General features: G+C 38.7%; 2 protein-coding genes and 2 pseudogenes across 2 annotated transcripts; all 4 read right to left on the bottom strand.

Moving 5' to 3' along the window:
• Window positions 1-13,914: 13,914 nt before the first annotated feature.
• LOC113762052 lies at window positions 13,915-26,961 on the bottom strand (annotated as a pseudogene).
• A 7,187-nt stretch (window positions 26,962-34,148) lies between these two features.
• Window positions 34,149-38,219, bottom strand: LOC113759674 (annotated as a pseudogene).
• A 1,513-nt stretch (window positions 38,220-39,732) lies between these two features.
• On the bottom strand, window positions 39,733-42,244 carry LOC113761108 (probable amidase At4g34880). Its single transcript, XM_027303953.1, has 5 exons — window positions 41,662-42,244; window positions 41,247-41,461; window positions 40,862-41,104; window positions 40,342-40,540; window positions 39,733-40,215 (listed from the first exon to the last, which is right to left on the bottom strand). Exons 1-5 carry the CDS (start codon window positions 42,178-42,180, stop codon window positions 39,865-39,867), a joined length of 1,527 nt encoding a protein of 508 aa, XP_027159754.1. The 5' UTR covers window positions 42,181-42,244; the 3' UTR covers window positions 39,733-39,864.
• Window positions 42,245-67,179: 24,935 nt separating this feature from the next.
• Window positions 67,180-67,912, bottom strand: LOC113759673 (zinc finger MYM-type protein 1-like). The gene is made up of 2 exons (XM_027302249.1): window positions 67,826-67,912; window positions 67,180-67,686 (listed from the first exon to the last, which is right to left on the bottom strand). Exons 1-2 carry the CDS (start codon window positions 67,910-67,912, stop codon window positions 67,180-67,182), a joined length of 594 nt encoding a protein of 197 aa, XP_027158050.1.
• Between the last annotated feature and the right edge of the window lie 4,177 nt (window positions 67,913-72,089).

The raw sequence follows: 72,089 nt of genomic DNA, 5'->3' as shown, positions 1-72,089 counted from the left end.
AACATTTTACCAATTCAACGCATCCCGCATATCCATACGCATATCCATATCCATATTCATATCTAGACCATATCCATATTCATATCTAGACCATATCTCTTCCCTTTTTTGTCATCACAAAAGTCAAAAGGTAAAAATACATCACAAAAGTAGCATGAGACAGAACTAAACATTCATAACAAAATAACTTACGAGCATCACAAACATTACATCCACATATCCAGTTTTGAACATTACAAGTATCAGAAACAAAGAAAACAAAAGAGTCCGAGGCAACCATCTAACATCCAGCAAATAGAAAACAGTCAAATAGAATGCAAATGATCCTAATAGGGCTAGTGATCCTAAATGGTAAACTAAGTGGATCCAGGCGTCCTTCGAGTAAGCAGATACTGAGAGAGATCCTCCTTCTCAGTGTCTTCATCATCTTCAGCATCTCCACCAACTGGTTTCTTGCCTTTGTCAGATGTGGAAGGATCGTGAGGTGCCACGGGAGTAGAGGTGAGGTCGATGGGAGCAGGACTCACAGAGCGAATAGGAGCTGATGAACTCAGATCAGTAGAGCATGGCTCTTTGCCATGAGGAACTTCCTCAACCACAGGTGGGGAAAAGAGAAGATTCTTTTTATCCAGGAAGTCTGCTTGTTACTCAGATGACATGGTGAGCATGAGACCATGTTCAAGAAATAGAACATGTTGTTTAAGATCTCGAAGGAGTTCAACCACTTCAGAATTTGAAGAAGAAGATGCCTTAGTGGCAGTCTTCCTAGGATGAATAGAATCAGTGCAGCAGAGGATGAAGTGTGAAGGGGATCATGTGCAGCCTTAGTTCTAGGTTCATTAGATGTAGCCCCCTTATAAGCCCACATATTGTCCCTAAAGACCAGATTCTTGCGCTCAAAATAAGCCTTAGTAAAGACAGAAGAAAACGTTTCTTTGGGACAAACACCAAGGATGGGTACTTTGTAAAACTCAAAAATCTACTGAAGAAATTTTCCATAAGACAGTTTTCTATGAGAATTAGTGGTAAAGCGAAGTAAAAACTTGCACATGACAAAGCCAAAGTCAATGCGAATTTTTTCTCGAAAATAATAAAAAAGATACAGCTTCATTTTATTGGCATCTGTCCTATGACCATCGGTAGGCACAAGCAAATTTGAAATGATTGAGAAAGCAATGAGATTCACAGGAGCAAAGTCATTTAGTTTTGCATCAGCAGGGGCAGAAAACTTCTTTTTGAAATAAGACAACATCTTAGCACTATCAAAGTGATTATCAGCAGAGGGATGCTCTTCATAAGAAAAGAAATTGGCAATTTTACTTTTGCATCCAGGTTCAATAACAGTATTTAAAACAGCATTCACAATCTCAGGATCAAACACTAAATCTACCCCATTTACCCTGGACATAATTTCAGTGTCATCAGTGCCATTCCTAAGATTGACAAAGAATTGATATAGCATTTCAGGGTAATAAACGTTAGGCATGGAAATGATATGTGACCGTTTCTGGAATTCAAAGAGACGCAGAATGGACTCTAAACCTATCTTGTGAAATTCAAAGGGATTTATGGTACATTGAGGAATAAAACCTTTTTGGGATATCCAGGAGTGTTTTTCTTTGGCAGCATCATCAAAGAATGGGGAGACTGTGGTTGATTGGGAGAGCGGTTGAGATGTAGTCCCTTGTCCGGATTCAGGCTGGGAGGAAGGCTGTCAAGTTTGAGCCTTTACTGCTCCCTTTTTGACGCGTTTAGAGGATCTTTTGGCCCTAGGAGAATCAGCATCCTCATCTCTGAGTGTGTGTTTGCGTCTAGCAGTCACTTTTCCTCTTCTTAGATTCACCATTGTGTGAAATGCGTGAGATGTATGATGCTAATGATGCACACAGTAGTATGGGAACGAATTACACAAGAATTTTGGGGTAAACGAGCCTTGAAGATGATTGAACAGAGTGGCTATGAGAAAATAGGGTTTTGAGGAAAATTTGAAAACTGTCGAAATGTGATGAGATTTGGTGAAAAGATCAGGAAAATGAACTCGCAATGATCAGGAGAAGTTTTTGGTTGAGTCAATTTTGGAATGAGTGCTTCAGAATAGCATGAATTTAAGGTGAAAGGAGAGACAGTTTTTCGTCCGAGAGAGGAGAGAAGAGAAGAAGAAGGGTCTGAAGCAAACGAGGAGGGAAGTTACTTAAAAAAGTGTACCGTTGCACTGTCGGACGGCCGAACGAAGTCGTGCGTCCGACAGTTTCGTCCGAACAGGTGCTTTCTGGGAAAATAGCTGAAGAACATTATCGGACGTCCGTTCATCTGCTTTCGGACTTCCGAAAGCTTTGAACAGGAAAAAAAATTTATGATTTTTCAATTATCCCTAATTTTGATCTTAGATGTATGAATTGATCCAATGGCAAAGCTTTTGTAAAAAAATCAGCAATTTGATCTTTAGAACAAACATAATTCACACAAACTTCACCTTTTTGAACAAGATCGCGAATAAAGTGATGCTTTATATCTATATGTTTTGTTCTAGAATGCTGAATTGGATTTTTGGTCAAATTGATAGCACTAGTATTATCACAGAATATAGGCATGCAGTCATATAACAATCCAAAATCATTCAAAGTATGCTTCATTCATAAAAGTTGAGCACAACATGCACTAGCGACAATATATTCCGCTTCGGTTGTAGACAAAGAAATTGCATTTTATTTTTTGCTAAACCAAGAAACTAAGCAATTTCCAAGAAAGTGACAAGTTCCACTAGTACTTTTTCTGTCCACATTACAACCACCAAAATCCGCATCCGAATATCCATATAGAGCAAATTCACAAGATCTAGCATACCAAAGACCATAGTCTAATGTACCTTTCAAATACCTAAAAATCCTTTTAACAGCGTTCAAATGTGATTCTTTTGGACATGATTGAAATCTAGCACACAAGCAAACAGCAAACATAATATCGGGTCTACTTGCGATTAAATAGAGTAGGCTTCCGATCATACCTCTATAGTGCTTTTCATCCACATGTTTACCTTTTTCATCTTTGTCAAGTTTTGTAGAAGTGCACATTGGAGTTCCAACATGCTTTGAGTCCTCCATGCCAAATCTTTTCAGTAATTTCTTGATGTATTTTGCTTGATTTACAAAAATTCCCTCTAGGGCTTGATGTATTTGAAGTCCAAGGAAGAAATTTAATTCTCCCATCATACTCAGTTCAAATTCACTTTGCATAATGGTGGAAAAATCCTTGCATAGATACTCATTAGTAGCACCAAAAATAATTATCATCTACATATACTTGCACAATAAGAAGATCATTTAACACTTGTTTAGTAAAAAGTGTGGTGTCCACAATACCTCTTTTAAAACCATTTTCAATCAAGAAACCACTCAATCTTTCATACCAAGCTCTTGGAGCTTGTTTTAGTCCATATAATGCTTTTGACAGTTTAAACACATGATTTGGAAATTTTGCATTTTCAAAATCGGGGGGTTGATCCACATATATTTCTTGATCAATAAAACCATTTAAGAAAGCACTTTTAACATCCATTTGAAACAATTTGAAACCTTTGAAGCAAGCAAAAGCAAGAAGCATTCTAATAGATTCTAATCTAGCTATGGGAGCAAATGTTTCATCAAAATCAATTCCTTCTTCTTGTGCATATCCTTTAGCAACTAATCTAACTTTATTTCTTACAACTGCACCTTTGTCATCCAACTTATTTCTAAATACCCACTTCGTGCCAATGATAGGTTGATTTTGAGGTCTATCAACTAGTCTCCAAACCTTATTTCTCTCAAATTGATTAAGTTCCTCTTGCATTGCCAAAAACCAGTTTTCATCCTTTAAGGCATCATTGATATTTTTAGGTTCAAAAAGAGAGACTAAAGCAAAATTGTCTATCAATTTCTTAGATGAGGAACGAGTCTTTACCTTCTCGGACGGATCATCAATTATAAGCTCTTTTGGATGATTTTGGCTAAATTTCCAAGTTTTGGAAAGGTCTTTGAATGAATCATCATTCTTGTCTTCATCTTCCTTTTCTTGATCTTCATGAGTTTCATCCTCCATTTCCTTTGCTTCCGGATTAGAGTTTCCTTCATCTCCAATTGTTAGCTTTTTCATTCCTTCACGAACACCTACATCATCATCCTCACACGAACTTTTGGAATTATCGTCATTAGTTTCATCAAATGTTATGTGTATAGTTTCTTCTATCATAAGAGTTCTTCTATTAAAGACTCTATATCCTCTTTTGTTCTCACAATACCCCAAAAATATTCCTTCATCAGATTTTTTCTCAAACTTACCAAGATGTTCCTTTAAATTCAAAATAAAACATTTACAACCAAAGATTTTGAAATATCCAACCGTAGGCTTCTTATAAAAAATTAGTTCATAAGATATTTTATTCAAAATAGGTCTCAAAAGGATTCTATTCATCACATAACATACGGTGTTTACCGATTCAGCCTAAAGATATTTTGGCAAACTACATTCACTCAATATAGTTCTAGCAGCCTCTTGGAGTGTCCTGTTTTTCCTTTCTACAACACCATTTTGCTGTGGAATCCTTGCAATAGAAAACTCATGTGTTATGCCATTATGATCACAAAATTCTGGAAAGCCACAAAACTTGAATTCCGTCCCATTATCACTTCTAATCCTAACAATTTTTAAACCAAGCAGATTTTGCACTTTAGCAAACAATGAAGTAAAATTCTTGAAGGCATCATCTTTATGAGCAAGGAATATCATCCAAGTATATCTAGAATAATCATCAACAATCACAAAATAATATCTCTTACCTCCCAAGCTAGTAATTTGAGTAGGACCAAATAAATCAAGATGCAAGAGTTCCAAAGGTTTAGAAGTTGATACACACTTCTTTGGTTTAAAGGAAATTTTTGTTTACTTCCCAAATTGACATGCATCACAAATTTTGTCCTTTTCAAAACTGATTTTTGGCAAGCCTCTAATCAACTCCTTTTTTGAAATTTTCTTTAGTAATTCCATGTTAAAATGACAAAGTCTCCTATGCCACAACCAAGGATCTTCATTTGAAGCTTTAAGACATTGGAAGCTAGATGAATCAAGTTTATCAAGAACAACAATATAAATATCGTTAAACCTCTTACCTTTGAACACAACATTATATTTAGAGTCAAGCACAATGCATTCATGTTTTTTGAACAACACATTCAAGTCCTTATCACATAATTGACTAACACTAAACAAGTTATAACCTAAGTTATCAACTAAGAGCACATTATGAACAAAAGTTTCCCCATCCTTACCAACATCTCCTATTCCAATAGTCTTAGCTTTCACGTCATCACCAAATGTCACCTTTCCACTTGATTTTGATTTTAGCTTTATGAACAAAGAAGGATCACCGGTCATATGCCTTGAACAGCCACTATCGATGAACTATTTGGACTTGTTTGAGCCTTTTCCCTGAAAAGAAAGAGTGTTTGATACCCTTTAATTTTTGGGTCCACAATAGTTAGCATTGTGTCTAACTAACCACATGCATCTCATTTTTTTGTTCAGATTTCTTTTCACATAACAATCTCCCTTCAAATGTCCTTTTTGACAATAAAAACTACACATAATGGAAGAGTCTTTAACATGTAATGATTTGATAAATCTCAATCCACTCCTTCTATATGTTGTGAAATCATGTGCATTTTTGTTGTGTGCTAATGTTCTTTCATGAACAGTAAGAAAGGTGGTTGACATGTTCTTTTTGAGATAATTTTATTTTCTAGCTTTTAAGGTCTCATCCACATTGTCCATCCTTTTCTTCAAATCACCATGTCTTTCCTTTAGCATTTTACAAAGACTTGTCTTTTTGTCAAGTTCATTTTGAACATCAAATTCGGCTCTTACAAGACACTCATTGTCAGCCTTGAGTTGTTCATTTTGTTGAAAAAGACTTGCATTTTCTTGAATGAGAAAAACAATTTTCTGTTTTAGCTGCTTGTTTTTATCATAAGATTCCTTCAAGGCATTATGCAATTTTTCAACAAAGGATTCAAGATCATTATCATCTTCATCATCACTTTCAGATTGAGAGTGTATGGAAGTTACCTCATTATCTCCAATAGCCATGAAGGCCATTTGAGCTGATTCTTCCTCTTCTTCAACTTCGCCTTCGGAGTTACATTCATTCCATGTAATCTGGAAGTTGTTGAACCTTGGCTTTCGATCAGCTTTTCCATCTTTCTTTTTCTTTAGGGAGCATTCGTTTGCGTAGTGTCCAGGCTGTCCACATTCGTAGCATTTGTCCAATTGTTTCTTGTTGAATTCTTATTTTCCTTTGTTCCTTGCGTTTGAAGACTGATTCTGGAATTGATTGCTAGGTCCTCCCCTTCTAAACTTCCTTTTATTCAAGATTTTCTTGAAGTTTTTTGTGATGAGTGCAAGATCGTTATCATCACCATCCGAGTCTTCAGCATCCAACTGAGCTGGATCATCTTCACCTTGAGCTGCCTTTAGAGCTGTGTTTCTCTTTGCTCTCGCGTCCTCTTCCTCCTGTACTTTAGTTTTCAACTTCAACTCATAGGAGGTTAGTGAATTAATGAGAGATTCAATAGGCACAGAATTCAAATCCTTAGCTTCCTCTATTACAGTCACTTTACTTTCCCATTCTTTGCCCAACGCATTGAGAATTTTCCTGTTTTTCTCTCCCAAGGTGTACTCTTTGCCCAACACCTCGAGATCTTTGATCAAGTCATTGAACCTGCAATACATTTTGTCAATATCCTCAAGGGGTTCTATTTTAAATGATTCATACTTTGTGACCAAGATAGACTTTTTCTGTTCTCTCACGTTGTCACTACCCTCATGAATTTCTCTTAACTTATCCCACATTTCTTTGACAGATTTACATCCTTTTACTCTAATTGATTCATTTGAGTCTAATGCACTATAAAGAACATTCATGACTTTGGCATTCAATGTGAGATTGGTTCTATCTTGAACATTCAACTCATCTCTTGTTTTTGGCCGAAACAAACCTGTATCTGTATCAAGAATGTTAGCATCATGCGGTCCTTCATTCACAATAAACCATAGCTCAATATCAATGGATTGTAAAAAGATAATCATTCTTTCTTTCCAACTAACATAATTGGAACCAGTAAATATGGGAGGCCTAGTGGCAGATTGTCCCTCAACAAACATGGCATGATTGGTTGTCATCTTTACTCCAAGCCGTTTGAGCTTAATCTCTAGGAGACCAAGCTCTGATACCAATTGTAAGGCCCAAAGACAACCTAAGAGGGGGGTGAATTAGGTTGATTAAAAACTTAATTGAGTTTATGCACTTTTTCCTTAATAAAAAATTTACCTTCTTTTCTAGTAGTGATCAATCAAGTAAATTTAAAGAAGAGAACAATGTTGATCAGAATTAAGAATATATATAAGCAATGAGAATTTTATTAAACAAAAACAATAAGATAGAGTATCAAACCGATTGTCTACCAAGTTTTTCTCAAACTTGAAAACCAATCACAAGGATGAACACCTTCTCTTTGATGAAAAGAAATCAACTCAATGTACAATGGAGGGATCACTTCCTCCTTGCTCCAATCCTTACTTAGTCAAGCTAGAAAGTTTTACTATCGCTCAGATAACCCTCAACAAAGCTACACTATTGAAAATTTCAAACACAAGAGAAGTGCTTACAAGAAATTCACACCACTTGGAGAACAAATCTTGTTTAGAAGACTATTTTCTAGCTAAAATATCTCTTGAGATCTTGTAATCAAAGTGTGCAAAAAGTTCCTTCATGGTTCAGAATCGTTTGTATTTAAAGGGGACCAAAAATGAGCTTCATTAATGCTTCCAACAGATAGAAGGCAGATGAAGAGTCAGCTAGCCGTTGGGGCTGTCGGACGTCTGACCGATTATTCATCGTCCGATCCCATCGTCCGAAAATCAGCCAAGTTGTCGTTCGGACGTCCGATGGGATTTTATCGTCCGACAGATTCTGCGTCCGAACGTCGTCAGAGAGTCATCAAAACTTTGCGAAATTTTTCGGACGTCCGACGCGATCGATGTGCGTCCTAAACGTGCGTCCGATCCTCCCGGACGTCCGATGCTTCCTCACGAGCGTCCGACAGAGTTTCTTTCTTGATGTCCTTCATCCTTTCGGACGTCCGACAGCTTCCTTTCGGACGTCCGATATGAGTGCCCTGATTTTGCTTCTTTTTTTGGTTGATTTTCTTTCCTTGACACCTTTGTACCTGATTCTCTAAAAAGCAAAACACTTATATTTGAAGAGAATTAGATAAACATTTCAAAGTGCTTTGTGATCATCAAAATCAAGAATAATGATTCTAAGTCTGAAGAGACTGTTTTGTATGTGCTCTTTTGGTTTGGAAAGAGAGGAAAATATGTTAGACAGTAGACTACTGAGTGCAGATGCTTTAAGCATAATTGTGGATGAGAAAAGAAATTTCCTCAGTGTTCGCTGAACACTTTTGTACAGTTACTTCGAGCCGTTGCTCGTACATGTATTATGGTCTTTTGATAATGAAATTTCCTATCGTTTCGACCAAAAAAAAGGTATCTATCTCAAATGCAAGTGTGCAACTATATATACATATATATATTTATATTTATATAATGTTGTTCAGTTCTGTTTTAGTAAATTTGGTGAGTTGAATACCTTCGTATGATGCATGGTGGATACTCTATTTTATTGTCACGTAGACACATTTAATGCCTTTTTTAATTTTGTTCGTCTTTTTTTGTGACAATTAATTTCTTTTCTTTTTAATTTCCTCATATTTTTTATAAAAAATAATCAGTTAACCATAGCTTTCATTTTTAACAAACTTTCAAATCACATAATTCCTTTTTTTGTATAATTTATTGGGGATTCGATAATTTTTTTACCATTTTCCATTTCTCTACTTCTGTTATTTGGATTGGTTATTTATTATTACTTCTAAAGTTATGCTATTCCATTTAGGTTGTCCAAGTAGTCATTTGTTTTATAAAGTTCGTTTAGTAATCATTATATTTTCTCCATTGGAAACCGTTAGCCACACCCAAGTCCGTATAAGACTTGACTTAGACATGCTCTCTATTACTTTTTTCTTTTCATACTTCTTTATTTCTTGAACAATTTAAAAAAAAAAACTTCCTGTCAATTTAGATTTCCTTTTCCAGATTCTTATGCTTAAAGCAAATTGGTAATTCCTCTCTCTATTAGTTTCCATTTCTAAATTTTCTATTCTTCAAAAAATTGAATTTAAAATGCATTCATTTTCCATTTCCATTCCTTACATGTGAAGATTCTAAATTATTTCTCTCTCTTTTTTTCCCTTTTTTAATCCTTAACCAAAAATTTATGATCTCCATTATCCAATTTAGAAAATTAGAGAAACTATATATCCATCCCTCATAGTTAATCACATAATTTTACCCATTCTTCAATTTAGAAAATTATGGAAAGCATATAATCTCCGTCCTTATAACATGACAATGGAAATCAATTACTTCATTTTTAAATTATGTTCAAGAATTGATTCAGAGCTTTACGTTCTTTTTCATTTTATAGATTTTCAATTATTAATTTCTTTACCTACATCTTTCTTCAAAAAAAAAAAAACAATGATGTGTTAAAAGGCATCTCAATCTATTTACTTCTCCAAACATGTTACGTTACCAACACCAGTTAGAGTGAGCAAAAGTAAATCATAGGTTAAGATTCAATCCAAGCTAATCATGAAGTTGCTCTGATTTAACTATTGTTGTTTTGCTTAACTTGATGATTATTCTTATATGTGGTATGAATCTTAAATTTTATGAAGTCTGTTATTGTAGTTCTTTTCTATTAATGTGTTCCAAATTCTTCTCTAATTGCACAGGTGAATAACTAGTTCCTCATTAATTTCTTGTTCTCGTGGTGATTTTGTCATATAGCAAGTTTAACTTCAAATTTGATAATTTGACGTTCTTATCCTTTTCTATATTTGTTGAAAAGAGCATATCACTAATAGGGGCAATATCTTCATGTTCTGGCGAAGGTAAGTGCAAAACTAAGTGAAATAACTATGATACCTAGATTGGTGGAAAAGAAAAATGTATGGCCTCCAAATAACCTGCTTACCTAAATTGTCAAAAGTGGAGGGTGAGTGTTTTTTTCTCCGGAAAGAATTGTTGGATGCAATAATGCTAAGACAAAGAAAATGCGGAAGACCGGCATCCCTGACTATGCAATAATATTCAGTCCTATTCCACTGAAAAAGGAAGCCAACTTCATTCGATACTAGGTTTACACAAACAAAAAACAGGAATGGAGGACGGTTTCTTGGCCATTTGCTTGAATTTTTGGAGGGAAAAGGTCTAAAATGTAACGTTGACCGTCACCCAAAGAAAGTTAACTTGAGAAAGCAATTTGAGAAATGAGAAATTACCAGAAAACTTCAGATTTGGACAACCATTAATTGGCAACATTTTCTTTACACAGTCAGTCTCTCCAATAAAATTGTGGATTTACCCAAGGTCATTACTTAGAAAATTATACGGGTATTTATTGATAACTAGAAAAAAGCACGTGCATTGCATGTGTATTTAAACAGTAGAATTAATCCAAGATATAGTTTATAGAAGGGGGCCAATTATAATACCAATACTATTATGATTGCCAAAATTTTAAACCTGAAAATGCAATTGCAAAGATGAATAGAAGATAGATAGATTTGCCTAAGTAAATCTAAGTGTCATGTTGGTCTCAAAAGTGCAAAGTTGGAAAGGCAAACTACTAAGCAATGCAGGTAAAGAAGCACTTTTGAAATCTATGGTTTTAGCCCTTCCATCATTTGCCATGTCTGTTTTTAAATTATATAGTAACATGTACAAAGAGTTAAGTGGTATCATGGCCAAATTTTGGTGGGCCAATGACCAACGGGGAAAACAAGATGCACCGGAAGAAGTGGCAAGGATAGCAACTTCTGGATTCATAGCTCCAAGGAGGCAGAGAGAATACTAAGTATCCCCATAAGCTTGGAAAACAGAGAGGACAACAACTTCTGGATTCATAGCTCAAATGGAAATTACTCTATGAGCTCAGCTTATAGGGTACAATCTAGTTATTAGCACTTCTGGATTCGATGCTTCAACATGGCACTTCTTGCCAAGCAGGCATGGATGACTCTTACTAGTTATTAGCCCCAATTTGTTAATGAACAAAGTGTTGAAAAGCAGATATTTCCCTCAGTCTGGTTCTCTGGATTCAAAACTCAAAGTGGGAGCATCATGGTTATGGCAAAGTCTTCACAGTTCCATACCTGTTGGAAACTTTTCAAAATTTGTATGATGTACATACATGTATTTAATGTATATTCATGTTTTTGGTACATGTATAGTATTGTGAATGTTTCTAAAATGTACATTCATTTATGAATGTATTCATATATATGGGAATCTTTGAATGAAAGGATAGATTCATGTTTTGATATGCATGAATTAAAGTACATGAATTTGTACACAATACTTTGAATCTAGTCATACAAGTATTTAATGAGTTCTTTTGTTTCTTAAACAATCTTCCTATATGAAGATGTCAAGTAGAGAATGGTTTGCTGCAGAAAATTACTTTCCTACTATTGTGTACTCTCTCAAAAGCACTCCATAGTTCACAAAAGGTTTGTCTTGCTTTGTGCAAGAGTTTAGGACAAACAAACTTCATCTTATCCTAAAGGATATTTGTCCAAGATTATTGCACATTATACCGGACAAATAAAGCCTAAAGGAAAGTGATATCTATCACGATTTGAAGCCAATTTTTGTCACAATATTTGCCAGTTCTTTGCAATTTTTCCAACAATACCTTTAATGTCTAGTGGCCTGAGGAAAGAACTAAGAAGTGGAGATGGCATATCGGTTAACATCTGGAATGATTGTTGGCTACCTAGAATTGACCGTGGAAAAATCTCATCATCAAGACCAGCCGGATGCACGGTGGAATGGGGTAGTGAACTGCTGCAATCTCTGCTCACACAGGAGGGAATTCAAAAAATCCAACAAATGCCAATATGAATGTTTGGTGGTAAAGATAAGTTCAAATGGCTCCACTCAACTATTGGCCTCTACACAACAAAATCCGGATATGTGGTTGAGAAAGCGAGATAGAAGGTCAAAGGAGCAAGCATGAAAGAGGAGGGCAATCCAGGCAGAAACAAAGAGCAGTCTAAACTACGGAATCAAATATGGAGCATGAACATTTGAAACACTTCCTATGGAAGTGCCTTCACAACATTCTACCTACTAACGAAGTGGTGTTTAGAAGAACAGGAAAAGGAAATGCTAGATTGAAATTACTGTGGAGAATCTAAAGAAACTCTGGAACATGCACTCTTATCGTACAAAGCTAGCTGGCTTGGAAATCCTCTCCAATAAAGTGGGATGGACTAGAGGAACAGAAATGGAATTTCTGGATTTGGTGGGAAACTATGCAATGTATTGAGATCCAAATATGATATGTTGAATTTTTTTTAAGCACTACATTAAAGTTCACATGTCTATTGCACTCCCTCTCCCTTTGCCTCTCCATATTAACCACACTAGTAATGTGTAGTTGTAGGCTTAGTGTTCTGGATCTACAAGAGGGTTCTAGCCTAAAGAAGAGGATAGCGGCAGGCCAAATAATGAAAGAGAGAAAATATTTGTAACACAAAGGCATAAATAGTAAGCAAAATAAATTCTCAACATAAATAGTAAGTAAAATAAATTGTCCGATGTCTCCAGAACCCATCTTAGCTAGTACGGATTTTAGTCGACTCTCAAACTTGGTCATATATATATATGTGATTTTGTGCCATGATCTGAGGATTGTGTGAGTTTTTAACGCTGTACATATTCCCTATGAATGTAATGTAATCAAGCCAAGACATATCTTTCCTCTTAGTGCGTCTGATGGCTGCTGTGAACATTCTGTCGGTGCTTGCGGGTGGGGCAGTAGTGTAATGTGGCACACACAATGGAAGGACTTATAAGTTGTAATGGGATATTTTAGAATTTTGAAAGATGTTGTGTACCAAAGAAAAAGCTTAATCATTTTTTTTAAAAAAATTATCTAAATAGATAGTTCCTGGTGATGACTCAAACAACCCATACTGAATTTTAAGAAACTTCCCATAAAAATCACATCCAACGGTAAGAAAAAATAGAGAAACCAGAAACTTCTTGAAGTAAAACTCCAAATTACTGAATCACATAGATTGTCAAAAGTATAGTGTAAGTGGCTTTTCTCCAGATGTAACCCAAAACCACCGAAAAAGAAAGAAAAGAATTATTGGATGCAGAGGACAAAGAAATAGTGGAAGTTGAACATCTTGTCCCGGATTCTTCAATTTTTAGTCCCATTTGACAGAAAAGAAAAACGAAAGTGAAAGAATCCAACTTGATGGAATGGTTGAAAATTGACTGATTTTTCCACATAATAAAACATGAAAAACCAAAAGGAACACTGGACGGTTCATCAGTTTCGGCTTGATTTTTCGACGGTTTACGATTTCAGCATATTAACGGCTGTACAAAAAAAAAGAGTCTAAAACGGAGTTGTGAATGACCAACCAAAGAAAATAAATGGAAGAGTAGTTTGAGAAAGGTTTTATTGAACAAGCGTTCGATAATACTCAACTAATCATGTGAATGCATACATTTACAATTATTGCCTACCTATGTATTTATGCACTTTCCCCGAACTTTACTTCTTCAAAACATTAACACCTGAACTCCATCTTAAGAGTGCCGACAGATAAAACAATCAAATCACAAAGATCAAAAGAAATTTCAATTGCGGTCTACTGATGTGCCAAAACAAACATGATAAAGATGTTGATGAGATAGTAAATTTTTATTTAGAATTACACAACAAAGATGCCATAGTTGTACAGCAGTCAAGATGCTATTATCGAAAGATGCATCTCAGTTGTATATATGTCCTAAATATGCAGTCTCGAGAGAGGAGGTGGCTTCCTGATCTTTGTGGCTTGCTCAAAGTCATATGCTATCTCTATCAGTTTTGGTTCTGATCCTTTTAGCCCTCCAAAAGAAATGCCATATGGGGTGCCATTAGTGTAATAACCTGCTGGAACATTTATGCCAGGGTATCCTCCGGCAGAAATAGCATATACAATATTGTCAGTAGGCGTCACTAAGGCATCCAATTTATTTTCCTTCATCAACTTCTCGAACCCATTTTTGGACGCTCTAGTTAAATTAAGCAGTAGTTGTCTTTCCATTCTGCCAATGCCATTGGTTTTCTCTGCTGCCTCAAATATATCTTGTCCGTACTTTTTTATCTTTTCCTGAAGCACACACAGTCGAATAGTCTGAGAGTATTGTGTCTCTAACAAAAGGCTATCGACAGAATTGAGCCTGTTGTTTACTTACCAACTTTGAGTGTTTCTTATTAAAGACTATTGCATCAGTTAGGGATCGCACGGGAGAGGTAATCAACTGCTTTAGATAAGCATTTAATGCCAGCTTGAATTCCACATTCATGGCTATGGATTGGTCATTCAACATTGAAGCTGTGATGTTATCGAAGCTGGCTGTATCCACAATGTCTACCAATACTGCACCTCGTTGCCTTGTTTTAGCCAAGACCTCAGAATACTGTGTTAGAACTTTTAACAGTGTTGAAATATGCTGACCAAATCTAACCAAAACAAGATTTTCTATTTGCTCTGTGAATCAACCAAGAAACATGCTGGAAGTTTTTTAATTGGGGCCTGCAGAGGCCCCGTCCTGGGCCTAGACACGTGGTAGCCCAGGTATGGCCGAGCTGGGCCTCGACCCCAGGCCCCTAGTAACCGTCCTGGGCCGCATCGCTGCTAGGGCTCCAGAGGGCTCAGGGGACCATCCCGCAGAGGTCGGAGGAAATCCCCCTCGCCGCGGGATAAGGGTTATCCCGGGCAAGTCCCGAAACGTACGGAGGTCGGACTCTCAGGAAGGTATAAATGGTAATGCACACCACTTACACAAGGTACGCTCACTATTGGCACATTACTCTCGACTGCTTAAATTCCCATAAACCTCATCCACCGGTGAACTAACTTGACCGTCGGAGTGCCCTCGGGGACGACTTCGAGGCCCCCTGTTAGATCACCCTGTTGTCCGTCTTGCAGGCTTGGGACCAGCTCTACCCATCAGTACACCGAGCTCATTAGTCCAGCTCGGTCCGGGGAAGCTCAGCGTTTCTTCAGTTGGCGCCGTCTGTGGGAACCGTAAGGTAATCAAGACTGTGTTGATGGCGAGAACGCGATCCAAGCGAACGATAGAGAGCACCGACCCTGGAGCCGGCGAAGGATCCCAGCGAATGGAGGCCGAGGCGGCTCGGGGTGCCGGGGGCTCAGCCCTCTCAGGGGAGCGGAGGCAGCAGATCTTCCAGTTCGTGACGGAGAATCTCCCCATGCTGGAAGACATTATCCGGCAGGCGAAGGAGGAGGGCGAAGCCGGTGGCGCACAGACCTCCAAGGCGAAGGGGAAAGAGAAAGAACCACTTCCGGACCCCTCGGAGGATGAGTCACGCGACCAGCCCCCCAGAAAGAAACGGCCACGGATTCCCCCTCGCCCCCGAGTCTCGGTGGTCGGGGACAGCGAGAGATACTCCCGCGACCGGCCCGCGGGGAGCCGTCCAAGAGACCCCTCCCCACGGAAACCTACGCGGAATGGGCTCGAGCGTTCCCCGGCTCGGTCTGTGAAGAGCCGGCCGCGCGCCCTACCCCCGTGGAAACCTGTCCGAGACGAACTCGAGCAGATCTTGCGGCCGCAGTTGTACAAGGACAACTACACCACCTCGCCCTTTCCCCGGGAAATAGAGGATTACCCCCTATTTCGGAGATTCAAGATCCCGAACATTGAGATGTATGATGCTTCAACCGACCCGGAAGACGACCTCTTGGTCTTCCTGACGCACATGCGTCTGCAAACAGCCGCGAATGAGATCCGCTGCAAGACCTTCCCCATGTTCTTAAAGGGGAAGGCTCGGCTCTGGTTCCAAGGTCTGGCACCAGGGTCTATCCGGAGTTTCCCTGAATTGGCCAGATAGTTCGTAACCCAATTCGTTTCCTCGAAAACTTACTCGAAGAATGCAACTCACCTAATGGCTATCAGGCAGAGGCTCGACGAGTCCCTGAGAAATTTCATGACCCGTTTCAACGCGGAGAGTTTACAGGCCAGGGACAAAGACGAAAAGTTGGTCATGGCCGCCTTCACGAATGGGCTCAGGGTAGAGGAGCTCTTCTATAACTTGGCCGAGAAGCCTACTGAAATCTGGAGGAGCTCCTGACCAGGGCGCACGCGGCCGCTAATGCGGAGGAGGCAGGCCGTCTGAAGAAAGAGTCAGATCGGGAGCTCGGAAATCGGAGGGGACGGGGAAACCCCCCTGAAAGCAAGGATGGTTCGGCCAGGAAAAACGTCTTTGACCGGCTCTCGAGGGAGAAAGCCCCTGCTCCGCCACCACTCCCGGGGAAAGGCTACACCCCATTGACTCGGCCTAGGGCCCAGATCCTGGCTGTTATGGAGGCGGAAGGCCTGGGAGGTCGGCCGCCCAAGATGGGGACACCTCGAAACAAGAGGAACCAGGACCGGTACTGCGCTTTCCACCGCGACGTCGGACACGACACGGAGGGGTGTTGGGCCCTGCGGAAGGAGATCGAAAATCTGATCCAGTGCGGTTTCCTGGGGCGATTCGTGCGGCAAGGTTGCCCCGGCCAGGAGCCCGGGCACACCTACCGCGGAGACCGGGGCGAAGGCCGGAGTCGCGACCGTCCTGAGCGGCGTGACCTGCGTCGGGGCGGCTCCCCCGACCAGGACACCCAGAACCCGGCGGGAGTGATAAACACCATCGCCGGGGGCTCCACCGGGGGAGACAGTCACACAGCTCGGAAGAACAGGCGACCTCCCCCTGAGGGGGATGACTCCCTGAAACGGCTGCGCATGGACGAGGAGATCACTTTTGGGCCAAGGGATGCAGTCCCCCTAGCGTCTGGGAACCATGAGGCCATCGTGATAGACATTGTTACCAACAACTACCGGGTGAAGAAGGTATATGTCGACCAGGGAAGTGCGGTCGACATCATGTTCTATCGGGTGTTCAAGGAGCTCGGCTTGGAGGACGGGCAGCTGACCCCAGTTCGGACACCACTGATGGGCTTCACCGGACCCCCTATCAACCCGGAGGGAATGATCACCCTGATGGTCACGGTAGGGCAGGCCCCCAAATGCCGGACCATCCCTATCAACTTCGTGGTGGTCAAGCAACAATCCCCGTATAACGTGTTCTTGGGTCGGCCTGCCTTGAACGCTCTCCGAGCTATCCCCTCGACGCTCCACCTCAGCGTCAAATTCCCCACTCCGGGAGGAATAGCCGAGGTACGCGGTGATCCAGAGGTGGCCCGAGCTTGCTACTTGGCCATACTTCAAGGACGGGAGAAGGTGGTCGCCCAAACGACCTGCCTGGAGCCCTACATTTCGGGGGAGGAAATCCGGCAGTTGGGCACCCAGGACGAGATAGAGGAGTTCCCCTTGAGGGAGGACCGGCCCGACCAGGTGATCCGCATCGACTCGCTGCTACCCTTTGAGGAGAAGGAGGGTTTGAAGGCCCTGTTAAGGGAATACTCTCAGGTCTTCGCGTGGACGGTTGAGGACATGCCTGGGATTCCGACCGACCTGGCCGTCCACCACCTCAACGTGGATCCTCGCTTCAAGCCAGTGAAGCAAAAGAAGAGGAGTTTCACCCCAGAAAAGAATGAGGTGATTAAGAAAGACGTCGGAAAACTGCTGGAGCCTAAGATCATCCTGGAGGTCTACTACCCGACCTGGTTGGCAAACCCGGTATTGGTTAAGAAAGAGGACCAGACCTGGAGGATGTGCGTGGACTTCACGGATCTCAACAAAACCTGTCCAAATGACTGTTTTCCTCTGCCGAGAATCTACAGGTTAGTAGATTCTACTGTGGGATTTGATGTCTTGTGTTTTCTGAATGCCTTCAAGGGGTGCCACCAGATAGAGATGGCTGAGGAGGACCGGGAAAAGACCTCCTTCATCACCGAGGAAGGAACCTACTGCTACCGGACTATGCCGTTTGGCCTGAAGAACGCGGGAGCCACTTACCAGCGTCTGGTCAACAAACTGTTCCAGAATCAGATCGGCAGGAGCATGGAAGTCTACATAGATGACATGATCGTCAAGAGCCGAACTGATCAGCAGCTCATCCCCGACCTGAGGGAGATCCTGAGCATCCTGCGGGAGAGCCGGATGCGATTGAATCCGAAGAAGTGTACCTTCGGGGTTAGGTCGGGGAGGTTCCTGGGATTCTTGGTGTCTCGAGACGGGATCCGGGCCAACCCGGATAAGCTCCAGGCTATCATAGACATGGCCCCCTCGAGGAGCGTAAAGGAGGTCCAGCGGCTAAAAGGAAGGATGGCCGCCCTGAACAGATTCCTCTCGCGTTCCGCGGTCCGGGGGCTGCCCTTCTTCCGGATCTTGAAAACTCCCAAGGACTTTCAATGGATTGCAGAGTGCCAGAAAGCCTTCGCCGACCTGAAGGCCTACCTGGCTGAGCTGCCCACTCTGACCGCCCCGGAGCAGGGGGAGACCTTGTTCCTATACCTGTCCGCTTGCAACGAGGTCGTCAGCGCGGTCTTGTTGCGGGAGGATGGAGGGACTCAGAGGCCGGTATACTACGTCAGCCGTGCTTTGCAGGGGCCGGAAACGCGGTACACGCCGGCAGAGAAACTGGTCCCCGCCTTGGTGCACGCGGCCCGTAAGCTCCGACCTTACTTCCAGGCCCACAGCATCGTCGTCATGACGGATCAGCCCCTACGGCAGATACTTACAAAGCCCAAGGTCTCGGATAGAATGACCAAGTGGGCCGTTGAACTGGCCAAGCACGCCATCGGCTATCAGCCTCGCACCGCTATCAAGGCTCAGGCCTTGGCGGACTTCCTCGCTGAGGGGGCTAGCTTGGCCATCACCAGGCAGAGCTCTCCGCCCAGTAAGTCGCGGTCGGGAGAGCCTTGGATCCTGTTCGTAGATGGGGCCTCGAGTAAGGAAGGGAGCGGAGCTGGCCTGTTGTTCATCTCGCCTACCGGGGAGGAGCTCACCTACGCCCTCCGATTTGACTTCCCCGCATCCAACAATGAAGTCGAGTACGAGGCCTTGCTTATAGGATTGCGGATAGCCCACCAGATGGGTATAACCGCGATCAAAGTCCGGAGCGACTCCCAGCTCGTCGTCCTCCAAGTTCACGGGGAATACGAAGCCAAGGAGGATATCATGAAGAAATACCTGGCCAAGGTACGGGAGGCAATAGCCCTATTCGATACTTTTGAAATCGAGCGGGTGCCGAGATCCCAGAACAAGCGCGTGGACGCCCTGTCAAAACTGGCATCCTCCTCATTTGCCCACCTGAGTAAGGAAGTCTTGGTAGAGGTGGTCAAGCAAAAGAGCATTGATCGGGTCCAGGTCTTGGCCATAGACAGCTCGGCCACCTGGATGACCCCCCTGATGAACTTCCTCAGCTCCGGTGTCCTGCCCGAAGACAAAGCGGAAGCTCGCCGACTCCAGCTCAAGGCTGCCAATTACGCCTACGCTGGTGGGACCCTCTACCGGAGGTAGTATCTGTCCCCCTGACTAAAGTGCGTGACTCCAGAGGAAGGCGATTACGTCATTCGTGAAGTTCACGAGGGCTTATGTGCGGCCCATGTGGGGTCCCGAGTACTGGCCAAAAAGTGCCTTCTCCTGGGCTACTATTGGCCCTCGGTGTTCCAAGATGCAGCGGCCCTGGTTCAGAAGTGCCGAGCTTGCCAGGTGCACGCCCCACTGCGCCATCAGCCAGCCCGGGAAATGGTCCCCATCCATAGCCCCTGGCTCTTCGCCCAGTGGGGGATAGATCTCTTGGGTCCTTTCCCTCGAGCCCCGGGGAGATACGAGCACCTCGTGGTGGCCGTCGACTACTTCACAAAGTGGATGGAAGCGGAACCTCTGGCCACTATCTCTGGGAGGGTAATTCAAAAATTCTTCTGGAAAAACATAGTCTGCCGCTTCGGGATTCCGCATGTCTTGATATTCGACAACGGGCGCCAGTTCACCGAGAACCCCTTCAAGAGCTGGTGTGTCGAGCTCGGGATCAACCAGCACTTCACATCGGTCGGCCACCCCTAGGCCAACGGCCAGGTGAAAAATGCTAACCGAACCATTTTGCGGGGACTGAAAACCAGGTTGGAACTAGCCCAGTCTAACTGGCTCGAGGAACTTCCTAGTGTCCTCTGGGCTTACCGCACTACGCCCAGGACGGCTATCCACGAGACCCCGTTCTCCTTGACTTATGGGGTAGAGGCGGTGGTGCCTGCAGAGGTCGGACTCCCCTCACCTTGAACACAGAATTTCGTCGCGTCGGCCAATGAAGAGGAGCTACGGTGCAACTTGGACATGTTGGAGGTTAAGCGTGAGGAGGCGGCGATACGGATGGCTAGGTACAAAAGCCAGTTCGCTCGCTATCACAACGCAAAAGTAAGAAACATGCAGTATCGGCCGGGAGACTTTGTCTTAAGAAAGAACTCGGTCAGCAGGGCTCACGGCTCCAACAAGCTCGACCCAAATTGGGAAGGACCATACCAGGTCCTCGAAGCGAGCCGAGCTGGTTACTGCAAGCTCGCGAAGATGGATGGATCAGAGGTACCCCGTACTTGGCACTTCTCCAATCTGCGACTGTTCGTAGCGTAGGTTAGACCAGGGTGTTTGGCTGTCTGTTCTTTGGAATCTAAATTTCAATTTTGTCATTCAATAAATGTTCTACTTTCAAGTTTTAAATTCATTCTGATATTTTGCCTTTTTAAGTTCGAATCCTACACTAGCACACTCAGCGCTCCCTCACTCAGTGTCCTAGTGGGGGGCTAGGGGGATGAAAGGTAATGGATGTGATGCCTTTAAAAGTGCGGGAGTGCTCGACCGCAAGAGGTCGGCAAAACTTCAAAGCAGATGGTCGAACCGAGGAGGTCGGCATGGTCAGGGATGCTCGACCCCAGGAGGTCGGCACGAATGAAAACTTTGAAGTCTGAAAGTTCAACGCTTGACCCAGGAGGTTGGCGGGAATGCCTTCAAAGTGTGATGCTCGACCCCAAGAGGTCGGCACAGGTTAAAACTTCAAAGTGGAGGCGTGACCCCAAGAGGTCACCACGGCTCCAAAGGTTAGAGTCTGTGGGTTCCACGTTCGACCCAGGAGGTCGGCATGAATACCTCTAAGGCTCGACCCAGGAGGTCGGCACGGCTCTAAGACCTTAGGACTTGAAGGTCCGACGATGCTCGACCCCAAGAGGTCGGCGCGGGGCGAACTATTCTGGGTTGGTTAGAATTCGGGAGTTCGACGCTCGACCCAGGAGGTCGGCATGAACACCTTCAAAATCGGACGTTCGACCCAGGAGGTCGGCAGAAATATCCTTACAGTTTGGTGCTCAGCCCCAAGAGGCTGGCACGTTCCCTTGATAGGTCTATTTGGTACTCGACCCGGGAGGTCGGCACCAGGTTTTAATAGTCTGATTGCCTTTGGCAATTTAGCTGTGGGATTAAAAAGGGGATATATCCGGTGCTCAACCCAGGAGGTCGGCACACGGCTTTGGTTGCTAAAGTTGGGCGAAGGCGAGAATTGCAAGGAAATGTCCTTCGAGTTTTATATATGCATTCAAAGCCTATCTATTACAAAGCTTCTAAGTCGGTAGTCTCCTTCGAGTTTCATATATGCATTCGAAACCTATCTATTACAAAGCCTACCGGGCTATAAGAGAAAGACAGTTCGGTCCCTATTCTTCTTGATGACAGCCTGCTTAGAGCAGGGGCTAAAGGTACATCTTAAACATGTTGAGAGGCGTATGGTGAAGGCTATTCAAGGTAGCCGCAAAGGCCCTGGGGCAGGGGACCTATCCATCTCGGATGGACCTTCGAGAGCATTTTCAACTGGAGCATGGTCACATCCTTATAAGAAGATGGAAAGGGTTTCTGGAGTGTTCGCCGCCCTAGGCTACCGGCTCCTTCCCGGGAGCTCTGCCGGAAGCTTCATCCTCCTCCAGGGGAACCTCCGCCAGGTCGACTCCCACATCACTCTTGCCCGCTAGCTCCTTCAGGGCATGCCCCTTGCAATACCCGTCAAAGAGCCAGTCTACCTTCTCCTCGGCTTTAGGGTTGTACTCCTTAAAAGCGGCCAAGTCGAAGCCAGGCAGGCCGAGCTCCTTGACCTTATCCAGAGCTCGCGTGAAGCCGATCTGGAGAATGGGCTCGTTGAGAAGGGCGACGTCCTCGGTAAACTGTTCGGAGGAGATGAACTCCCGAACAGCCTTCTTCCGCTCCCGGCTGACGGTGCCGGAGAGCTCGATGGAGTGGTTTTCCTTCAGCTTGACCACGCCGGCCTTCTCTTGGTCGAGCTCCGACCTAGCGGAGGCGAGCTGGACCTGAGCCGTTTCTAGCCCTTTCTCGACCTTGCCCAATTTGGCCTTAAGGGAGTCCACCTCCTTAAGGGCCTGGGTAAGCCTCTGCTCTGTCTCCTGATTCTTCTTTTGCAATTTCTTCAAGTCGGGAGACAGCTCGGAGAGGCGGGTCTCCAGGGCAGCGCCGGCGGCGTTGGCCTGAGGAGGAAAGAAAGCAGGTTAGCGCGTCACGCTATCCAGCCAAAACGCAGAGGCGCAACTGGCCCAAGGGCTAGAAAACTTACTTGAGCCTGGGCGGTGTAATACGCGTCTTGGAGCTCGGAGGGGCTTGCCAACTCCATCCACCTCTTGTCGCGTGGGAGGACCGAGCCAGCAATCAGCTCGCGGGCCACCTCGGGAAACTTGGCCCGGTCGTTGATAGAGAGCCCCCAGGACGGGTAGAAGTGGCGAGGGTCGTGCATAGTGGGGGCCTGACCCGGCTTCAAGGGGGCTATGTGGCGGAAGTGCCACAAGCTCGGGGGAGGTGACTCCCGAGTATGCTTCTCAGTGGAGCCAACGCCCAGATGGACTGGGCCTCCCCATGTCAGCGCGGGGGGGCTGTGCTGGAACCAGCGCGAGCCTCTTTCCGGGCTGGGAGGGCTCGTCCCCTCGACCCCTCTTCTGCCCGGTCGCCTTCTTCTTGTTGTTGGTGGCCTTCTTGGAGGGGGAGGAGGTGTTCTGCGCTTCCTTCTGGGGGGCTTGGTCGCCTCCCGGGGACGGAGCAACCCCAGGGGCCTCCTTGGCCGCCTCTGGCTGAGGGGTGGGGGTAGCCTCCTCAGTGGACGCGCCCAGCAGCTTGGAGAGCCTCCTCACTGCAATTGACATCACCAGGTCAGCCAAAACAGGTCAGTTAAGAGATCGTAATGTATGACATGTATATAAATGTGACAAGCTACAGGGACAGAGTCGGCGTTACAAGCATCAAGGTCGGTTTTGGAGGCCACCACCTCTCCGGAGGACCCGGACAACGTCCCCATCAACCCGGCTGCAGAAATCTGCTCGGTGGAGAACTTGGTGGCATGGAGTTTCACCTTGGAGCTCACCAGCTGGATGAGGGTCTCTGAGTCCAGGTCCTCCGGGTAGGGATCGGATTTCACCTCCCCGACGTTCCACACGGTGGCTTCACGGCCGATGGATTTGACAAAAAAGAAGTCCCCTTTCCAGTTCTTGATGGAAGAGGGGAACCCGTAGAACAGGTCCTGGGTGCCCTTGTCCCCCCGACCTTGGTTCCCGGTCCGGCGGGAGAAGTAATACCACCCAGGAAGGGTGAACTTGAGGATGTAGGCAGCTCGGAAGAGGGAGAGAGAGTAGGGGATGGAGCAGACTTGGCAGTAGATCAGAAATCCTATGATGATTCTAATCGAATTAGGATGAACTTGGGTGATCCTGAGCCCCCAATAGCTCAAGATCTCAGCCAGGGCTGAAGGTATTGGTAGTCGGAGCCCCCTAAGCAGCTGCTCCTTGTAGATGGCTACAAAGTCAGGGGGAGGTCGGCTGGCTCGGTCGTTGGGCCCGGCAGCCCTTGGCTCGAAGGCCGGAGGGATGGAGAAGGACCCGACTAGCTCGGCCACCGCCTCGGGTGAGATGGTGACCTCTTCGTGGTCGGGGCGACCGAAGTCGAGCTCGGCATCGTCCTCCTGCTCGGGGGAATGAGTCTCCTCGGAGGAGTCCCTATCCTCCCCGGCTCCCCCCTGGGCTCCGCCGGGAGAGTCGTGCGGGGACTTGGGGGAGGGAACGGACGTGGCCTGTTTCTCGATGAGGGCGTCAAGTTCGGCCGCCTCTTCAGGGCTCGAGCAGAAGGGGAGTGAGTGGAAAGAGAGCTCATGATGGCTATGGGCTCGAGGAGGTCGGGATTGGAAGCGGAAGAAGAAGAAAGAGGAGGGGGTGAAGACGAAGATGGAGATGCAGATGGGGAGGAAGACGAAGAAATGACAATCTGGGGGGCTCTACGCCGGGAAAGGATCTGAGATGCGGTGGAAGTGACGCCAGAATGATTCGACATAAAAAGCAGAGAGTGCCTAAGGAGGAGGAAAAAGTGAAGGGGGAAGGGACAAGACTTACTGATGACTGGAGCAGGAAAAGGATGAAGGAGTCGCCGGAATCTGGGCACAGAAAGCCGGAAGTCTCTTTACTGGGAAATGGAAATGCGCGAAGAAATGAGAAAATGGCAAATAGAGTCGAGTGGAGTCTGATAACTCCCATTTATAGGGGGCAAAATGGGGGGGAAACAGTTGCTTGAATTTGAACCGTCTCATGTGAACACATTTAATGAGGGTACGGAGACCGAAGGGACGCGACAACTGAAAGGACGTGGGCGCGGCTTCCCTATGCCAGCACTGTACCGGAGGTGACCTTGGCAGAGCAGTGCGCGGCGCCGGCCTCCCAACGTGGCAGGGGTAGATTAGGTCTGCCTGTCAGCCCTACCTAATCTAGGGGGCTAGTGCAGAGGCCCCGTCCTGGGCCTATACACGTGGCAGCCCAGGTATGGCCGAGCTGGGCCTCGACCCCAGGCCCCTGGTAACCGTCCTGGGCCGCGTCGCTGCTAGGGCTCCAGAGGGCCCAGGGGACCATCCCGCAGACGTCGGAGGAAATCCCCCTCGCCGCGGGATAAGGGCTATCCCGGGCAAGTCCCGAAACGTACGGAAGTCGGACTCTCAGGAAGGTATAAATGGTAATGCACACCACTTACACAAGGTAGGCTCACTATTGGCACATTACTCTCGGCTGCTTAAATTCCCGTAAACCTCATCCACCGGTGAACTAACTTGACCGTCGGATTGCCCTCGGGAACGACCTTGGGGCCCCCTGTTAGATCACCCTGTTGTCTGTCTTGCAGGCTTGGGACCAGCTCTACCCATCAGCACACCGAGCTCATTAGTCCAGCTCGGTCCAGGGAAGCTCAGCGCTTCTTCAGGGCCCAAATGCAAAGTGATCAAAATTCAATTCAAAGTACAAACAGAAAATTTTGTGGTAGTTAGTCATTCTGCTCCTTTATAACTTTACAGAAATGTTCACATGCATCCCAGATCGATCACGATGATCTTTCTCTGGGCACCCAATGTAAGATTTCAATTAGGTATAGTAGAACTTTAAAGGTTATGCTAGTGAACTCACTTTAGAATGTGGAAGTGAGGTTCAAAAGCTTTCAATTCTTCGGAGGAGTTGCTGAATCCTACAAAGGAGTACCTTGGAATCCCCAGTCTCTTTCCCTTAATTCCATTAGACTTAAGAAATTGCAAATAGCCTCCACGAGGAATATACTTGGAAGCTTTTTTGGTTGCTACTGCATCATCAGGATCAAATCCAACAATGGGCGTCCAGAACATACACTGCATCAGAGACAGTCCGGCATATCGGCCTGTTCTGCCCCATAAAGGAATTGTTATGATTTTGTATCAATTTACTAATAGTTTCTTTGTCATCTTTGAGTTCTAATTTCAAGTTTATACTATATGGCGATGAAATACAAGTAAATTAATCATCTTTCATTACCCAACAGTATTCTGTCGAGGCGAGATGGGGACAACACCTGCTCGACTTGTGAGCCCTACAGTAGGTTTGATTCCCACAACCGAATTAGAACTAGAAGGGCATAAAATGGATCCAGATGTTTCTGTACCCAGTGTAACTGCAGCCATATTTGCTGCTACTGATGTTACAGAACCGGTGCTTGAGCCACATGGATCAGTAGATTAGGTATGGATTCTACATCGAATCAGATCCACAATATGGAATTATATATCTGTATAGGAAATTCTAATTGATCTGGAAATGCTGCATAGGAAATCAACTTTTTGTTTCCTAAGCTACAAATTATTGAAAAAATAGAACAAGAAAAAAAAAGGAAACTTCTGACTCAAATAGTGGCATGGAAGTTTGGAAATTCAGTTGAAGCATATGAGCAACTCACCACACTTTGGCCACGTCTAGCATTCCAACCATTAGGCACATTGTTTGACCTGTATGCAGCCCATTCTGTCATGCTAGCCTTTCCTAATATGATAGCACCAGCCCTCCTTAGCTTCTTAACCACCCCAGCATCCCGAGGTACAATTGATCCTAGAAGTGCATAAGATCCAGCTGTAGTGTTAAGCTTATCCTTGGTTGCAATGTTGTCTTTGAGCAGAATCGGAATACCAGCCAGTCCTGTCACCGATCCTGGCTTCTTAGCCTTTCAATCCTGGTCTGCCTTGTGGGCTAAATGTAGAGCATCCGGATTCACTTCTATGACTCCATTAAGAACTGGATTTAGTCTCCTAATCTCTTTGAGGTAGAATTTAACTAATTCCTGAGAAGTGAGTCTGTTATGATCCAAGGCAATCCGAATATCATGCACAGTAGCTTCTCTGAATGAGAAGGGACTTCCCTCAGCATTATGATTGAGGCCGAGAATAGTAATACTCAAAAAAAGTAGCAGCGGTATATCCATATGGATTTCTATACTGTAATATCTTTGAGAGAAACTTGTTTCTTGCTTTTTCTTTCTGTGATATTCTAAGCTACTGATAACTAGGTACTATTTCTCCATGTGGTACAGTCGGACGATTTCATCCTCTATTGTTGCTTGCCTGGCCATGTTTTCTATGATAAAGACTCTGTTGACTGTGACTTTTGGAGAAAAACATAAATGAATAAAGGACAAGTTACTCGTAACTTCGTGCCTTTTTTTATCCCATGATGCCACATGATACCTTAAAGTATCAAAATATTTACATAATACCCTATGAATTTTTTGTAAAGTGGTATTTTGACAAAAAAAAAAGTTTTTGTAATGTCCACTTTGCATAAAATTATAGGAAAATTATGTGAATAAATACAAAATCACAAAGGATTCAAATAGATATTTATGCAATACGTTTAGGGTCAAATGAATATATAAGCAAAATCATAGGTAGATTAAGTGGTTATTATAATTTCATTGCATTTACTTCTAGAACACGTCTCAATCAATAACAGTATACCTGACAATTGGCGGATTGGGCGGGTTTTGGGCGAGTTAATACTGGATTTTCACTTAAATGGGTTATATCCAACCCGCCCAACTTTAGATTGGGTTAATTTTGGGTTGGGTCATATTGGGTTATCTCAAACCCATGACCCAATATATTAATTAATACATTTTAATACATAAACTTTTTCACATACATTTTAACATACAAAAATGATTTTTTTCACACACATAAACACATTTTCACATACATAAATGTATTTTCACACACACTTACTTCTTAAGTTCCTTGAAAACACATAAATAGAACAATATTTTATATTGTTTGTATTGTGAATTTTAGATAATAAATTGTACATCTAAATAGACTAGCTAAAAAAATTGTTTACTTTATACTTTTTAATACTACTAATTGATTGAAACTTATTAAATGACAGGAGACATTACTACATTTTGGTATTTGGACTTGGTAATTAAGAGGGAAAATTAATTGTCTTGCTGATTCCAAGCTTCTCATGAAGTTGAAGATTGGAGGTATTTGCTTTAGACGAAATGAAATTGTTGGACTAGTCATGCTCAAGTTGCCATAATTAATCAAAACAAAATAAAATCCGCAAGTCAACTATATGATTCGAAGTTAATATCATGATCTATATACATATAATATATATTAGAAGGTATTTTTTTATTGATTTGATATAGTTAGATAATTCATCACCTGATTAATTAGAATCATCTAGGATCAGACTTGATGCTATGGTCATATTAATCTTTTAGGATTACCACAGCTCTGATATAAAGCAGAAAATATTATACGCTTGTAAAACTGGTATTGGTCCCCAAAATTTTTTTAAGGAAAATCCCAAACTTTTTAAGAAATAAATGAGAGGAGAATTCATGAACTATTCTGACATTTTTACCACATTGGGATCGCATTATTTTGAATTATTGAAAAATTAGGCTGATACAAAGTAAGCTTTTGTTTGTAAATTTGAAGAATCCGAAATTATATAATGCTAAAAGGTTAAAAAAGAAATTTGTACAATATTATAAATACACAAAATATTAACAAACAAAAGCAAGTAGTAACTTGAGAACAACAAAAAAAAAAAGAAAAAAAAGGGGAGGAAAACAACATACTCTTAAAAGGCATAATAAATTATTATAAAAGTTGAGCAAGTTTAACTACTATTATAAAAGTAAAATAAGCATGAGTTTTTATTTCAAGTTTCTTTTTTCTTTTAAATAAAAATTAAAAAAATTGATTAAAAAATATATATATTTATATATATATTGATTAAAATATATATGAGAATTTTGAATACAAATTAATGAATGAATTATTAACACATGTCCAAATGCAAATAGTTGGACATATGTGTATTGAATCTTGTATTTATTGTTTTGAATTACTTTTAAACAAGTTGGATATTGGGTACCCAAATAAAAAACCCAACCCACCCAAGGAATAAATTGGGTTGTTCTTACCTAACCCTACAAAACCCATAACCCAATTGACCCAACCCATCCTTTAAAATTAATGCGCGGATTGGGTGGGTTATTGGGTTTTGGACTTTTTTGCCAGCTCTAAATAACAGTTATTAGAGATACTTTCCATCCTTTTTTTACATAACATAAAACCATACGAGGATTATGTAGGTATTTTGAAACTTACGGGAGTCATATAGTATTATCCAAAAGAACAATAGGACTAAAAGTAATTTACCGGGCAAATTACATTTTACCCCCTGTGATTTACCCTTATGGTTTGGATTAAAGTGTCAAAGTGACGGAAATAGTCATTCGTAATGGAACTTCTAGAAATGTCATAATTACCCTTATAAATACATGACATACTAATCCTGTATGATTTTTATATATAACTATATAACCCCCTTATGGTTTAATATTTTACCATATAACCTCCTTATGATTTTCAAAATATACACATAACCCCCATTGGTTAATAAATAATTTTCAACTTTACATAAGGGTATTTTTGACATTTTAAATGACTCCGTTACTAATGATCATTCCCGTCATTTTGACACTTTAATCCAAACTATGAGGGGGTTATATATAGCTTTTGAAACTATAGGGGGGTTATGTAAAAATGTTAAATCACAGGGGGATAAAGTGAAATTTGCCCTAATTTACCTGTAAATAAAAGAAGAAAAAGCAAAGGCCAATCATTTCTTTGGTGAACACAAAGGCCACCGAGGGCTTTATTCACCGACAACATTAGTACAAAAAACATCGTGGATGCCAGTGGATGTCTTTCACAAACCATATGCTGCACTTGCTCTCTGATGGAAAAGCAACACTAATAAGTGCTAAAGATCAAGAACAATTAATAGAAAGCATTTTCAACTAAATTCAACGGATCTGAAGATGGGGAGGCCTACGGATCATGGTAGCTTCTTCAAAATTAAAAGCCATCCCTATCAGCATCGGCTTCATCCCTCTCAAGCCTGCAAATGGAATCCCAAACGGCATGACATCTCTAACATAGGCGGCAGGGACCACTGCATCTAAACCATTCTCCAAAATCTAGCTCAAGTAGCCGTCTCTTGAGTCTTGACAATTTTTCCATCTACTCTATTGCCTTCCTCTCTTCCTCACCAATCCCATTTGTGAAGTCTGCTGCAATAAAAATATTTTGACCATCAAAGTAGCCAAAACTCTCCTGTAAAACCATGAGTTAAATGAGAAGTGTGCAAGTCTTCATTCGACTAACCATTTAATCATGTAATAGAATGCCCACTTTAGATGAGGAAAAAACCAAATCAGGATTGTTCTTGTTGAATGCTATAATGTCAGCTAACGACTGCATACGGGATTCAGTTTGGCCTTGCAAATTAGAAGTAAGAATTGGTTTCCGCCGGCATTGCTACTCTGTCTCCACTTTGAAAGACATCAATATTGGATGCCTCCCATATGATGAATGAGAGTTGCACCTTGCTGGGATCAAATTTTTCAGGGAGAAGAAGAAACATGTTAGCTAAGTAAAAGCATTGGCCTAGAACTAGCAATACATCTGAGTTGAGTCCTCACTTTTCTACCGTAATGTGCGCAAATGTCACTCAAGAATTGGAACCGCATTGGACCTACTCGAAAGGATGACAAGGGATTTCTTATCACATCTAATTTCTTCCCTTTGAGCTTTTTTTTTTTTTTTTGTTGAGAAATTTTTGATATGGCCAGCAACAGGAATGAACTTGGTAGCTGCTTTTGTTGCTTCACGGTCTCTTCGATCAAAGCTCACGATTGACAGCTAGACTGCTAGTAAGAAGCATCAGCCTCTAAGCAATAAGTGTTGGATGCAAGAAACTTGTAAGCAAAAATTTGCTGCAGCATTTAATGTGTATTTTCTCCAAATGCATAGTTTAAACATCAAGAATGTTGTAAGTTTGTGGTTATTCAGAAGCTAGTTAACATAACCTATCATCATCTTGTCTTTCAACCAAAAAAAAAAAAAAAAGAGGCGCGCACACACACACACAAAACATAATCTCAAGATAAAATTTGACAACTGTTATGTAGTAACTTGTTACTTTTGAACAGTTCCAAATGGTAGAATCTGATACCGCGTAAACAACAAAAGAAGCAGAAATGAATCTGGCATGGCCAGTTACCAGTTAGTCCAAAACAATCTGATTCCATCTGTTTCATTGCCCCGTGAAACCGCCACCATATGTGCCGCTACTGATATTGCAGATTCACTGCTGTATCCGCAAGGATATTCCCTTTGGTCGTAAGGAATCTGGACATCCAACAGCACCAACAATTTGATTTCCAAGTAAACCTTTCTAAGTTTCTTTCTGTATTTCATTGTTCATGACTTAAAGTAACAATCATGTATGTAAGATATTAAACCCACGATCGCAAGAGGGAGGCTTCAATTGGCATTGAGGCGCCCACATGCAATGGGTGACGCAGTTAAACAGAGGTATCTATCTCAAATGCAAGTGTGCAACTACAAATATATATATATATATATATATACATATACATATTTAGTTTTTGCTATCGATTTGGAATTCAGGAATATATATATATATATATATATATATATTAGTTCTGTTTTAGTAAATTTAGTGAGTTGAACACCTTAGTATAATGCATAGTGGACACACTATTTTGTTGTCACATAGACATATTTAATGCCTTTTTAATTTTGTTCGTCTTTTTTTCATGACAATTAATTTATTTTCTTTTTAATTTTCTCATATATTATAAAAAAAATCAGTTAACCATAGTTTTCATTTTAACAAACTTTCAAATCACATAATTCCTTTTTTCTATAATTTATTGGGGATTCTATAATTTTTTTACAAATTTTCACTTCTCTACTTCTGTTACTTGGATTGGTTATTTATTATTACTTCTAAAGTAACTCATACCATTCAATTTAGGTTGTCCTATTTTATAAAGTTCGTTTAGTAATTATTATATTTTCTCTTTTGCAAACCTTAAGCCACACCCAAGTCCATATAAGACTTGACTTAGACATGCTCTCTATTACTTTTTTCTTTTCTCACTTCTTTATTTCTTAAACAATTAAAAAAAATTCCTGTCAACTTAGATTTCCTTTTCCAGTTTCTTACGCTTAAAGCAAATTAATAATTCCTCTCTCCATTAGTTTCCATTTCTAAATTTTCTATTCTTAAAAAAAATTGAATTTTAAATGCATTCATTTTCCATTTCCATTCCTTACATGTGGAGATTCTAAATTATTTTCTCTCTTTTTTTTTCCCTTTTCTAATCCTTGACCAAAAATTTATGATCTCCATTATCCAATTTAGAAAATTAGGGAAACTATATATCCATCCCTCATAATTAATCACTTAATTTTATCCATTCTTTAATTTAGAAAATTATGGAAAGCATATGATCTCCGCCCTTATAATATGACAATGCAAATCAATTACTTCATTTTTAAATTATGTTCAAGAGCTGATTTAGAGCTTTACGTTCTTTTTCATTTTACAGATTTTCAATTATTAATTTTTTTCTTTGCCTACTGCTTTCTTCGAAAAAAAAAAAAAAAATCTGTGATGTGTTAATAGGCATCTCAATCTATTTGTTACGTTACCAACACCAGTTAGAGTGAGCAAAAGTAAATCATAGGTTAAGATTCAATCCAAGCTAATGATCAAGTTGCTCTGATTTAACTATTGCTGTTCTGCTTAACTTCATGATTGTTCTTATATTTGGCATGAATCTTAAATTTTATGAAGTTTGTTATTTTAGTTCTTTTCTATTAATGTGTTCCAAATTCTTCTCTAATTGCACTGGTGAATAACGTACAAGTTTCTCATTAATTTCTTGTTCTCGTACCTAAATTGTCAAAAGTGGAGGGTGAGTGTTTTTTTCTCCGGAAAGAATTGTTGGATGCAATAATGCTAACACAGAAAATACGGAAGGAAGACAGGCATTCGATACTATGCAATAATATTCAGTCCTATTCCACTGAAAAAAGGAAGCCAACTTCATTCGATACTAGATTTAGACAAACAAAAAACAGGAATGGAGGATGGTTTCTTGGCCCCTTGCTTGAATTTTGGGAGGGAAAAGGTCTAAAATGGAACGTGACCGTCACCCAAAGAAAGTTAACTTGAGAAAGCAGTTTGAGAAATGAGAAATTACCAGAAAACTTCAGATTTGGACAACCATTAATTGGCAACATTTTCTTTACACAGTCAGTCTCTCCAATAAAATTGTGGATCTTAGAAAATTATACGGGTATTTATTGATAACTAGAAAAAAGCACGTGCATTGCATGTGTATTTAAACAGTAGAATTAATCCAAGATATAATTTATAGAAGGGGGCCAATTATAATGCCAATACTATTATGATTGCCAAATTTTTAAACCTGAAAATGCAATTGCAAAGATGAATAGAAGATAGATAGATTTGCTTGAGTAAATCTAAGTGTCATGTTGGCCTCAAAAGTGCAAAGTTGGAAAGGCAAACTACTAAGCAATGCAGGTAAAGAAGCACTTTTGAAATCTATGGTTTTAGCCCTTCCATCATTTGCCATGTCTGTTTTTAAATTATATAGTAACATGTACAAAGAGTTAAGTGGTATCATGGCCAAATTTTGGTGGGCCAATGACCAACGGGAAAAAAAAGATGCACTGGAAGAAGTGCGAGGCCTCTCTAGACTCTAGAGTCTAGAGTTAAAAGGGACATTCAATGCTTCAACATGGCACTTCTTGCCAAGCAGGCATGGAGGACTCTTGCCAGTTACTATCCCCAATTTGTTAATGAGCAAAGTGTTGAAAAGCAGATATTTCCCTCAATCTGATTCTCTGGATTCAAAAGCCAAAGTGGGAGCATCATGGTTATGGCAAAGTCGGTTAACATCTGTACCTTTACTGTCTAGTGGCTTGAGGAAACAAGTGGGAGATGGCAGATCGGTTAACATCTGGAATGATTGTTGGCTACCCAGAATTGACAGTGGAAAAATCTCATCATCAAGACCAGCCGGATGCACGGTGGAATGGGTTAGTGAACTCTTATGTGGCCATGAATGGAACACTGAACTGCTGCAATCTCTGCTCACCCAGGAGGAAATTCAAAAAATCCAACAAATGCCAATAAGAATGTTTGGTGGTAAAGATAAGTTCAAATGGATCCACTCAACTAATGGCCTTTACACAACAAAATCTGGATGTGTGGTTGAGAAAGCGAGATAGAAGGTTAAAGAAGCAGAAACAAAGAGCAGTCTAAACTATGGAATCAAATATGGAGCGTGAACATTAAACACAAGGTGAGACACTTCCTATGGAAGTGTCTTCACAACATTCTACCTACTAACGAAGTGGTGTTTAGCAGAACAGGAAAAGGAAATCCCGGATGCAATTACTGTGGAGAATCTAATGAAACTCTGGAACATGCACTCTTATCGTGCAAAGCTAGAGAGCTGGCTTGGAAATCCTCTCCAATAAAGTGGGATGGACTACAGGAACACAAATGGAATTTCTGGATTTGGTGGGAAACTATGCAATGCAAGGTATTGAGATCCAAATATGACATGTTGAATTTTTTTTAAGCGATACATTAAAGTTCACATATCTATTGAAGTAAGGTAGAAAATAAAGATGCCACAGTTGTACAGCAATCAGAGATGCTATTATCGAAAGGTGCATCTCAGTTGTATATACTCGTCAGAGAGGAGGTGGCTTCCTGATCTTTGTGGCTTGCTCAAAGTCGTATGCTATCTCTATCAGTTTTGGCTCTGATCCTTTCAGCCCTCCAAAAGAAATGCCATATGGGGTGCCATCAGGGCTATAACCTGCTGGAACATTTATTCCAGGGTATCCTCCTGCAGAAATAGCATAGATAATATTGTATTTAGGTGTCACTAAGGCATCCAATTTATTTTCCTTCATCAACTTCTCGAATCCATTTTTGGACGCTCTAGTTAAATTAAGAAGTAGTCCCCTTTCCATTCTGCCAATGCCATGGGTTTTCTCTGCTGCCTCAAATATATCTTGCCCGTATTCTTCTATCCTTTCCTGAAGCACATGCAGTCAAGTAGTCTAAGAGTACTGTTTCTCTAACATAAGGCAATGAACTGAATTGGGCCTATTGTTTACTTACCAACTTTGAGTGTTTCTTATTAAAGACTATTGCATCGGCTAGGGATCGCACAGGAGAGGCAATCAACTGCTTTAGATAAGCATTTAATGCCAGCTTGAATTCCACATTCATGGCTTTGAATTGGTCACTGTACATTGAAGCTGTGATGGTGTCGAAGCTGGCTGTATCCACAATGTCTACCAATACTGCACCTCGTTGCCTTGTTTTAGCCAAGACCTCAGAATACTGTGTTAAAACTTTAACAGTATTGGAATATGCTGACCAAATCTAACCAAAACAAGATTTTCTATTTGCTCTGTGAATCAACCAAGAAACATGCTGGAAGTTTTTTAATTGGGGTACAAATGCAAAGTAATCAAAATTCAATTCAAAGTACAAACAGAAAATTTTGTGGTAGCTAGTCATTCTGCTCCTTTATAACTTTACAGAAATGTTCACATGCATCCCAGATAGATCACGATCATCTCTCTCTGGGCACCCAATGTAAGCTTTAAAGGTCATGCTACTGAACTCACCTTAGAATGTGGAAGTGAGGTTCAAAAGCTATCAATTCTTCGGAGGAGTTGCTGAATCCTACAAAGGAGTACCTTGGAATCCCCAGTCTCTTTCCCTCAAGTCCATTAGACTTAAGAAATTGCAAATAGCCTCCACGAGGAATATACTTGGAAGCTTTTTTGGTTGCTACTGCATCATCAGGATCAAATCCAACAATGGCATCAAGAACATACACTGCATCAGAGACAGTCCGGCATATCGGCCTGTTCTGCCTCATAAAGGAATTGTTATGATTTTGTATCAATTTACTAATAGTTTCTTTGTCATGTTTGAGTTCTAATTTCAAGTTTATACTATTTGGCGATGAAATACAAGTAAATTAATCATGTTTCATTACCCAACAGTATCCTGTCGAGGCGAGATGGGGACAACACCAGCTCGACTTGTGAGCCCTACAGTTGGTTTGATTCCCACAACCGAATTGGAACTAGAAGGGCATAAAATGGATCCAGATGTTTCTGTACCCAGTGTAACTGCAGCCATATTTGCTGCTACTGATGTTGCAGAACCGGTGCTTGAGCCACATGGATCAGCAGATTTAAGGTATGGATTCTACATCGAATCAGATCCACAATATGGAATTATATCTGTACCGGAAATTCTAATTGACCTGGAAATGCTGCATAGGAAATCAACTTTTTGTTTCCTAAGCTACAAATTATTGAAAAAATAGAACAAGAAAAAAAAAGGAAACTTCTGACTGATATAGTTGCATGAAATTTTGGGAACCAAATGAAGAATATCAGCAACTCACCACACTTTGGCCACGTCTAGCATTCCAACCATTAGGCACATTGTTTGATCTGTATGCAGCCCATTCTGTCATGCTAGCCTTTCCTAATATAATTGCACCAGCCTTCCTTAGCTTCTTAACGACCCCTGCGTCCTGAGGTACAATTGATCCAAGAAGTACATAAGATCCAGCTGTAGTGTTAAGCTTGTCCTTGGTTGCAATGTTGTCTTTGAGCAGATCGGAATACCAGCCAGTCCTGTCACCGATCCTGGCTTCTTAGCCTTTCGATCCTGGTCTGCCTTGTGGGCTAAATATAGAGCTTCTGGATTCACTTCTATGACTCCATTAAGAACTGGATTTAGTCTCCTAATCTCTTCTAGGTAGAATTCAACCAAATCCTGAGAAGTGAGTCGGTTATGATCCAAGGCAATCCTAATATCATGTACAGTAGCTTCTCTGAATGAGAATGGACTTCCCTCAGCATTATGACTAAGGCCAAGAGTAGTCATACTCAAAACAAATAGTAGCCAACTATCCATAAGGATTGCTCCACTGTAATATCTGCAGAGAAACTATTTCTCGCTTTTTCTACATACATACATACATATATATATATATATATATATATATATATATTCTGAAGTAGCTACTGATAACTAAGTAGTCAACAGAATGTGTTTAATGCCAGCTTGAATTCCACATTCAAGGCAATACGACATCATCGTCTGTTGTTGCTTTCTTGGCCACGTTTTCCATGATAAAGACATTCTGTTGACTGACTTTTATATTTAGTATAGCCCTTTTGGGGTCAAAAATATATATAAATAAAAGTGAATTATTATTTATCGTTCAATGGTTTAGTACTTTATCAAATAATTCCCATGATTTAAAAATTCATACATAGCTGCCTCATGATTTGAACTAAAGTATCATGGTTAATTTTTTTTTCATTAAAACTAGCAATTGACATAAAAAAAATATGAGTATCATGGTTAATTTTTCCACCATCTTTGTACTACTTTTTTTTTTCCTTTGGGAAGGGAAGAGATGATTTACTCAATAAAGAAGACAAAGACATTGCCGATCATTCCATTGGTAAAAACAAAGGCCACCATTAATTGAATGGCTTTATTCAGCGACAACATGTGAATAACAACATAGTGGATGCCAGCATGGTTCGAAGTCTCGGCCGAGACTGAAACGACTCGGCCCCTATCGATACGATATCGTGACGAAACGATACCGAAATACTTGACTCGCCGAGAAATCGGTCGAGTCGTCACCGTGACGGATTGACTCGGCCGAGTTACTCCGAGTTACCCCGAGTCAAGACGAGAAATCAGCCGAGTCATACCGCGACGGATTGACTTGGCCGTTTCTTTTGCTATTTTTTAATTATTTTTATTTAGCATACTTTTTTATATTATTAACCATTTTTAGAATATTAAATACTTTAAAATTTGTGTCTCACCGAGACCGCGATCGATATGTCGAAACCGATGTGGAACGTTCCAGGCCGCAATTGCGACCGCGACCGTGACTTTGAACCATGGATGCCAGTGAATGTCTTTCACAAACCACATGCTGCACATGCTTTCTGAAGGAAAAGCAAGATTAATGGATGATTGGATGCTGAATATCAAGAACATGCAACCAAAAAGCTGCTTCAACTAAAATAAACTCCTCTGGGACCTGCAGAACATGATGGCTTCTTCAAAAGCAAAAGCACTCCCAATTAGCTTCGGCTCCATCCCTTTCAAACCTGCAAATATTGTCCCAAACGGCGTGGCATCTTTATCATAGCCGGTGGGGACTGATTCCGGGACATCCTCAAATTGCCAAAACTGTTGCCGGCTTGCCGCAGATGAACGTATTGTCATCACAGCATCTAAGTAATTCTCCAAAATTAATGTCTTGAAGCCGTCTCTTGACTATTCTCCATCTACTCCATTGCCTACTTCTCTTCCTGACCAATCCCAATTCTGAATCTGCCGTAACCAAAACATCTTGACCATCGAAGTCGCCAAAACTCTCCTGCAAAACCATGAGTTGATTGAGAAGTATGCAATTCTTGCTTTGTGATATAGCTAACCATTTAATCGTGTAATAGGATGTCTATGTCAGATTATTCAAATACCCAATCAGGATTGTTCTTGTTGAATGATATAATTTCAGCAAACGATAGTACATGAGATTCAATTAGGCCCTCAAGATAATCGTGTAATAGGGAGAGCTTAAATTCAGCCAGTATTGCTACTGTCTCGGCCACAAATGCTGTCTCAGCCAGTATTGCTGGCTTCAACTTATTCAGGGAGAAGAAGAAAACATGCTAGCTAAGCTAAGCACAATTAATGGCCTAGAACTGGCAATATAACTTATTTCAGTCATCACTTGTCTATCTTAATGTGCGCAAATCATTCTCAAGAATTGGAACCGTATCAGATCTATTCAAAAGGTTGAAAAGGGAATTCTTACCACACACAATTTCTTTCCTTTGAGCTTGTTAGCACGAAAAATCATGCAGTGGAAGATATTAAAAGTTTACCTAACCAATAAACAAGAAATCACTCAGTATAACTGTATTATTTTAGTCAAGTTACATTTTTAGTAGCTTTATTGGAGCCAAATTATCGTAGTTTTATTGTTTAGAAAGTGATATTATGTTTGAAAATTTATGGTAGCTGTGAAGATTTGTTTACCAAGTCATCTGATATAAATAGGGAATCTTGTTATAATCATCATTTAATTGAGAAGTGAAGAGTAAAAGTTTGATAGGCTTATTTTGTTGTATCATTGATATAATATTTTTGACTTATTTCTCTTCTTCTACACATATTTTTATGTATGTAATTGTCTCCCTATATACATTGATCTTAGAAATTTATCCCTTATAACTTTTTAGTAGAATGTTTTGGGTTCCGCATACTAGATATTGATTTTTGAGGATGCGGAGCATAAAAAGTTTTGGGACAGTCTAAATGTTGTTTTTCCATTTGAATTATAGTTGAAGATGGAATTAGCCATCTGCTTGTATCTGCTTGTGCTCGTGGTTTAACTAGATTTATCCGCTGTGCAGAGAAAAAGTTTCTACCCTGTTAATTAGGTAAACTAGTAAACCACAAAGAAATGTTGTAGGAAATTTACGGCAAAATAATAAAATCTCAAAAGCTCCCCCTTTTCTTCCCTTTCTCCCTACCTCTCCTCCTTTCTCCTCCTCCTCTCCTCTCCCCCCTCCTGCTCCTTGTCCCCTTCCTTCTCTCCCCCTCTCCCTTCACCCCTCCCCCTCCCCCTTCCCCGCTGGCCTCACGACAGAGCACAATAATCAGATCACAAACAACAAAAGAAAAAAAAGGTGTTCAATTGCGGTCTACTAATGCGCCAGACACAACACAATAAAGATGTTCATGAAACAGCACACATATTATCTAGAATTCGGCAACAAAGATGTCATAGTTATACAGCAATCAAAGATGCTAATATCAGAAGATACAGCTCAGTTTTATTTATGTCGTGAATATTTAATCTTCACAGAGGAGGTGGCTTCCTGATCTTTGTGGCTTGCTCAAAGTCATATGCGATCTCTATCAGTTTTGGTTCCGATCCTTTTAGCCCTCCAAAGGAAATGCCATATGGGGTGCCGTCAGTGTCATAACCTGCTGGAACATTTATTCCAGGGTATCCTCCGGCGGAAATAGCAGATACAATTGTGCTAATAGGTGTCACTAAGGCGTCCAATTTATTTTCCTTCATCAACTTCTCAAATCCATTTTTGGACGCTCTAGTTAAATTAAGCAGTAGTTGCCTTTCCAGTATGCCAATGCCATTGGTTTTCTCTGCCGCCTCAAATATATCTTGTCCGTACTCTTTTATCTTTTCCTGAAGCACAATAGAGTAGTCTTAGAGTGCCGTGTTTTTCTAACAAAGGCTATGGACTGAATTTTAGCCAACCATTGCCTACGTTGTGAATGAACATGACCCTAAACTAAAGATTCTGTTACTTACCAACTTCGAGTGATCCTTATTGAAGACTATTGCATCGGCTAGAGATCGCACAGGAGAGGTGATCAACTGCTTTAGATAAGCATTTAGTGCCAGCTTGAATTCCACAATCAAGGCTTTGGATTCGTCATTTAACATTGAAATTATGATGGTGTCGAAGCTGGCTGTATCCACAATGTCTACCAATACTGCACCTCGTTGCCTTGTTTTAGCCAAAATCTCATAATACTGTGTTAGACCTTTAACAATATTGAAATAGGCTAACCAAATCCAACCCAATTTGCTCTGTGAATTAACCAAAAGACATGCTGGAAGGTTTTTAATTGGGGTCCAAATGCTAAGTTATCAATAATCTGTTCAAAGTACGAACAAAAAATATTGTGGTAGCTAGTCATTCTGCTACTTTACTACTGTACAGACTTGTTCACACACTAGATGAATCACAATCATCTTTCCCTCTGCATCCAATGTGAGATTTCAATTAGGTATAGTAGAACTTCAAAGTTTATGCTACTGAACTCACCTTAGAACGCGGAAGTGAGTTTCAAAAGCTTTCAGTGCTACAGAAGAGTTGCTGAATCCCACAAAGGAGTACCTTGGAATCCCCAATCTCTTTCCCTTAAGTCCATTAGACTTGAGAAATTGCAAATAACCTCGATGAGGAATATACTTTGAAGCTTTTTTGGTTGCTACTGCATCATCAGGATCAAATCCAACAATGGCATCAAGAACATACACTGCATCTGAAACTGTCCTGCATATTGGCCTGTTCTGTCCCATAAATATATTGTTATGATTTTGTATCTATTGTTATGCTTTCTTGTTCATTTTCAAGTACTAATTCACCTTTATACGGTATGGCGATGAAATAGCAATAAAATAAAAGCAAATTAAGCATCATTCATTACCCAACCGTATCCTGTCGAGGTGAAAAAGGGACAACACCGGCTCGACTTGTTAGCCCTACAGTAGGTTTGATCCCCACGACTGAATTATAACTAGAAGGGCATAAAATGGATCCAGCTGTTTCTGTACCTAGTGTGACTGCAACCATATTTGCTGCTACTGATATTGCTGATCCGGTGCTTGATCCACATGGATAAGCAGATTTAAGGTACGGATTCTACATGGAATCGAAGCCACAACATGGCATTGTATATCAGTACTTGCATTTCTAATTGACCTAGAAAGGCTGCATAAGGACTCAGATTTTGATTCCTAAACCACAATTTTCTGAAAAAACAAAACAAAGAAAAAGAAAATTTCTGACTCATATAGTTGCATGGAAAATTGGAAACCAAATGGAGCATGTCAGCAACTTACCACACTTTGGCCACGTCTAGCATTCCAACCGTTAGGCACACCTGATGACCTGGCACCAGCCCATTCTGTCATGCTAGCCTTTCCTAAGATGATTGCACCAGCCCTCCTTAGCTTCTTGACCACCCCTGCATCTTGAGGTACAACTGATCCCAGAAGTGCATAAGATCCAGCTGTTGTGTTAAGCTTGTCCTTGGTTGCAATGTTATCCTTGAGCAGAATTGGGATACCAGCTAGTCCTGTCATGGAGCCTGGCTTCTTAGCTTTTCGATCCTGGTCTGCCTTGCGGGCTAAATGCAGAGCATCCGGATTCACTTCTATGACTCCATTAAGAACTGGATTTAGTCTCCTAATCTCTTTGAGGTAGAATTCCACCAATTCCCGAGAAGTGAGTCTGTTATGATCCAAGGCAATCCTAATATCATGCACAGTAGCTTCTCTGATTGAGAATAGACTTCCTTCAGCATTATGGCTAAGGCCAAGAATAGTAGTACTCCAGAAAAGTAGTAGCGCTATATCCATATGGATTTCTATACTGTAATATCTTTGAGAGAAACTATTTCTATATACTGATAACTAAGTTCTATTTCTTCTTGTTGTAATTCACTAGTATAGTCAAGACAATGGGTATATATATATATATATATATATATATATGATATAGTCGGATGATTCCATCCTCTACTGTTGTTTTCTTGGCCATGTTTTCAATGATAAAGACATCCAGTTGACTGAAAAAAAAAGGGATTTTCTGCTGACTGACTTTTGTTTTTGGTATGGTACATTTGGAGTAGAAACATAAATCTCGCGGGAAACAAGAAACAGAGAGGGGAGAAAATCCTAACAATGAGTGAGGTTGACAATTCAGTTTAGTGAAGCCAAGCTTAAAGGTAAGAAGATGAGGAATCCTTCTTCACACGGAAATGATGCCAATCAAATTGCAATGACAGAGATATATATAAATAGAAAAAGCATGTTGCAGATAAAATACTGGAGTAGGTAAAATTTGGTACATTATACTTGAGGAAGTTAAGTCGTGAAGACTTTCTTTTGATTGGATAATTGATCAACAAAAAACTAGCAGTCAAAGTAGCCATCCTCATAGTCATTGTCATATACGAGCAAGATAACAATAATACTTCTTTAAAGTAGACCAGATTGATGATAATATTTATAACTGACAGTGGACCCAGGATTTTTTTCCTTGGGGGGCCCAAATTTTTTCCAACAAAATACCTTAATATGTTATGTTCAAAATAATTTTCATTTATTTAAATATATGACATCTTAAAATATCAAATATTAACTTTAATTATAAATGTATGTCTATTTCATAAATATGTAACATAGTCATAACTAAAGTTAAGACAAGAAATAATATTTGATTAAATATCTTATAACATTACAAACCACCTATGTTGCACGTTATGAGAAGATGCTCCAATATGTCACTTGTGCAAAAACAAAAATATAACTATGCAATATAAATATAACTATTTTTAATTCAAAAAGATAGAAGTTATGTTAGCATACCTTGAAATTTCATCCTCTTTTATTAAAAGTAAATTGAGATTTACATTCTTTTATAGAACTAAATTTATGTATAATTGAATCAATGCTAAATTTTCGAACAACTTCCTTTTTTTATGTACATTGTTAGGCAATCATTCAAGAAATTATCTTTTATCTTGTTTTGGAGCTTTGTTTTGATTATCTTCATAATTGAAAATATCCATTCTATAGACTATAGAACGGAGCCAGGATTTTTTCCTTGGGAAGGGGGCCAAAATTTTTCTGAACAAAATTATCTTAATATGTTATATTCAAAATAATTTTCATCTATTTAAATATATGACATCTTAAAATATCAAATTTTAATTTTAATTATAAAGGTATGTCTATTTCATAAATATGCAGCATAGTCATAACAAAAATTAGGATAAGAAATAACATTTGATTAAATATCTTATAACATCATAAACTACCCAAATTGTACATTATGAAAAAATGCTCCAATATGTCACCCGTGCAAAAACAAAAATATAACTATGCAATATAAATATAACTATTTTTAATTAATAAAAGATAAAAGTTATGTTAGCATACCTTGAATTTCAACCTCTTTTCTTAAAAGTAAACTGAGTTTTACGTTCTGTCATAGAACTAAATTCATCTATAATTAAATTAGTACTAAATTTCTGAACAACTTCCTTTTTTTTTATGTATATTGTTAGACAATCATTCAAGAAATTATCTTTTATCTTGTTTTGATTATATTCATAATTGAAAATATACGTTCTATAGTTGCAATCGACATAGGAAGAGTGAGAACAATATAGTCAATCTGTCAACAACAGGATAGATCACTCAATTTCTTGTCTTCACCAAGCCTTCAAGTAATTATTTGTACATTTGTATATGGGTCAACAAGAGTATAGATCACTAATTTTAAATTTTTATCAATTAGCTTAAGTTGTATATTTGTATATGGACCAATAAAGTAATTATTTTTGTTTTAGCCCATTGATAATTATGAATTGAGTCTTTTATTATAATATATCAAATTGGGTCAATTTACTATGGATTATCAAATTATACGTTTAATTTTTCAAATGTTAAAGAATTAGCACAATAAAAAATAAATAACTTTTTTTGAAGAAAAAATTAAATCAAAGTTGGCTAATTCATGCACACACACAGAAATATATATATATATGTATATATAAACTCTCATAATATAAACTAAAATTATAAAAAATTAGGGGGGCCAACTTTGTCTTATGTATAAATTTACATATTATGAATTAAAATTTTCAAAACATGTCCCCCTCAGCCCCTTTGGCTCCGTCATTGACTGACATGTAGTCCAACTTGGGTTGTATGTACCGAATACTTGGTCTTAAGTTTGTAATACTTCTTTAAACTAGACCATTAGATTGATGATAATATTTATAACTGACATGTAGTCCAACTTGGGTTGTATGTACCAAATACTTGGTCTTAATTTTGTTTCGAGATAAAGTCCATAAAATACGTCTGCAAATTCTCCGCAGTTTCATGCTTTGTTTAGGAAGGAAAGGAAAAATATGGGGAATTTTTTTTTTTTAATTTTTTGTTCTTACACTAGAAACACATGATTTCAGAAGTTGTTTTTTTTCATGATTTCAGAAGTTACTGCTCGTTTGATTGATAAGACTGAAGTTTGAAATCTGAATTCTGAAAGTTAAAGTTTACCGTTGAAAGAATTAAGTTGTTGAATTGATTAAGTTATATTTGTTTGACAACTAGTCAAATTATGATATTGAAGTAAAGCATCACAGAAATATTATGTTTTTATCTTTAAAATTTTTTTGTATTTGTGTACTTATAGAGAAAGAGAGTTTAATGGACATATTGGTAAATTTATTTCTGATGATAAGCTAAAAACTCACTTTAACTAAATATCAAAATTATTATTCATTAATATCAGTTTGCTCTATATTTATATAAAGATTAGCTAATTGGTTGGAAGCTTATTTTGTTACCCCTTGTAACCTTGTTCCAACTAATTTTAGAAGAACACCTAGCTACACTTTTAAATGTTTATGTATTGTCTGCCTGCATCCTACAATTTCTAATTCAAAATTTGAAATTAAATTACGAGGCATATATCTAATACAGCTCTTGTATATATTGATAGTACATAAAAAATTTTATCCTTTCATTTTGGATTAAATTTTCATATGCCAGTGTAACTAACAATTATGGATATAGGCCACATCTGTAAATACTAAATTTCAAATTTAAAATTAAACTACATGACGTACATCCAATACTGCTCGTGTATACTGACAGTGCATAAAAGAGTAACTCTTTCATTTTTATTTATTAATTGTAAAAAAAGCTTCTTTATATTGATAAATTTTTTCCCTACTTTAACTTGGAAGATTCTGGCCTTGTTCTCAACTAGTTTTCTAAATCTAATTTTGATTTTTGATTTTGAAATGCTATTTTGTTATTTTTTTTACTTGTTTTTGGTATCCTGATTTTGGATTTTTTGACTCAAAAAAAAAAAAAAAAGCATCTATTTTGATTTTTTTTATTCTCATTTTCTAAAATCAACTTTACACAACAAAAAACAAGGCCTCAGATGAGGATCAGCAGGGACCATCATGTTTTCAGCCTCATATGCATCCTTGTTTGAAATTCATTACGACGCCATTTTGTTATATAGATCTTTCTGTCTTTTTATCAATGCCTTGTGCCTTTCGAAATAGCAGATTCTACTCCTCATGGATATCATTTTCCGTTATAGTTGTCAATCAAAGTTAACTCAGTTCATCCAAAGTCGCCTACTAATAAATGGATGAGTAATGGTTCGATGATAGACACTGTAATTCACAAAAATTAGTCACCTGTTCTAGCCGGTTAGTTTTCCAACAATTTCCTATGATCTAAATTTTTTTTAAAGTACCCCTAATCCTGAATGAAAGAATAAAGGGTAAATTACCTATTATCCCCTTTCATTTGGCATTTTATCATATAACTCTCCTATGCTTTAAAAATTTATATATAACCCCCTTATAGTATGGGTTAAAGTGTAAGTCAAAATCAAACTAATAAATTGATAAATTCGTCCTTTCACCATTGTTTTTCATTTTTCCATCTCTCTCTCTCTCTCTCTCAAAACCTTAATTTTCTCCAAATACAAAAGAGATGGAAGGAAAATAAATAAATAAATAAGAAAAGATTGAATGGAAATATAAAACAAGTAAATAAGAAACAATATATACCAAATATTTTTTAATACAAATATCATTATAGGTTTTTAAATCAAAATTTTAATGGTATTTTCTAGTTCTTATTTATCTATTTTTTAATTTCCTTTTTTATGTTTAGAGGAAAAAAAAATAATGAAAGCGCAAATTTATCAATTTTTTAGTTTGATTTTCACTTTTTACTATTGACCGTTAATTTTAACAAAAAAAGTAACAGTGACACTTTAACCCAAAACCATGAAAAAGTTATATGCAAGTTTTTAAAACAAAGGAATATTATGTGATAAAGTACCAAATCACATGGGGTAAAAGGTAATTTATCTTAGGAAGAAAATTTCCCTCTTGCAATAAAGACAACTATCTTCTTTGCTGCAAAAATTGTAAAAATAAAATCATCCTTTTTCTCTTCAAAATTTCCCAGGTATGGCAAAGAACATCTTTGCTTGACTAATTTTGTCATTACAAATAAATATAAAGGGAAAAATCACTTGAGACTAGAGAGTAACAATAATTAACTGGTATGGTTTGGTGATAGGGCATATGGAAAGAATCAACAAAGGGAGTTTCAATTTTGGGGTGGGGGTGGGGGGGGGGGGAGGACAGGAACGGGGGTTGTACGTAACTTGTAGAGATAGAGGTTGAACTGGGGGTGGACTGCAAGAACGGGCGGGACTTGGAGTTAAGAAGGAGGAAAATTGGATTTGGGTGGTAGTTTTGCAATTAATTCTGGGAACTGGATAGAGAAGTTGTAGGTACATGAGTTCAGAAATTCGTGACCAAGATTTGTCCTTAGCTCATTTGAAGTTACGAATTGTCATCTCAGTATTTCCCTAAATGGATTAGGTATGTAATTAACCAACACTCTCCTGCAAAACCGTGACTTAAATGAGAAGTGTGCAAGCCTCCATTCGAGATGTATCTGACCATTTAACCGTGTAATAGGTATCAAAGTCAGACAAATACAATATGCAATGAGGATTGTTCTTGTTCAGTGCTATAATGTCAATTCATGACCGCACAGTAGATTCAGTTAGGCCTTGCAGATAATCATTGAGGAAGAGCTTAAATTCAGCCAGCACTGCTACTGTCTTGCCTCTTTGAAGGGATGTAAAAGCATTGGCCCAGAACAAGAGATATTTTGAGTTCAATCAAACGCATTTCTACCTTAATGTGCTCAGACGGGTCTCAAGAATTGGAACCCCATTGGACTGGCCTAATTGGAAGGTTGACAAAAGAAGTTCTTACCATACCCAATTTCTTCTGTTTCAGCCATTTTTGTTGAGGAATTGCTTATTGCCAGCAGCAGGAATGAACTTAATAGCTGCTTTTGGTCACTTCATGCTCTCTTGGATCAAAGAGCACGATTGTATCAAGCACATAAACGGCATTAGAAACAGATCTGCATATGTGCTTGCATGTGAATACTAGTAATAAGTATCACCCTCTAATCAGTAAGAGTTGAATACAAGAAACTTGCATGCGGAAGTTTTCTGGAGCATCTAGTGAGTATTTTCTCCAAATGCACTATCTAAACATCTGCAATGTTGTGAATTTTATGGTTATTTAGAAGCTAGTAAGCATATCCTCTCACGACTCATCATCTTGTTTCTTTTTCGAGTAAACATAATTTCAAGATTACATTCAACAACTACCAACTAATAATTGTTACTTTTGAACAGATACAAATGGTAGACTGTGATACGCAATTGTTTCTCTCCGGGTGTTTGACTCAAAATGGAAAACAAAAGAAAGCTAGAATGATGATTTCCTTGTGTTGTTAATAGAAGCAAGTGGTACTGAATAGTTTACGCACATAGTCATCCAAGAAAGGCCTTCCATGCTACAACAGACAAATAAGCATTGCATACTCGCTAATACACAGGCAATGAAACAACCAATGTAGGAAAAGACAATCAAAAGAAAAAAGAATACGAATGATGTTGGTAAGTGAATGCAACTTATGTATGTTAGTGTAGCTCGGTTTTATTAATACCCTTCTTCCCCTTCCTAGCTACTCAATATTGTGGCATCTTTAATACCCTAAAGTTTTTCAAATCTTAATACTAAAGTAATTCCCAGCATGTTTGTCCATATTTAAGGTTTTGTAGGAGGAGGAAGCAGCATGCAACTTGGCTTCATGAATAGGCTAGAGGAGTAATTTACGCATCACCTGGAAACAGCTTCCAGAGAATTTTGGTTTGGTTTGAAGACCTGAGCACCAACTTTGGGGTGGTAGTGATAGCGAAAGTAAATGAATGCTTTAATGAAAATGCAACCTTTATGAAGATAGTACGGAGTTAAGAGATTGGGAAAAGCACCGCAAAATGCTAGATTATTGTTTCTGAGGATGCAAAGCATGAAAAGCTTAAAAGCAGGCAGTACTGCTAACAGTATGTATGCCTTGCACAACTGTTGAAGATTATTGTTTCCGCATTTGCATACTGATTGAAGAAGGTATGAGCCATCTGCATCTATCTGCTTGTGCCGGTGGGTTGACTTGATCTATCCATAGTACAAATGTAACACCTCGGAGCCACGAGATAGTCTTTAGGCCTTGTTTGATATTCCAATTCAGTACATAAATTTAATGGATTCAGATCTTAATATGTTCAGATGCGTTTGATAATCAAAATTTGAATATCTGAATTAATTAAATGTAACGCCTCGGAGCCACGAGATAGTCTTGAGGCCTTGTTTAATATTCCAATTCAGCACTTAAGTTTAATGGATTCAGATCTTAATATATTCGGATGCGTTTGATAATCAAAATTTGAATATCTGAATTAATTAAATGACACTAAATCTCCTAGGTAAAACTTGCTCCAAACAATAAGTGAGAAACTATTAACTTATCATTGAATATAATATAGACTCAAATTTATTAGATTTAATACTTAACAATTCAATAACTTAATAAATTCACACTTCAGATTTTAGATTTCAGTTTTCAAATTTCAATTTTATCAAATGCATCCTATGTAACTTTTGAGCGGAATCATGTTAAAATGATTAACCCAATTTATTTACTAGCCCATGGACCTAGGATGTTATACTAATACTTTCTTCCTTGATGTCCTTATGTGGGATAGAATTGGGATCTCATATTCACACCTACTTAAGGACTTTGTGTCCTCACAAAACCCATTACAACCTAAACTGACCATTTGGTCATACTCAAACTATAGAGGTGGCACGCAACTCCTTGCACATGGTATCCCCTACCATGCTTAGAATTTGGAGGTAGTTTTCGTACATTGTCCACTTGATCATGCTCAGACTTTAGAGTTGGCCCTCATATGTGGCACGTGGGTCCTACTTGGACTTCGGACGTGGCCACCCATACGTGGCATGTAGTTCCTTGCACTTCTCATGTTTGAACTATAGAGGTGGCCCTTGTACTTGTGGCTGAAAAGCTAGCTTGATCGATCCTTGATTTTGATGATTAACAAGACAAAATGATGATTTAGACTAATATCTTTTCATGAGAAAGTTACTAGAAATAGGTCCAAAATCAATGAAAAATGAAAGGAGGAAAATAAAATTTGAATAAAACTTATCATTTAAGGTTGAATGCAAGTTCGGACATTGGTTAGTTGGATCAAACGTCCTAAGAATGGAGAAAATGTGTGAGAACCCTAAAATTTTCACATTTTCTCAGCATTTTGTTTATTGTCACCTTCCTTTTAAAAATGAAAAGAATTTGCTATCCATTTCTAAGGAGGGTTTTCATTGCATATATGTGAACGTGTGATGTGAGATATGTATATATGTCTATGAGTTGGAAGTGCGGATGAGCGCGGCATTTGAACTAGGAAAGAAGAAAAAAAATTTGGTGGAAAAGAGGAAGGACCAAATCTGGCTGCAAATCCGGCTAGTTCTTGGCCGGATTGTTGTTGGTTTTTGAAAAAAATTAATTTTCCCTTCTTCCTTGAATCCGGCCGGATTGTGACGTGGCAGGCCGGCAGCCAGATTTGACCGGCTGTTTTTTTTCCTTCTTATCCTGTTTTTTGGCCAAAATATCTTTATTTTGGTCCTAGCTTAACCGGCTGTCTTGAGAGAAAAACCAAGAAAGCTTTTCATTTTCAATCTTCAATTTTTGCTCAAATCTTGAGTTCTAACCAGTGGAATTACAAACTACTCCGTACAAGTGCTAGCTAAGAAGGATTAAAGGTGTTAGTGGAGTGATTTCTGAGGGGGAAGTTCTAAGCTATCATCTTTCTAGTGTTTCTAAGGTAACTTGTCAAGAACCCCTCTTTTACTTCTAATAATTGTGTAGTAGGGGTTTATAGTTGTTAAATGTGTGGTTTTGTGAGAGATTTCTTGGGTTACAGTAGTAGTATGGTAATTTTCTGATTTTTGGGGAATTTTTCTGTTTTCACATGATGGTTATGGTTAGTCTTGGATTAATAGCCCTAAATGGTATTAAATGGAATTTTTGTGCATTAATTGCGATTGTTTGTAGAAAATTTCTGGTTTATACGGAAATTCCAATTTTAGGGTTTAATTTGGGGGTTTTCTTATGGTTGGCTCTTAAGCTTCTAATTGGCTTTGATTGAAGGGTATTGTGGCCTAATTGGATGTGTTTTATTGCTTATGAACCGTATGTGTGATTGTGGTTAGTTGCTATGAGAATGGGTATTTGATTGTAGGGTGAAAGTGAAGAATTTAGGGGGAAATGCTGCCCGTTTATTCTCTTGTAATTTGAGTGAGTTAGTGTGGATTTGGAAATGTGATTTTTGTGTCGAGTTGGACGTACTTCATTGAGAACTACTTTGGTTCTTTCGAAGGGTGTTCGAGGAGTACATTTCTATTTGAACTTATATATCTCCGCTTGGTGAATATCATGACCGTTTTACCATTTTAAAACATGATACCTCTTCGGTTTGAAACTTCAAACGTTTACTTACTCCTTACCAAAATAAAGAGGTATGAATTAGGGTTTTCTTGGCTACGAAAAAACTACTTTCAAGTAAGGTTTTAAGTGTCCTCCTTTCACATGATTTTCATCAAGACATTTGTTATATAATATCTACTTGAATATATGTTGATTTTGAGCCACATAAACGATTCTGAAAATAATATTTCTTTAGCCTATCTAGTTAGATTCTGATTTGTCTTTGGTCCAAGTGTTTTGGAAATTCTATAACCCTTTTGAGTTTAGTTTTACGTTTGGTTTGTGAAACCTTAGTTATTCCCGTCCTCAGATCCAAATGCCTTCTTTTCACCTTTAAAGTCATCTTTATACGTTCTACTCGTCGTTAATCGGATTTTCTTCGATTTCACCTAATTGTTTTTACTAGATGAACTGTAATATTCTCTCTTGCTTAATCTTAGGTTTCATCGGTGACTGAGGGTAATATCCGGAAGGATATTTTGGGCGTTATTTTGCGTAAATAGGTGAGTGTTTCTTGTTTGTTATGTTTTCTTGATTATATGACTTGTATGAATGATTGATAACATGTTAAATGCGTTCTATGATTGCTAAAATGAGTTTTCTAGACGAGTGTGTACTTTATCGCACTCTACCTAAATGAATGTGAAATTTTCAATGATTCAATGATTGAAACGTTACATGTGCATGAATGTAAGCCTGTTGGCTGAATTGGGCCTTGCCCTTCGTTACCGAGCGACTCGAGCCAGAAGCCGACTCGAGCCAGAAGCGGATTCGGTCGGGTGATTTGGTGACCCTGGGTGAATGTTTGGTATACTCGAGTATTACCTTGTAGTCTTGTGGAGTCCAGCCAACGTCCAGAATGGGTAAAATGAAATGAATGAACGATTGGTATTGTGAATGAGGGGTTTTTACTTACAAAATGCATTTTCAAATGATTGGAGGAATAAGAAAATGAAAGGAGAATGAATGAATGAATGGCTCCTTGTGAGCACGTATCCTTTTAATGAATGTGTTATTATCGCTTTATATTGTAATATTTCTTGACTTATTGTTTGACTTATTGTTTGATTATCGCTTTCAATGGACTTATTGTTTGATTATGTGTTTGGAACCTCACTGAGCTTTTAACTCATTCCTTTAGTTTTGTTTTCCTTAACAGGGGAAGGCGAGCAAGGACGAGAGCTCTGTATAGACTAGCCTAGACTAGTTCTTGAAATTTTGTAATGGTTCTCGCCTTAGCGCTTGGCACGGGTTGGATGTATGAAGAATTGAGAACCTTTGTATATTTGAGTTTGTACCCCCTTTTGGAGATAGAAATGTATATAAGTTTCATTTTAAGTTTTGGATTGTTGTTATACTTGTTCTTGTGGTTTTATTCAGTTTTGATTGAGGTATGACCGAGTCCCGACGAGAGATGGGCAGGCGGTCTGCCGAACCCTTTGGTTCGCCTTAAGGGAAGGTGGGGCTGTCACAGTTGGTATCAGAGCCTACTTCGCGTGGTCTCTGCGCGGAGTGAGCCTGAGTTAAGTGGTGAATAAGTATGAAGGATTAAGTGCTCGTTTGAGCATAAGTTATGGATCATAAATGTTATAGACCTTAAATCCTTCTCATGGTATCTGAGGACCATAGATAGGTACGTCAGGTAGGAATTTTGATTGTAGATAGTTTACTCTTAGGACTGGCCAACTCGAGATGTGAATTATCTTATTTCGGATTCTCGTGCCCGAGTACTCCAGAGTTGAGGCGATGCTAAGTACTTGAGACTTGCATTTTGGGAACATGAACAGGCTTTGTTTGGCTAGAATGAGTACAAGAGATCAACGGACGTCTAGTTTGGATAGAAAGTGACGTGAGAGACCGGACAGGGTTATTTAACTGAGACTGGGACGACATATCGCCTTTTCTTTCGATTTGCCCTTGTATTGTTACTGCATGACCTTTATTTGTGGTATGATAATACTTACCTGTGTGATAGTGATTGCTTTTGACTATCTGCCTAACGTGATATGTCTCTCTGTGTATTTGGTACGTTCGATCTTGTTATTTTAGTCAATTTACTTCATTTATTTATTAAATTACCTTTTGGAAAAAGAAAAGAAAAGAGAGAGAAAAAAAAAGAGTATGGAGGGAAGACGTAGTCGTGGACGGGGTCGTGGCCGTGGAGCTAAGCGAGCCCAGGAACCAAGAGAAGAAAGAGAAACAGTGACTGAGTAAGAACGTGGACCGAGGGTCGAAGCCGGAGACCAAATGGCAACAGCAATACAAAAAATGACAAATATCTTAGCAAGACTGGTGGATCAACAAGGGCAAATGCAAGTGAATCAACCCCGGAACCCTGAGATAGGAGAGGATAAGGCTCTTGAGAGGTTTTAAAAATTTGTACCTCCAAAATTCGTTGGAGGGCCTGATCCGGACATAGCTGAACAATGGTTAGAAGTCATGATTAATATTTTCACAGCTTTGAACTACACTGAATAAAGACAAGTGAACTTTGCGGTGTTCCAATTTGAAGGACCGGTTCGAGCGTGGTGGAATATTATCAAAGCAAAGTGGGAAAGAGAACAGACTGCATGGACATGGGCGAATTTCCTAAGAGAATTTAACGAGAAGTATCTCCCACCTTTAGTCCAAGAAAGGAGAGAGAAAGAGTTTATTAGGCTACGCCAGGGAACTCAAAGTGTGGCCGAATATGAAACAAAATTTACGAAACTATCCAAGTTTGCTTCTGAATTGGTAGCCACAGAACGGCGAAGAGTAAGACGGTTCATACAGGGATTGAATTTGGAAATCTAGGAAGCATTAGCGGCGGTGCAAGTTAATACGTTTACGGAGGCTCTTGAGAAAACTCAAAGAATCAAGGATGCAAAGGCACAGGTAAAAGTCTCCCAAACCCGAAAAAGGGGTGCATCATGTAGTGTATTAGAGGAATTTAGTGAAACGATAGCACCTTCTAAAGTGCAAAAGGTGAATTCTTTACCCCGCCCATGACAGGTTGTTGCCCTGTGCAATAATAAAACCTGCTTAAACTAAAAATAATTTCTGTAGATAGCGGTGAGCAGGGTCGAATCCACAGGGACTGGGAGTAATTGTTTCTTTTCAAATTCACAGTGACAAGGGGGTGTTTTTATATCAGGGGTGACAATTTAAGCAATTCAACTAAAAGTAAAATAATAAAAATAAAATAGCCAACTAGAAATTAACTAACAATTTACTAAAATCAAATGAGTGATAATTAAGGATCTAACCAAGGAATAACTTCAGCAATGGTTCACCTAATTGATCATTGAAACAAAAATAATTCTAATTATTTACTAATAAATAGGTTATAACTGCCAAACAAGCGATGACAGTCAACCCCTTCTTACTGTGTCGGTGATTAAGGTACGCCCGTTAATCACTACTCTAATTGAGAAATAATCTTAGGTATGCCCGTAAGATTTAATTCTCCAATTGTCTTACGTATTAGAGGAGCCCTATTCTAACCAAATAACACACTACTAGGATTATTTTAGGTTAGTCCGCGTATTCCCCTGACACAAACCCAATCATGTCAGTTATCACTATTTTGAGACACTTAAACAATTACGGATTTAATGTCCCAATTGACAATAGATTATCAAATTAACTAATTATCCGGATCCAAGACAATCAATTAATTAAACAATCATAAGCATTGTAACCAGGGAATATGCAAATACCAATAAATAAAAGAAAAAGGTAAAATTAAATCGATCTCACAATTTTAGCCGAACTAGAGCCTCCGTTGTTCCTTGACTAGAGTGAAGGAATTAATTCATATTTGATGCGAAAAAATCATACAAGATTGAAGAAAGAGCCGCGGCTATTGTCTCAAAAATTTGGGGAACTCAATTCGCTCCAATCAAGAAAAGATAGCAAAGTTACAAGAGGTAGCCCTCTGTTTCACTTCGGATGACATACGAAAAAGCAAAATCAATTGCTAAGAGTTCAGATGGAGAAAAGTCAAGGTTTTCCTAATTTTGCTCCTGACATTCGTAGAAGAATTCCACTACCACAAGCTAAGGAAGAAAAGTCAAAGCTAAAGGAAAAAGAAAAAGCAATAGTGCTAGTTCTCTGTTATCCTTTTGTTTCTATTCTAATTGCTATCCCCAATCCCTGTTCTGATGCCTCCTTTCTTACTTGTGCGACGGCCAAAAGAAAAGGGAAAACTCCATCCGCTGTCTTCGTAGCAATTACCAAAATGGGCATGAGTTTTTTTCTTTTCCAGAAATGCCCCTAGGATAATCTCTGTTACTTGGGCTCATTTTCTTCTAAATTGGTACTTGTTATCATATTTCCGTTCTACTCCGTGAAATAAATGCAAAATACTAAAAATAAGTAGAATATAATAATTAATCTACATCGGGTCAGGTAATAGGGGAAATTAATAATAAAATAAATAATAAAATCGCAACCTATCAATTCCCCCCACACCTAAACCATAGTTGTCCTCAAGTATAAGAACATTAAACAAATACCAATAGTTGACAATGGTCATTGTTCTATCCACCATATTGCCAAGATACCAAGGAAAATCATAAATCAAGTATTAGTGATCAGAATCCAAAAAACATCACCCCGGTTAGTCTCTAAACTACAAACTCCTTCAATTTCAAGTTAACTAATCTAAGAAGAAGGAATGACGCACAACATTTATCAGCAAATGGTCCAAATATTAACCAAAATCTCCATATTAAGTCCATAAATCGGCAAGCTGACCTCTAACACACACTAACACAACCTGCACTCTTTTTTCACGTTTTCTATTATTTATATTTTTTTTTCTCTTCTTTTTTTTTTTGAAGAGAAAAGACTTAGTCTCTAACTATTGGAGTCTTTTGATGCAAACTCCGACATTTTTCAGATGAAGGAGCCCGGTTACTCAGCTCCTATCGCTGTACAACCACGTATTCATAGAAATTACTATCTTTTGACACGAGAATCGACACTTTTGGTGAAAATCTCCGGTTACTCAGTAGTAATAACTGGAGGAGTACAGCCACTTTTATTAACAACCAAATAACACAAAAAACTCAATATAACACAATAATGCAGAAGAACACTACTAAGAATAAAAATAGGAGCAGCTAGCCTCATTATTTCCAAACATGGAGAATTAGAGTCAATATTGGACCAATTCACACAAAAATGCCGACAATTATTCCCCAAGCCTAGAAAAGTTAACAAAGAAATAAAAAAAAGTCAAGCAGTCGCCGATATTCACCAAAGAGATATTTTGGAGTCAACCACATTAACTCGATACAGTTTATTACTAAACCTTGGCAACAGTGAAATTAGAGGCAACAAACCAACATCAAACTTTGGCATTCACATGAGAGTTAAGCACCAAAAAGAAAGAAAGAAAATAAACGACAAATAGACAAATGACGAACTAGAAATAAAACTAAAAACTAAAAATTTCTGAAGTGGGACACATTGCCTATTAGATCCCCCCCACCTATAGGACACATTGTCCCCAATGTGACAAATAAATAGCAAAAGTGGGAGAAAGGGCAACCGAACTTCCCTGAAGTCGGGTCAAAGTGGTGGGCTAGGTGGAAATGGAGGAGCGAAGCCCGCATGAAGCATAAATTTTGCCAAATTTTGCGCCATGCCGACTACATTGGCGTCGATGTTGATCATCCGAGCCTCCAAATTCTGAACCTGCTCCCGGAATTGTTGCCATTCGGTAGTCCCAGGTGGTGGAGGTGGCGCAAAAGAGGAGGGCCCAGCAATGTCCTCGGCCGACCTAGAAAATTAAGAAGGCCCCGCCTGTGTCGAAGGGTGCGTACTCGGAGCTCGAATTGGTCCCGGAGAGGTAAATTGGTAGAACCCATTGGGCAGGCACTCGACGACCCCCATCTTCTCTAAGCAGTCAAAGTCCAGGAGCTCCATCTCGAATGCCAAATGTAGGTCGTGGTCCTCCAAATTAAGAACTCCCAACTGTGTCTCCAAGTGGGTGATGTAGGACCCAAGGATCAGGGGTTTGTTCTTTTTGGCCAAAACAGTCTGGAACTGTGCTGCCAACCAACACCTCAAGTTGACCTTGATATTATTCTTCATACCCCAGATGAAGAAGAACTCGGGTCGAGAGAGAATACCGGAGCTGTTCTTGCGATCTGAGTAGCTGTAGGCTAAGAATCGCTGAACGTATCGAGCATTAGGATCCTTAAGAAAGGAGCTCCTAGATCTAGAAGGGTCGTAGCGGTGTCGATCGGTGGACATGTCCTCCCACACATCATGGTAGCGGGAGAGAAATGGCTCTACGTAATCACAGGCACTTTCAGCATACTCCCTAATCTCAACATACTCTCGAGTAATGAATTCAAATGCCAGATTAAATTTGGTAATGGAGAAATTGAACTCCCGACCCATTAGAAGAAAACGAATGACATTGGGTATCTCAACGGTATACCTTGTAGGCAACTCAAACTCAAAGGTGGAGTAAAACTCCTGAATCAGTTCGACAAAAGCGGGGCAGAAGATATCAAGATACGGGCGCCACCCGATGGCTATAAACATTTGCTCAACCTCCTCTCGTATGCCTAGTGCAATCATAGCCAGTTTGTCACAAGATTTACAGGATATGATACGCCTCTCACAGACCTTAGCGTATCGCTGCTGATCGACGGATCTAGTGAAGGTCAAATGCCCCCCAAAATGAGCTGGGGTATTTACCTGAGCACCTCTATCCCTACCCAAATGGGTTCGAACACTAGAAGAGGAGGGTAGGTTGGTAGGTGTATTCATTGGAATGGAGGCTTGTGGTGGAGGTTGAGACTGAGAGGATCTAGACTTAGAGGATGATTTTGGTCTCACCATTTCTCCTAACAGTCAACTCGAACAACAAAATACAGAATTTCCAACGCCAAGTGCAACCAGCAATTACCAATTTAACCAACCAGAAAATGTATAATCAAGTCACCCACAATTTATACCAATGTCCCAACAAAGCAACAATGGCACTCAATAACCACAGGATGCCCAACTATCAACAACAACTAGCAACTGACAAAAGCTATTCAATAAGCACAGAGGCTACCCAAGTCAAGTCGTCAGCCAGCAAGTTGTGTCTATCTGAACTCTCAACAAATGCACTATAAACTTTCAACAAATGCCCCCAACAGTCAAACCATAACAAAGGCCCCAATAATATGGCAACACCAGTGATAGCAGTTCAGAAATTGAAAAATTACAACCCAATCACAAAACCTCAGCAGACAACCAGGTATCCGACCGAACCAAGTTAACAACTTCAAGGAAAAATGCTCCAACCAGTACCACTGGTGGAAAATTGAATGCACACCCCAACCAACCAAAATCGTAGCAAAAGTTCCACAAAGTCAACAATTCAAGCAATAACAATTCAGATGCGGACAGTGACAAAGGAATTCCAAGCTGTCAGTTTCCAAGCAATCAGCCACTAAGAGAGACAAGATCAATTATAGTCAAAATACCCACACAGTTGCTGAAACACTTAAATGGTAGACCCACACTAATGTATCCCCCAAACAAGGCAATGGCTCGACTCAACAGGCAAATGACGTCCAACCATGTGCTAGCGTACAACCAATATCAATGAATATGCTAATCAAACAAGTTAAGAGCAAGTTGTCGAACACCCAACGAACCCAAACCAATTTAACTCAAATCCACCCAAAAACGCAATAAACACTCCCAAGAATGTGGCAAATGAGTAATCAACAAAATAATGGCAAATAGCACAACCAGTACCACTTCTCACATGTGTTGCCATATTATTCACAACACAACCAGAATGTGTCCGCTTATTGATGTGCTATTTAGCACAACCAGTACAACTAATTCAAGAAGTGCTAAACATAGGGAGTACACTCACGAAAGTAGAGGTACACCTATGTGGTTTTTAGTGATTCATTTCATGTAATTTCACTGAAGAAATGAACTTGTAACTAATTTCATAACCATGAGAATAGGTATGGATTAGTTATGAGTATAATTGATTCACTACGAAAGTAGGTTTCATATGCATGAGGAAATTACACCATAACTAGCCTAGATGTAGTACTCAATGATCCAAATATAGCACTTGCATGAGTAGTTGGGGATACCAAAACCTAAGGAGGATTCATTTGTTATTTTGTATAATTTCAATAGGTTAAATTTGTTATAATTCATTGATAGTCTAAATAATAGAGATGATTTAGTAATACCGGTAATTGTTCACTCTTCCTCGTGGGATCGACCTGATATATACCCTAAACTACTAGTTGACCTGTATACTTGCAGTGAACGGGTGTAATTCGATTTTTTAACTTGTACGTATATGTAAAATACCCGTCAGGATTTTCCCCAAGTGATTTTCCTTAAATGTTGATAGCATAATCGGCGTTTAGTTCATTGTAGCAGTACTATTGTATAGCTTAATTGGTTGTAGCGGTACTTTTGTGTAGCAGATTCCTCTGCTCTTGTATACATTCATGTTCTATTCAATAAAATCCCTTTTTACGTGAAAAAAATACACTTAAATCACTCAAAATACACACTTATCAAATTCTTCTACACTTGAACTATTAATTGTCCTCAAGCAATTAAAAATTACAAACTATCACAATAGTTCGAATATATCCCTTTTGCTTATAGGGTTAATTATAATTAATCCCCTTAAGATATACCTCATTTCTTAATTTACCCCCTAATCTTTAATTTTGCTCACTTAAACCCCTATAGGACAAAATTACGCTTCTATTATTTTGACTTTTTATTTACCTTTTTTCCTCTCTTTATTTCTTTTTCTCTTTCTTCTCTCTTTCATCCTTTCCAATAAAAAACTCCATCTCAACGGAAATTTTTATTTTGAGTTTATAATTGCATTTCTGGGTGAAAGTTTAAAAGGCATCAAAAACTAATTTTGACTTTTGTATGATGTCACGTGTCACAAATTTCAATTGATGAATATTAATCAGGTCACAATTTCATCTTATAATATTTTCTTGATAATAAAATGAGAAACTAGAAAGGAAAGAGGAAAAATCAAAATTAAAAGAATTGAAAGGCTAAAAAAAATTCTATTTTAGGAAAGTGATTTGAATATTTTTTTAATCATTTAAGGAGAAGATAAATCTCTGTAATTCCTCATTTTTAATTTCAATCATTAAGATGAGAATTTTTGTGGGAAAGAGGAAGAATTAAAAAAAAAAGAAGAAAGATGCATAGAAAATAAAAGAGCACAAAAGGGGAAAGGAAATAAAAATAAAAGAGAAAAATAAGAGTTTAGAATAATAGAGGGATAATTTTGTCCAATGGGGGATAAAGTGAGACAAAAAATGGTTAGGGGGTAAAATGGGAAATGAGATGTACTTTAAGGAGATTAATTGTGATTAACCCTTGCTTATGTGTCTTTCAAATTTATTTCCTCAATAACAAGGTAAACCACTATCATATAACCATTCATTTCATCACAAATACTTATCATATCAAGTAAATAAGAGAGAATTATATTAAGAGTTAAGACTCATTCAATTCATTTACTCCCCTCAACCAGTAGCGGAGTAAAAAAAATTCTTAGTGAGGACAAAAGTAATACTAAAATTTTTTGCCTACTCTTTTTCTAGTTTTTTAAGCAAAAAAAAAAATTCACCAAAAAGTACAAATGATACATATATTCCATGAAAAACATAAAAAGACAAACTCGAAATTATTAATGTAATAATAATTTATTTCAAAAAATAAACTAAATCATTTACAATTGTTCATGACAAGTTTTTATATTTTGATAACGTTTTACAACCTTCTCATTTTGAACTTCATGAATTATATTTTTTTCAATATATGTAATTAAGTAATCATTTATCCAAGTGTCTCCCATTCTATTTCGTAACCGATTCTTCACTATATTTATAGCTGAAAAAGCTCTTTCTACAGTAGTTGTAGCAACAGGCAAAATCAAAGCCAACTTTAAGAGCATATAAATCGATGGATACACAATATCTTTTTTAGTCTTCGCCAACTTTTGAGTTAGATAAGAGATTTTTCTTAAATCTAGAAATTCCTTAGTTGATTTCAAGTCATTAATATAAGTATCCAATTTAGTGTCAAGTGCAAGAACATCCAACTTAGAAAACTCACAAGGATAATGTTCTGCAAGACGAATCCACTTTTTCTTATCAAATGCTGCAAAGGAATCACTTGGGTTCAAGCATGCCATACAAAGAAGCAACTCCATATTAATTTCAATGAAACGATTGTTAAGTTCTTGGAGTTGTAAATCTATCACAGCACAAAATAACTTGTGACGCCCCGAAAAAAATGAGTTTGAGAACCCGTATTTTTCTCATTTTCGAGGGTTTTATTTATTGAATGGCTTGTTTTCTGCGTTTTCTTTAGTAGGGAACTTTTCTAGATATTTTTAATGAGCAAATATAGTTTTCAAATGATTTTTCTAGTATCGGTTAGTTTTTGAGAAATTAAAAGCGTATTTTGGACGTGGGACCCGCTAGTGCGGTAAATGCATTATATTTTTAACCACTTGTTGGAATTTTGTATTTTCAAGATATTAAGTGATATTATTTTACAAAGTGTTAAGATATTTTTGTTGGAGAGACAAAAGGATAGAGATGCATTAATTGAGGTGACAAGTGTCACCATTTCATTGGGTATGGCTTATGATAACTATTCATGGTTTTTGACTTTTGACCAAATTGGTTAAATATCTAAAAAATTAACCAAAAATCTCTTATTCTTGTCTTCCTCTTGGCCGACTTTCTTGAGCTTCAAAAGAGAGCAAAACTCTTCAAGTTTTGGCTTTCATCTTGCTTCAATCAAACCATCTAACCTTCTAAACTTGTTTCTATTCCATAAAATTTCTCCCTTGGGTGCTAGTAAGTAGTTTAGTGAAGTTTGTTTGAAGACTTAAGGTGTCCAACATCTTCCTCTCTCTTGATTACTTGGTAAGTGGTATATGAACACCCTCCTATATTTAATGATGTTGAATTTATGCCTAATGGTGGCTTAAGTGAGGGATTATGTGTTTTATTTCTTGATTTGAAGTGAATTGGTTGAGTTTTTTATTTTATGAGGAATTTTCTGGTTTCATATGATCTTGATGGTGTGGTTGTTTTTGATGGTTGGTAATAAGGGGCTTTCACTCTAGTAGGTTTGAATTGTTGATAAATGCAATCAATTTTGAATTTGGAAGAATTTCTGGAAAATTAGGGTTCTTGGTTGAACATTCTGTCCGAAATTTTAGGTCATAGATAGAGGCCGAATTGGACTTTGCTAAAAACATGAAAGTTGTAGGTATTGATGAGTTTGAAGTGCCTGCAAAATTTCAGGGCATTTGGAGTAGTGTAGAGTGAGTTATGTCGTTTTTACTGTTGCTGTTTTTGGTGAACAGAATGTGCGAACTGCGATAGTAATTGTCTGTTTTGACTGGAATTTATTTGGATTTTGTTGTTGGTGTCTTCTGATGAAATGTAGCTTGATGTCTTAGCTTTCATATACCTTTGGAATCAATGCATTTGGACCTGTATAGACTGAATTGGACTGATTACAGTTTTGTGGGATTTGGGAACCTGCAATTACGGTTCTGGGTTGGTTTTCTGCATTTTTGACCTAGCTGTGCTAGGATTTGGACTGAGTGGCCTTCTACATTGTTGTAGCCCTGGTTCTGAGCTTCGAAATGGTGGGTCTTACACCCTAATCCGATAATCGTAGTGCAATTTGTGCCATTACCGCAAAAGGACGTCAAAACTGTTTTCTGGTTTTGAGCAATTGTGGTTAATTGCTATGTGATTGGGTTTGATTGTAGGTTGGAAAATAAAGGAATTAAGGGGAAATGCTGTCCGATTTTTAATAGCGTTGGTTACCTTAAGTTTCATGTGAAAGGCTTGGACTTGAATGATGGAATTGGCTATATTGGACGAGGATTGTGAGCCGTGGAGGTGAGTGACCTTAAACTACTTGCAACGTTACTTTAAAATGTTTCTTGCATCGTTTCTTTGATTGCATATCCTGTGTGCCGGCATAGAAGTTCTTGACATGTTTTGGCTCAAATGAGTACTTGGAATTCGTGTGCTAGACTCCGACGTTTCCTCCACCGTTTAATGTTCCTGTAGAGCACCAATGGGCTCAATGTTCAATGTTCAATGTTAATGTTCAATGTTAAATGATTGTTTGGAGCGTTGGACGTCTAAGTACCATGATTTCACTGGCTCACGAGAGCAAAGAGCAATGAAAGTGCATTGATTACTGAATCATGACATTATTGAAATGAATGATTGTGAAACTGATTTGATAACTGATTTTCTTGGTTACTCGCTGAGCTTATAGCTCACCACAAAATGTTTTATTCCCCTCCACAGGGCTCAAGGCGAAGGAAGGGCTTGTAGTGTTTAATCCTGGATTATCTCATGTATGGATTGAACGTGGATTTCCTTTTGTGTAATCATTCATATTGGGATTGTATTGAACGTTTAGAATTGCTTGGATGTGTAATAGGCTAGTTTTGGACTTCCACCTGTATAATAGTTGTGATCAAGGATCAGAGTGGCGCTGCGGAAGCGTGGACGCTTCGCTTTTGATATGTAAAGTTTGGGAACCTTTGATGTATATTTGATAAATATATCTTGAAATTCAATTGAGGTTTGTAGTGAACGACTGAGTCCCGGTGAGAGCCGGGCAGGCGGCCCGCCGAACCCTCTGGTTCGCCTTAGGAGGAGGTGGGGTCGTCACAGTTGGTATCAGAGCTTAGGCTTCAGATCTCTGTAGTGTATCCTAGGCTTGAAGTTTAGGATGCCGGACTGTGGGTTTGATTTGACTCTTGAGAGATTTTTGTGGGATGTCTTGACTTGATTGGTACAAGAGGGAATGTCGAGGACGACATTCTTTTAAGGAGGGGAGATTGTGACGCCCCGAAAAAAATGAGTTTGAGAACCCGTATTTTTCTCATTTTCGAGGGTTTTATTTATTGAATGGCTTGTTTTCTGCGTTTTCTTTAGTAGGGAACTTTTCTAGATATTTTTAATGAGCAAATATAGTTTTCAAATGATTTTTCTAGTATCGGTTAGTTTTTGAGAAATTAAAAGCGTATTTTGGACGTGGGACCCGCTAGTGCGGTAAATGCATTATATTTTTAACCACTTGTTGGAATTTTGTATTTTCAAGATATTAAGTGATATTATTTTACAAAGTGTTAAGATATTTTTGTTGGAGAGACAAAAGGATAGAGATGCATTAATTGAGGTGACAAGTGTCACCATTTCATTGGGTATGGCTTATGATAACTATTCATGGTTTTTGACTTTTGACCAAATTGGTTAAATATCTAAAAAATTAACCAAAAATCTCTTATTCTTGTCTTCCTCTTGGCCGACTTTCTTGAGCTTCAAAAGAGAGCAAAACTCTTCAAGTTTTGGCTTTCATCTTGCTTCAATCAAACCATCTAACCTTCTAAACTTGTTTCTATTCCATAAAATTTCTCCCTTGGGTGCTAGTAAGTAGTTTAGTGAAGTTTGTTTGAAGACTTAAGGTGTCCAACATCTTCCTCTCTCTTGATTACTTGGTAAGTGGTATATGAACACCCTCCTATATTTAATGATGTTGAATTTATGCCTAATGGTGGCTTAAGTGAGGGATTATGTGTTTTATTTCTTGATTTGAAGTGAATTGGTTGAGTTTTTTATTTTATGAGGAATTTTCTGGTTTCATATGATCTTGATGGTGTGGTTGTTTTTGATGGTTGGTAATAAGGGGCTTTCACTCTAGTAGGTTTGAATTGTTGATAAATGCAATCAATTTTGAATTTGGAAGAATTTCTGGAAAATTAGGGTTCTTGGTTGAACATTCTGTCCGAAATTTTAGGTCATAGATAGAGGCCGAATTGGACTTTGCTAAAAACATGAAAGTTGTAGGTATTGATGAGTTTGAAGTGCCTGCAAAATTTCAGGGCATTTGGAGTAGTGTAGAGTGAGTTATGTCGTTTTTACTGTTGCTGTTTTTGGTGAACAGAATGTGCGAACTGCGATAGTAATTGTCTGTTTTGACTGGAATTTATTTGGATTTTGTTGTTGGTGTCTTCTGATGAAATGTAGCTTGATGTCTTAGCTTTCATATACCTTTGGAATCAATGCATTTGGACCTGTATAGACTGAATTGGACTGATTACAGTTTTGTGGGATTTGGGAACCTGCAATTACGGTTCTGGGTTGGTTTTCTGCATTTTTGACCTAGCTGTGCTAGGATTTGGACTGAGTGGCCTTCTACATTGTTGTAGCCCTGGTTCTGAGCTTCGAAATGGTGGGTCTTACACCCTAATCCGATAATCGTAGTGCAATTTGTGCCATTACCGCAAAAGGACGTCAAAACTGTTTTCTGGTTTTGAGCAATTGTGGTTAATTGCTATGTGATTGGGTTTGATTGTAGGTTGGAAAATAAAGGAATTAAGGGGAAATGCTGTCCGATTTTTAATAGCGTTGGTTACCTTAAGTTTCATGTGAAAGGCTTGGACTTGAATGATGGAATTGGCTATATTGGACGAGGATTGTGAGCCGTGGAGGTGAGTGACCTTAAACTACTTGCAACGTTACTTTAAAATGTTTCTTGCATCGTTTCTTTGATTGCATATCCTGTGTGCCGGCATATAAGTTCTTGACATGTTTTGGCTCAAATGAGTACTTGGAATTCGTGTGCTAGACTCCGACGTTTCCTCCACCGTTTAATGTTCCTGTAGAGCACCAATGGGCTCAATGTTCAATGTTCAATGTTAATGTTCAATGTTAAATGATTGTTTGGAGCGTTGGACGTCTAAGTACCATGATTTCACTGGCTCACGAGAGCAAAGAGCAATGAAAGTGCATTGATTACTGAATCATGACATTATTGAAATGAATGATTGTGAAACTGATTTGATAACTGATTTTCTTGGTTACTCGCTGAGCTTATAGCTCACCACAAAATGTTTTATTCCCCTCCACAGGGCTCAAGGCGAAGGAAGGGCTTGTAGTGTTTAATCCTGGATTATCTCATGTATGGATTGAACGTGGATTTCCTTTTGTGTAATCATTCATATTGGGATTGTATTGAACGTTTAGAATTGCTTGGATGTGTAATAGGCTAGTTTTGGACTTCCACCTGTATAATAGTTGTGATCAAGGATCAGAGTGGCGCTGCGGAAGCGTGGACGCTTCGCTTTTGATATGTAAAGTTTGGGAACCTTTGATGTATATTTGATAAATATATCTTGAAATTCAATTGAGGTTTGTAGTGAACGACTGAGTCCCGGTGAGAGCCGGGCAGGCGGCCCGCCGAACCCTCTGGTTCGCCTTAGGAGGAGGTGGGGTCGTCACATAACTCAACTTGATAGTGGTGAATGTTTGTAATTTGCTGAACTTTTCTTCGAGATCTCCCACTAGTAATGAATATTTCATCCATTTTTGGAATGGAGATCTCATGTTTTTTTATAAAACAAACAAATTTCATCAAGTAAAAAATCCCATCCATGTTCCCTAGTAGCTTGTAATTGTTGCTTGGAAACTTTGACCAAACCCATAGCATTCACAATATCTTAATCCTTCCTTTGTAATGCTTCAGATAGTGCATTCGTTATTCCCATGATTTTCTTCATCAAGTGTAAAATACATGCAAATTCAAAAGATTGCAAAGAATTAAGAAATGCATATGCTTGACCTTTTTGCTCCACAACACCATCATTTTCAATTATCAAAACAACATCTATTACAGAATCATACATAAGAACCAACTTTAACAACAAGCCAAAATGTGTGTATTACAAGTTCTTTGAAGGCTAGTTTCTTGATTTAAGCCCTGACCACTCACAAGTTCTCCAGTCATTAGATCATCAATGACTTTCTTAAGTCATTGTTCTCTAAGAATTTCTTGTCTTTTAGATGAATCTTCAAGAAAATGCACTAAGGTAGACAATGTATTATACATAGAAGAGACTTGGACATGTTTCTTTGCAACCCCTACAACTGACAATTGAAGTTGATGTGCAAAACAATGAATATAATATGCAGAACCATTTTCCTTCATGATCAAAGTCTTTAAACCACTATATTCACCTCGCATGTTACTAGCACTATCATAACCTTGACCACGGATTTGTGATATGCTCAAACCATGCTTTGAAAATAAAACATCAATTGCTTTCTTAAGTGAAAGAGCAGTAGCATCACTTACATGTAGAATGCCAAGAAAATGCTCAATCACATATCCATGTAAATCTACATAACGTATAACAACTGCTAATTGCTCCTTTGTTGATGCATCACAAGATTCATCACATAAAATAGCAAACAATCCATGTCCAATGTCATTTACAATAATGCTTGTAGTCTCACTTGCCAAAGCATTTGTAATATCCTTTTGAATATTCAAGCAATGAGTTTGAGATTTTTAGGGGCATTTTCAAGAACAACCTTTTTTATATCATCATTATGACCGGTAAGGAAGTGCAGAAGTTCAAGAAAATTTCCCTGACTTTTCGAGATATTAGATTCACCGTGACCACGAAAACCAAACCTTGGTGGAGGAGAAATCTAGCACAATCTACTGAGACTAATAAACGAGTCCGATACTCAGCCTTCATTTTCTCTGATTGCTTATAAATTGCCACTTCGATGTGCTGATTTTGATTAATAAATTTTGACATTTACTCCAACCTAGATTGTGTGTGCTGGTAGGACCACCAACATGAACATCAAATCTATACTTTTTTTTTCCAATTTGTGAATCCTTCCTTAATGAAATTATCATCACTAGATTGTTCACCCACATCTGGTCTATATAGATAACAACATAAGCAATAAGCGACATCTTTTTCAATACTATATTCCAACTAATTCTTGTAATCATCATACCAGCCCCGGACAAATCGATGTATCTTTGTTCCTACCTTTCATTGTGGAAAAACATGCTCACGAGGTTGATATGGTCCCTTTTGTAAGTAATATCTCGGAATTTCATCTTGAACGTTTGGATGATAATCCCCAATTTTTTTTCTTTGGACTAGATCCGCAGGTAGTTCATCTAAGTTGATCCCCAAGCAACATTTTTTATTTTCATTTTTTGCACTTTCATCATCCTTGGCTTCTTCTTTATTAGATGACTCTTTTTCCATTGACTTCCTCTTGAAATATCTCTCCATAGCTAAAGAAATTAAAGTCAATATATAAGATACTAATCAAATTAAAATATTAAATAGACAATAAAATCTATCCAAGAACTATTTCACAAGTTAAAGTTATTTATTAAATGACTTATTTATTCATTACTAGATCAAATCATCCATCCCAACATATGAACCTTATCAAGTTAATTAGACAAAAGGATCCATATAAGAATAATTTGAAAGTTAAAATTATATGTCAAATGGCCCTCTATTCATCATTACATTAACTCTGATATAAGAAACTAATCAAGGCAAATAAAAAATAAATTATAAATCCATAAAAGCACCATTTCACAAGTTAAAATATTTATCCAATAATCCATTTATTAGTTATTATTTTAACTAATCAGTTTTCAAATTTCTTTAAAACAGTAATAGTCTCATGCTCTAGAAATATATTTGCAAACAAATTCAAAATAATAATAAGAAGTAATTGTTTAGAACCTGATTTTGATGATCTCCTAAAGTTGGTGAAAAGTTTAGCAAAGAGTTGCAATGATCAGTGGCGGACCCAGAAGATCAACTGATTCTGGTGCAATCTCTGAATCGGATGAAGTGATCAAGAGAAAGAGTAGGGAAAATGGGGGACCAGAGGAGGGAAGGAAGAGTGGCTCTCAGTTGTGGGGGAAAAATAGGGGACCAGAGGAGGGAAGGGAAATTGGGGAGTGGGGACCAAAGGAAGTGAATGATATGATTGGTACTTGGTAATTAAAATGAAAAAGGCTTTTTTTAGCTTATTTCAAATGAAATTTTGTGGCCCACATATTCTTTTAAAATTTTAGTTCATGAACTAATTTAGAGGACCACATAATTCTTTCACATCCTTCATAAGAAAACTTCAGAGGGCACACTTGAGATTATATTAAAATTCTATGGGTACTATAGGAATTTAAGGGGGGTAGTGGGGGCACCACCTTAAATCCACCAATGCCCTCAACTTGATTTCACTTTTAAGAAACTCACATGACCAATTCAAGTTATACAAATTCCATGATCATCTTTATTTACTCAAAAGAGGGATTTATTCAATACACAACAAATAACTTCCTCAAGTAGTGAAGATCGACATTGGTAGATAAAGACCTCCAATTACTCAATTTTATCACTAACTAGAGTTGCTTTTGCATACTCCTAATTCAAGAACTATTTTACGCAAAAATCGACATTTGTAGATAAAAACTCGCGGTTACTAAGTTTCAAGAATCATTAGAGTAGCACTTTTATTTATTCTCTCTCTTTTTTTAGTAACTTCCCTCATATGGAATGATTATACAAAAAATAATGCAAATATTGGCCATATTCATCACTCAAATTGTGAAATTCAATCAAGATAGAAAACTTATCAAGCATGTAAAATTTAAGGTATAATTACTTCCACTTTACAAGATACACTTTCTTCATAGCAAAAATCCTAGTCACATAAGAGTTATTTCCAAGTCAAATAGGAAATGAGATTCTTAAGACACATAAATTGTACTCCAAATGAAGAATTTTGACTACTAATGGTTATGGAACTTCTTCGAAAATTGACAAAATTGTGAAAATTCTGAACCATTTTTCTCAAATCACCATAATTACAAAGGAAGTAAACCTCTCCCCACACTTAAAGTGCACAGTGTTCTCAATGTGTGAAAATGAAAAGTAAGGTTAAAAGAAATACTCCTTCCATGGTGAATTGGCCTCTTGTTTGGGATCTTTGATGACCTCATTTTTCTTAAAATTTAACCATTATCTACATAAATGAAAATCAAAGATTATAAGATTCATATAATAACCGTTAGTTTGAAAAAAGTTGAAAATAAAAGCAACAAATTTTACTACTAAGGTCCAAGAAGTGCATATGATACGTAAATGTCAAATAATGAATTATATTGACCCTAATGATTCACCATGCAATTAATATGCAAATGTATGCTTTGAATCTAAAAAAAAAAGTCATACGGAGTCATTTTGTATGATTATGCATCGTAAAGCACCTTTATATGTTCATCATACAAACTTATGCATAAATGAGAATAGAGCCGAAAAGGTGAAAAAGCAAACTAGCATGCAAAGTTAAAGAAATTCACCTCAAAATAGTTACAAGTGAAATGAAATGTGACAAAACTATTTTCACACTCAAATGAGGCTTAACATGAACTTTATGCAAATTGAACTTAATAAGGATTCATGAAGATTAAATATACCAATGATGCATTTGAATGTTAAAAACTACTTCAAATCATGTTAATGGTGAATACAAGTGTTGATTGATTAAGAAATTAGAAAAAAAAAGTGAAGTGCATGTGTTTTGCCCATAAAAAGAAGAAAAAAAATGTTGCGCAAAGTTTCCCTTTTTGGGGAATTGAAATACGCAGCCACGGGAACACACGGGCTGATACCCATGTTTTGATGGTGCGTTTTCTCAAGAAATTATGAAGATGAACTAATACGTGACCTGAAACCGCATGCTCAACCATGCGTTGAGCATGCGTTTTTTAGGGTGAATATTCACTTCCTGCAATTTTAGTGCGGAAATTCTGCATTTTTCTGGAAATTATGTGTATGACCCCAATTTTTCAAAATGCAATCTAAATCACTCTATTGACAAAATAATCAATTCGCACATATCTAAATTGATCTAAACATGTATTCCAACCACTATAACACATCATAGATAACAATTACTCAAATTGAGGGGTTGAGTTCTCTGATTTTTCTTAGTTTCATTGACATCAAAAAGTGACTTTTGCCTTCTTTCTTGAACCCTACAAAACAAACATAATAAACATACTTTAAAACATATAACAAACATGAAAATACTCTCAAATGAAATAAATTAACACAAAACATTGGGTTACCTCCCATTAGGCGCTTCTTGATAGACGTTAGCTTGACTATTTCATCTCATTTTTCAAGAAGGTTTTATTAATGAATAATCTATTATTTTAGGTCGTGGTGGATCCATAAAAGATGCCTTGATAGCAAAAATCACATAATCAAATTATACGAGAGATGAAAGAGTTTTACCTATTGCAAGTGTTTCATAAATATTACCTTGTAGTAACACCACTTGAGAATTGTCCAATAGACCGTCTGCATATCTTTATTAGGTGATGTTATCCTTAGAACTTACTTCTTCAAAATACTCCTCAAGAGGGGTTAAATATGAATTATTCATGCTCATCTTTTAAGATTCAACACTAGTTCCAAAGATATAATCATGTGAAATGGACATTTCTTCATTGGAACACAAATTAGATTTATCATTTTGATCAACATGCAATCCATTTTCATATACAACATTCTCACCATTCATAATAGAGTCAATTGGCATATGATTAAAAGAAATAACTTTACACAAATCACACAATTGGTCTTGAATTTTACCTATGTGAGAAGCTAGTTCTTCTAATCTATCGTCAACCTTAGCAAAACGGTCAGAAGTTGCATTAATTAACCTTTCAATTGCTAATTCCCAAGACAAAAGTGTATTAGGTAACCTTTCAATGGCTAACTCCTAAGATGGCTTTGATTCAACTTGGACAAATTTGGATTGGTAATCATAAAAATACGGAGAAGCATTATATGCATATTGATTACCCCAACCATAAGT

This window comes from Coffea eugenioides, chromosome 2 (assembly GCF_003713205.1).
Source record: "Coffea eugenioides isolate CCC68of chromosome 2, Ceug_1.0, whole genome shotgun sequence".
In the NCBI taxonomy this organism is placed as follows: Eukaryota; Viridiplantae; Streptophyta; class Magnoliopsida; order Gentianales; family Rubiaceae; genus Coffea; species Coffea eugenioides.
This window is presented reverse-complemented; position numbering and strand designations above follow the sequence as displayed.

What these genes read in the sequence shown, in the direction of transcription:
- LOC113761108 (XM_027303953.1), bottom strand. Translation starts at nt 42,180, where the DNA reads ATGGATATAGCGCTACTACTTTTCTGGAGTACTACTATTCTTGGCCTT. An exon ending in ACTCACTTCCGCGTTCTAAG is followed by an intron (nt 40,541 to 40,861) that starts GTGAGTTCAGTA and finishes GGCTAAAACAAG; the next exon opens with GCAACGAGGTGCAGTATTGG. An exon ending in ATAAGGATCACTCGAAGTTG is followed by an intron (nt 40,216 to 40,341) that starts GTAAGTAACAGA and finishes ATTGTGCTTCAG; the next exon opens with GAAAAGATAAAAGAGTACGG.
- LOC113759673 (XM_027302249.1), bottom strand. Translation starts at nt 67,912, where the DNA reads ATGAAGGCTGAGTATCGGACTCGTTTATTAGTCTCAGTAGATTGTGCT. An exon ending in GTTTGGTTTTCGTGGTCACG is followed by an intron (nt 67,687 to 67,825) that starts GTGAATCTAATA and finishes AATATTCAAAAG; the next exon opens with GATATTACAAATGCTTTGGC.